This window comes from Bos javanicus, chromosome 4 (assembly GCF_032452875.1).
Source record: "Bos javanicus breed banteng chromosome 4, ARS-OSU_banteng_1.0, whole genome shotgun sequence".
Taxonomy (NCBI): Eukaryota; Metazoa; Chordata; class Mammalia; order Artiodactyla; family Bovidae; genus Bos; species Bos javanicus.
Window position 1 is genome coordinate 15,341,940 of NC_083871.1, and position 72,089 is coordinate 15,414,028.

Below are 72,089 nucleotides of genomic sequence, written 5' to 3' on the forward strand. Positions count from 1 at the left end.
TGCCTTCCTCATCATGTTCAGGTGTTTGTTCTGGGAAAACGCTGGGTCACTGGCAGAACCAGAACTGTAGCTCATGGTAAAGCAAGTGACTGCCACATTTTGTTGAGGCTTAGCCAGGTGGTCAAAGTTGTTCTTTCCCATGAACTTCTCCTCATTAATTTCTAAGAAAGTCAGTCTTCTACATTGACATTCTGGATTCCTGATCATTAAGGAAGTTGCCCAGAGCTACTCAGCTAGGAAATGGAAAAACTGAACTTGAACCTAGATTTTGTCTCCACATACAGCACTCTTTCACACTCTAGGTGTGACTGCTGCTGCTAAGTCACTTCAGTCATGTCTGATTCTGTGCAACCCGAGACGGCAGCCCACCAGGCTCCAATGTCCCTGGGATTCTCCAGGCAAGAACACTGGAGTGGGTTTCCATTTCCTTCTCCAATGCATGAGAGAGAAAAGTGAAAGTGAAGTTGCTCAGTCATGTCCAACTCTTCACGACCCCATGGACTGCAGCCCACCAGGCTCCTCCGTCCATGGGATTTTCCAGGTAAGAGTACTGGAGTGGGGTGCCATCAAGCCTTACACAACCCCAATCCCAGCTACATTAATACTCCTTTCTCATCTCTGTGCTCCCAGTCCTGCTGGCCCTCCCCTCCCCACTCTAAGCCACAGAGGTATCCACAGAACCAGGCTTTCTCTGTTCATTATAAACTCATGCTCAGCAAGTCCTCTGTTGCTTTATTATGAAGCAGTCCTGGCCTTCTCCTTAAAATGTCCATTCAGAACATCAGCCACTTCCCTCCAGGCCCTATCTCACCCCAGCCCCATTTCTAAGCAGACAACCCCCACCACGATCTTCCCCAGACCCTCAGGCTGTCAAATTTTGTCCATAATAACTAACTTCCCATTTGCACTCTTGATAGGGCTACAAGTTTCCCAATTGTCTCTAGGAATTTAAGTTCCTTCGCCAAAAACTCTACCTTACATTACAGCCTTAAACTAGTTTGAAAACTTTTTAATTTTTTTAAACGTTTGCCTTTCCATTCAAAATATCTTTTTCTGTCCACTGGCCTGACCACTGTTCCCCAAACTAGTCATATCCCTCCTTATGTCCTTGCCTCTGCTTTGGGTTTTGCCAGACATGGAATGTCTCTGAGACTCTTTTTCCATGAGTAAAATGGGGATAAGGAAAGTTCCTATTGCATAGGAAACTGTGACTGAGTTAATGCTAATGAAGTACTAAAGACAGTATCAGGCAGTTGTCAGTGGGACCTGTGTTACTTGTTGACAAGCTAACTCAAGTGTCTCTTCTTTAATAAAGTCTCCACCTTTCTGAACTAAAAGAACACTTTGTCTACCATCTCATGGCAATAAACCCAAGGTGTGGGTTTGTTTCTGCTGATGGTATTGTATCTGACATTGTTGAGTTCTTATGCTTTTTAACTCTGTAACCTTTTAGCTTTTAAGTTTCCCAACTAAATGTGAAGTTCTCAAAGAGCAGAGGCCACATCTTTTCTTTTTTTAAAATGTACTCCACACTCATAACTCCTTATCTAGCTCAGGGACCTGTATATAGTAAGCACTTAATAAATGTATGGCTGCTTTTCACTGTACTTGTGCATGCTCAGTCACGTCCGATTCTTTGCAGCCTCACAGACTGTAGCTCACCAGGCTCCTCTATCCACGGAATTTCCCAGGCAAGAATATTGAAGTGGGTTGCCATTTCCTACTTCAGGGGATCTTCCCAACCCAGGGATTGAACTCGGATCTCCCACATTGGCAGGTGGATTTTTTACCACTGAGCCACCTGGGAAAGCTTTCCATTACAGGATCTTAATTCTGAATAAGGTTGGCGAAACAAGAAACAAAACACAAGGTATTTTTCTCAAGTGTACATTTACTAGGGGATATATGCATATGGTCATGCATATAGATGCATTTTCATATTTACAAAACTCCTATATAAATATCTATGTGTATCTTCCTTATATATAATTACATGCCTTTGTGTGTACATGTGTGTGTTGCTGCTGCTGCTGCTAAGTTGCTTCTGTCGTGTCCGACTCTGTGACCCCATAGACGGCAGCCCATGAGGCTCCCCCATCCCTGGGATTCTCCAGGCAAGAACACTGGAGTGGGCTGCCATTTCCTTCTCCAGTGCAGGAAAGTGAAAAGTGAAAGTGAAGTCGCTCAGTCATATCTGACTCCTAGTGACCCCATGGACTGCAGCCTACCAGGCTCCTCCAGCCATGGGATTAGATCCTATATTATTAACACCATATTGCAAAACTAAAGCATAGTAAAAATAAAATGACTTGCCTATGTTGCAGGGCTGGAATTTCTACCTTCAAAGCACCTCATTTAGCACTGCCTCTTGATACTTTAGGTATATTATTCTGCTCCCATTTAATTCAAACATTTCTAAGCCCTGCACTGTTCTGAGCAGTCAATAATTAAACTAATTAATCAGTTTGTTTTTTTTAAAAATTAAAAACACAAAAACCACTAGATCTGACACTAAACATAAAATCTCTAGAAAGCAAAGAAAATATTAGCAAAGTTAATAAATAACCCCTTATTACTACATAGCTAAGCTTCATTCACATGGTTGTTACCCGAATAAACATTCCATTCAAACTACAAAGTAAAATGTGAAGTTTCGTACCTTCAAAATTCAGACTCTGATCACCATAACCACTTTTCAAAGAATTTAATTCACTCTGAAGAAAGGCTATGTTTGTCTGTGCTTCTAAAAGATCTTTATTAACTTTATGACTTTCCATTGATAGGTGTGACACACCTTAGTTAATTAGCCTATTACACACAGATATACCTTAACCATTCATTAGCACGTGGCACGTCTTTCTTTCTCTTTACCTCAGTCTTGGGCCCCAGCTTGGATCACGAGGGAGGATACATAGGCTCTTAGGATGTACATTCGTTAGTTTTATTTGCTGATATTAATTTGGCGATGTTCCTGTTGTAGTGGAACATAATTTTTGATAGCAAAAATTACAGTGAATCCACTGCTATTTGGATGTGTGATTTCAAACACCTTTCCTGATAGTTTGAGACAACTTACCATGGCTAGGCTGTAGAGAAAGGGTTGGACAGCACCCAACAAAGTGCTAAATTACAACTAATTACACCCTAGGAATTAGCATCTTGTTCAAACAAGATGGTGGAGTAGAAGGACATGTGCTTATCTTCTCCTGCAAGAACACCAAAACTACAACTCGCTGATGAACAACCATGGATAGGAGAATGTTCAGTTCAGTTGCTCAGTCGTGTCTGACTCTTTGTGACCCCATGGACCACAGCATGCCAGGCCTCCCTATCCATCACCAACTCCTGGAGTTTCCCCAAACTCATGTCCATTGAGTCAGTGACGCCATCCAACCATCTCATCCTCTGTTGTCCCCTTCTCCTCCCACCCTCAATCTTTCCCAGCATCAGGGTCTTTTCCAATGAGTCAGCTCTTCACATCAGGTAGCCAAAGTATTGGAGTTTCAGCTTCAACATCAGTCCTTCCAATGAACACCCAAGACTGATCTCCTTTAGGATGGACTGGTTGGATCGCCTTGCAGTCCGAGGGACTCTGAAGAGTCTTCTCCAACACCACAGTTCAAAAGCATCAATTCTTCAGTGAATGGCTTTCTTTATAGTCCAACTCTCACATCCATACATGACCACTGGAAAAACCATAGCCTTGACTAGATGGACCTTTGTTGGCAAAGTAATGTGTCTGCTTTTTAATATGCTGTCTAGGTTGGTCATAACTTTCCTTCCAAGGAGTAAGTGTCTTTTAATTTCATGGATGCAGTCACCATCTGCAGTGATTTTGGAGCCCAGAAAAATAACTATGCCCAACCACTAATGCTGAAGACCCTGAAGTTGAGCGGTTCTATGAAGACCTATAAGACCTTCTAGAAATAAAACCCTAAAAAGATGTCCTTTTCATCATAGGGTACTGGAATGCAAAAGTAGGAAGTCAAGAGATACCTGGAGTAACAGGCAAATTTGGCCTTGGAGTACAAAATGAAGCAGGGCAAAGGCTAACAGAGCTTTACCAAGAGGATGCTCTGGTCATAGCAAACACCCTCTTCCAACAACACAAGAGAAGACTCTACACATGGATATCACCAGATGGCCAATACCAAAATCAGATTGATTATATTCTTTGCAGCCAAAGATGGAGAAGCTCTATACAGTCAGCAAAAACAAGACCAGGAGCTGACTGTGGCCCAGACTGTGAATTCTTTATTGCCAAATTCAGACTTAAACTGAAGAAAGAAGGGAAAACAACTAGACCATTCAGGTATGACCTAAATCAAATGCCTTATGATTATACAGTGGAAGTGACAAATAGATTCAAGGGATTAGATGTGACAGAGTTCCTGAAGAACTATGGACGGAGGTTTGCAACATTGTATGGGAGGTGGTGATCAAGACCATCCCCCCCAAAAAAAGAAATGCAAAAAGGCAAAATGGTTGTCTTAGGAGGCCTTACAAATAGCTAAGAACAGAAGAGAAGCAAAAGGCAAAGGAGAAAAGGAAAGACATACTCATCTGAACATAGAGTTCCAAAGAATAGCAAGCAGAGATAAGAAAGCCTTCCTCAGGGATCAATGCAAAGAAAAAGAGGAAAACAATATAATGAGAAAGACTAGAGATCTCTTTAAGAAAATTAAAGATACCAAGGGAACATTTCATGCAAAGACAGGCACAATAAAGGACAGAAATGGTATGGTCCTGACAGAAGCAGAAGATATTAAGAAGAGGCAAGAAAACACAGAAGAACTGTACAAAAAAGATCTTCATGACCCAGATAACCATGATGGTGTGATCACTCACCTAGAGCCAGACATCCTGGAATGCAAAGTCAAGTGGGCCTTAGGAAGCATCACTACAAACAAAGCTAGCAGAGGTGATGGAATTCCAGTTGCGCTATTTCCAGTCCTAAAAAATGATGCTGTGAAAGTGCAATATGCCAGCAAATTTGGAAAACTCAGCAGTGGCCACAGGACTGGAAAAGGTCAGTTTTCATTCCAACTCCAAAGAAAGGCAAGGCCAAAGAATGTTCAAACTACTGCACAATTGCACTCATTTCACATGCTAGCAAAGTAATGCTCAAAATTCTCCAAGCTAGGCTTCAACATTACATGAACTGAGAACTTCCATATATTTAAGCTGGATTTAGAAAAGGCAGAGGAACCAGAGATCAAATTGCCAACATCCATTAGCTCATAGATAAAGCTAGAGATTTCCAGAAAAACATCTACTTCTGCTTTATTGACTATGCCAAAGCCTTTGTGTGGATCACAACAAACTGTGGAAAATTCTTAAAGAGACGGGAATACCAGACCACCTGACCTACCTCCTGAGAAATCTGTATGCAGGTCAAGAAGCAACAGTTAAAACTGGACATGGCCTGGCTATTATAAACAGTGCTGCAATGAACATTGGGGTACTCGTGTCTCTTTCAATTCTGGTTTCCTCAGTGTGTATGCCCAGCAATGGGATTGCTGGGTCAGAGTGAAGTAAGCCAGAAAGAAAAACACCAATACAGTATGCTGCTGCTACTGCTGCTAAGTCGCTTCAGTCCTGTCCGACTCTGTGCGACCTCATAGATGGCTGCCCTCCAGGCTCCCTCATCCCTGGGATTCTCCAGGCAAGAATACTGGAGTGGGTTGCCTTTTCCTTCTCCAATGCATGAAAGTGAAAAGTGAAAGTGAAGTCGCTCAGTCGTGTCCGACTCTTCGAGACCCCAGGGACTGCAGCCTACCAGGTTCCTCTGTCCATGGGATCTTCCAGGCAAGAGTACTGGAGTGGGGTGCCATTGCCTTCTCCGCCAATACAGTATACTAACGCATATATATGGAATTTAGAAAGACGGTAACAATAATCCTGTATACGACACAGCAAAAGAGACACTGATGTATAGAACAGTCTTTTGGACTCTGTGGGAGAGGGAAAGGGTGGGATAATTTGGGAGAATGGCATTGAAACATGTATAATATCATATATGAAACGAGTCACCAGTCCAGGTTCGATGCATGATACTGGATGCTTGGGGCTGGTGCACTGGGACGACCCAGAGGGATGGTACGGGGAGGGAGGAGGGAGGAGGGTTCAGAATGGGGAACACGTGTATACCTGTGGTGGATTCATGTTGATATATGGCAAAACCAATACAATATTGTAAAGTTAAAAAAAAAAAAAAACTGGACATGGAACAACAGACTGATTCCAAATTGGGAAAGGAGTACGTATAGGCTGTATATTGTCACCCGGCTTATTTAACTTCTATGCAGAGTACATCATGTGAAATGCTGGGCTGAATGAAACACAAGCTGAAATCAAGATTGCTGGGAGAAATGTCAATAACCTCAGATATGCAGATGACACCACTCTTATGGCAGAAAGTGAAGAGGAACTGAAGAGCCTCTTGATGCAAGTGAAAGAGGAGAGTGAAAAAGCTGGCTTAAAACTCAACGTTCAAAACAGTAAGATCATGGCATCTAGTCCCATTACTTCATGGCAAATAGAGAAACAATAGAAACAATGAGAGACTTTATTTTCTTGGGCTCCAAAATCATTCCAGATGGTAATTGCAGCCATGAAATTAAAAGACACTTGCTCCTTGGAAGAAAAACTGTGATCAATCTGAACAGCATATTAAAAAGCAGAGACTGTACTTTGCCAACAAAGGTCTGTCTAGTCGAAGCTTTGGTTTTTTTCAGTAGTCATGAATGGATGTGAGAGTTGGACTATAAAGAAAGCTGAGCACCGAAGAATTGATGCTTTTGAACTGTGGTGTTGGAGGAGACCTCTGAAATCCCCTTGGACAGCAAGGAGATCTGACCAGTCAACCCTAAAGGAAATCAGTCCTGAATATTCATTGGAAGGACTGATGCTGAAGCTGAAACTCCAATACTTTGGCCATCTGATGCGAAGAACTGACTCATTAGAAAAGACCCTGATGCTGGGAAAGACTGAAGGCAGGAGGAGAAGCAGGTGACAGAGGATGAGATGGTTGCGTGGCATCACCAACTCAATGGAGATGAGTTTGAGCAAGCTCCAGGAGTTGGTGAAGGACAGGGAAGCCTGGTGTGCTGCATTCCATGGGGTTGTAGAGTCGGACACGACTGAGTGACTGAACTGAACTGAACACCCTGGGAAACAGCTTTACCTCCCAGGGGGAAAAGGGGGAATACTTATGTCATCGGGCTTCTCTGGCTCAGACAGTAAAGAATATGCTGGCAATGTGGGAGACCTGGGTTCAACTCCTGGGTCAGAAAGATTCCCTGGAGAAGGGAATGATTATCCACTCCAGTATTATTGCCTGGAGAATCCCAGGGACAGAGGAGCCTGGTGGGCTACAGTCCATGGGGTTGCAAAGAGTCAGACATGACTGAGCAACTAACACTTTCACTTTTTACTTTCTTTTCACTTATGTCATCATGATCTGTTATTTCTGTGGACTTCAAGCAAAAATTCAGAGATTTGTTTCAAAGTTTCAAGTGAAGATGCTTTAAGAATAGTCGAAGAATGACCTTAAATAACCAAACCGTAATCATTAAGCTCTCTAATACGGGAACTACTGCCTTAAAGATATACATTTGCCTATAACTTTTATATAAATATGGAATCAGGTAAATATGAGCAGCAAATTCCATCTTATTCTCCCCCCCTCACCCACTCTTTGCATTTGCTTGTCATAGAGCATGCAATTCAGTGGAGCACATTTATATCCAAATCTTGACTGGAGCTGGAAACCCTAGGGCACCATTTCTTTACAGAATGCCAGGTCTTCCCTTACATAGATTATGAAAGAGATTCTCAAATTTGAGTGTGTGCTGAAATCACCTATGTGCTGGTGTTAGTCGCTCAGTCGTGTGTGACTCTTTGCAACCCCAATGGACTGCAGCCTGACAGGCTCCTCTGTCCATGGAATTTTCCAGGCAAGAATACTGGAGTGGTTTGGCACTCCCTTCTCTCGGGGATCTTCCCAACCCAGGGGTCGAACCGGGGTCTCCTGCATTGCGGGCAGATTCTTTACCATCTGAGCCACCAGGAAAACACACTGCTGTGTACCCATCCCAAAGCCTGTGACTAAGCCAGTCATCAGTGGGGCCTCAGAGTCTGCATTTTTAACACATTTCCAGGTGATGCTGCTGTTGGCCTGAGGACCACACTTTGACAGACATGTGATTCTAGTATTGCTTAGGTAAGTGAATGTTATACAATTAAAATTCTGTCTCAGTATCCGTGGAGGATTCTGTGAGCCCTGAGGGTACCAAAGTCAGTGGATGCTCAAGTCCCCTGTGGTGCAGCACAAAGAATACAGTTGACCCTTGAACACAACAGATTTGAACTGTACTGGTCTACATATATGTAGATTTTTTTTTCAGTAAACATACAGACAGCCTCCTCTGGATTCTCACCTTGAGATTCAAATAACTGTAGGTCAAAATTTCTATATCTGGTTGGTTGAATTTGTGAAATGTTGTGAGAGGAAGAGCCAAACTGCATGTCACTTGAGTTTTCCTGGTAAGTGAGCATGTCGTCATATCAGAGCATTTAATAGCAGTAACAATTGATTGAATCTTATGCAGCACAGTTTGAGAATTAAGGATTGTTGATCTGTTTAGCCGCATTCAAACTCCTTAGTCTGTGCCTGAAAAGTGCAAAGTACATTTTCATTTACCAAAAGAAAGAACATAAGGTAGTTGAGGGAATTCTGGATGTGGCGTCAGAAAGTTTGTATATAAATTCCAGCTCCACTTCTTGTGAACATCAATGCTGAACAAGTGACCTCTGCCTTATCCTCCACACCTTGGTTTCTTGTCACCAAACTGGGGACGATGCCATCTCTCCTGAGGACCTCCCCTTCTTACAGGGATCAAGTTACATGTTTGCAAAAGTAACTTGCCAACTGGGAAATGATCAATGAGGCGAATTCTATTCTATTCAGCAAAAAGTAAGTTCAGCCTTGATTAGCATGTTTCCAAACAAGTGTGACAAAAAATATTGCAAAAGCATTAATTTGTCCCTACATTAAATAATTGTTGACTATATAGAAAACGTTTTAGAGGTAACAAGCATCTGTAATTTGTTAATTACATTACATACCTAATCTTAAAATTTTTAGTATCAATAATTTGATTTTTCTTAATCCATGTATTGCCAGTGAGTTTTCTACTGTTTTAATAAAGTTGTTTTACACAGTACTTTATAATTTCCCAATGCTTTCTCTCTTAAATCATTTAATCTCCAAAATCACCTAGTGAGGGAGGCAGTATTCTTCCCCTCCAGCCGGTCCTGCTTCTCGTAGTGCCCCTGGCTTCCCTGCTGCTCTAGGGGTAACAAATCCATTGTTGAGTCTCATGACTCATCTCGTGATGGCTATGGGCATCCAGCATTTGAGCATGCGACATGGCTCAAGCTCTGGGTGAATAAATTTCTAACATTTCTAAAGCCCAACACCTTTCCTTCTACTCAGTATCTTCTCTTGTTGTCGTAACAACTCACATTCCTAAACATTTGGGAAACTCTAGAGAGGTAAAAGGAGCTTTGGGGTTTTCTTTTCCATGGTCAATCTAGTGCACTCATCTTTCTCTGTGGTCTCTTAGAAGAGCTGCTCTGGACTCTCAGCATTCTAAATATCCCCAAATGGCTCTGAGTGTTTCTGGAGACTTGGTTCTGAGAATTTCCCCTCCTCCAATTCACAGATGTTTTCTGTTGCCTATTATCCTGACACCTAAATTTGAGGACCACCACAGAGGCACATGGCCCACACAAGGAACTGTGGCATCAGATCAGCTGGTATTCTTCACGAAGAATCTCAGCAGAAAAATAAGACCCAGGGAGTGAAGAATAAATCCAACTGGTCAGGCCCCTCAAAATCAGTCCTCAGACTATCTCATCTTAGTGACATGTCCTCCTTTTAGGGCCTAACATTGTCCCTACTCTGGAAACAAAGGAAATGATAAAGGTTCAAACAGTACTCTTGTACTGTTACAAGAGTACAGAGCTCGTAAGTGGCAGAGCTACAATATAGTGAAGACTCTAAACCCCATGTATTCCCACAATGCTACACTTCTGTATGGAGAGATGCTCTAATCTGTGATTACTGCTAAGGACCAGATTTTTTTTTTTTTTTACTTTACAATATTGTATTAGTTTTGCCATATATCAACATGAATCTGCCACGGGTGTACCCGAGTTCCCCATCCTGAACCCCCCTTCCACCATCCCTCTGGGTCATCCCTGTGCACCAGCCCCAAGCATCCTGTATCCTGCATCAAACTTGAACTGGTGATTAATTTCATATATAATATTATACATGTTTCAATGCCATTCTCCCAAATCATCCCACCCTCTCCCTTTCCCACAGAGTCCAAAAAGACTGTTGTATATATCTGTATCTCTTTTGCTGTAAAGACCAGATCTTAAGACATGAATGAGACAGAAGGGATCTGAGGCTCAAGAGGCTTTTTAGTTCCTCTTCACTTTCTGCCATAAGGGTGGTGTCATCTACGTATCTGAGGTTATTGCTATTTCTCCTGGCAATCTTGATTCCAGCTTGTGCTTCTTCCAGCCCAGCATTTCTCATGATGTACTCTGCATATAAGTTAAATAAGCAGGGTGACAATATACAGCCTTGACGTACTCCTTTTCCTATTTGGAACCAGTCTGTTGTTTCATGTCCAGTTCTAACTGTTGCTTCCTGACCTGCATATAGATTTCTCAAGAGTCAGGTCAGGTAGTCTGCTATTCCCATCTCTTGAAGGATTTTTCACAGTTTATTGTGATCCACACAGTCAAAGGCTTTGGCATAGTCAATAAAGCAGAAATAGATGCTTTTCTGGAACTCTCTTGCTTTTTCAATGATCCAGCGGATGTTGGCAATTTGATCTCCAGTTCCTTTGCCTTTTCTAAAACCAGCTTGAACATCTGGAAGTTCACAGTTCACGTATTGCTGAAGCCTGGCTTGGAGAATTTTGAGCATTACTTTATTAGTGTGTGAGATGTATTCTAATTAGGTTCCATCAAATTTCTAGCTCCTCCCTCTCTCTGGTTGGATTTCCAATCCTCAGTCTACTGGTTCTGGTTAAACTCAGCTGCTGTTCTGAAGAGTTAGGTTGGGAGAAGGGCGAGAAGTTTTGTTCTTGATCTCATCTCCTCTTTTCTTAAGCAGTCTTCTCAAAGGGATATTTTGGTACTATTGATGTCATTTGACTGAAGTCATTTAACCTCTCTAAAAATCCAATTTCCTTAGCTCTAAAATGAGTAGATTATTTCTAGGGACCTTTTAAAAACTCAAGCTCAAAGGATGTTGAGGAGACTACAACAATCTGCAGAGCATCTTATGTCACATAACTTAAATTTTGGGTTTTAAAAACCAAAACAATTTTATATGAGAATAATTTTTCTTTGTCTTTTCTGATTTTATGGATGACCACTACCCTTCATTTTTGACTGTCTTAATATTAATAAGAGCTAAATTTTGAGTATTTCCCATGTGCTGGTTACATACATTTGTACTATATGCAGTAATTTATGCAGTGCTCACTACAATTCTATGGTATTTCTACTTTTGCCTGTTTTATTGATGAGGAAGCAAGAGCAAAGAGATGTTAAGTAAGTTGACCCAAGGCCACAGAGGTAGTGAGCAGCAAAACCGGGATTAGAAACCAGGAAGTTTGGTTCCAGAGCCTGTGCTCTTAAATTGCTATCCTTTCCACTTTAAAAATGTGCATTCTGATGGTCAGATGCTTGTCTAGAGTTTCAAAGAAGAAATTATGGAGAAACTCTAATATTCTTGCCCAGGAAAACACAGTGAACGAGCCAACACTCATTTCTTATTTTACGATGTCCCTCACATACAGACACACATTCTCAGAGTGACATGCTCTCCAGTTTAGATCATGGACACTGGTGGAGAACTCATCCTTGTTAAGGGTTATGTAGGGGAGAATTCAGCTAGGCTTAGTGGCATCAGGCAGTCATCAACAGTCAAAATACCATTTCACATCTAGAACCTCTCTTTCTCCCAGAACACACGCACAGTATTACACGTACTGTCAATACCGGTGGCACTCTTTTCTGGAAGCAAGCAGATTGAGCTCAGGTCATCTCGTTAGTCCTCCCTTCCTAGGTGCAGTAGCATTCCTTCAGACAGAAGGATACCATCAGTTAGTGATTTTCCAGCTGCTTTGGGAATGAGGCAGCTTCAGGACTAAAAAAATGAAACCCCACTGACAACAGGCAATGAAATGTGGCTAGCCTGACTGTCAATGTTTTCTCTGTTTCTAGTAATAGAGTCCTGAGATGAGACCACCACTTCCTTTTTCTTTTTTTCCAGAGAGAAGTAAGGGATGCTGGGGTTAGTGCTTGAGAAGGTCTGAAAGGACTATTTGTGTCTTACATACACAATCTCTGCTGCACATGCTTCTGGAGAGGCCATGAAAAGTCTGGACGGAGTCACAGACGAGCTCAGATTTTCTCTCATCCTCCCCATGTAGCGGAGAAAAAGTTTTGGGATACAAGGTAGGGACAGAATAATGAACAGGAATAGCTAAGTATACTAAGGAATATTCTCTAATCCTGGAGAACCAGGACCCATGAGCAACCTCATCATATAATCTGTTATGGGGTCACCAATGATTTTGTGATGTGTCAAAGGTTAGCTGTCTCAGTGAGCAGGACATTATGCAGGCAGTTTCATCATCCTTCTACTTCCACTCACAGTATTAAGCCTGGTTAAAAATAACACAAGGTATTGCTACCTGTGATAGAGCAACAGTTCCAGGGCAGGCAAAAAAGGATTCACGGAGCTCTCTGTGAACTGAAACAGTAGAGGGGCCCGTTCCCCACTTTGCATTCTGTTTTAAATCATATAGGCAGTCAGTCATGTTTTCTATTGCATGTTCTGCTCAGATTGGAAAGCACAGGAGACAAATATGACAACAACAATTCAGTGGGATCAGTATCAAATTGATCCTGCCAATGAATTTCCTCCCAGCCCCCCACAATTCTGGTTTCCTTTGGCTTCCTATTAGTTGTATAATAATAAAAATCAAAAAGCATATATTTCATTCTTTTCTTGCTGAGACCAGATGTTCCACAAACTGAAACAAAAAAACTCTTACAAACAGGTGAGAGGGATAATGAATGAAAATATTTCCAATAAGGACGTGGAAGCTATTCTAATTAACATCAAACAGTACTCAATAACTGTAACCAGGCAGCAATAAACAAAAGCACAGCAGGTCAGATGAAAAAAAAAAAGAATAGTGGCGAGCAAGTACACAAGAAATAATTACCACGTCACCTATGAAGAAAAGTTATGACCAATCTAGACAACATATTAAAAAGCAGAGACATTACTTTGCCAACAAAGGTCCATCTAGTCATGTATGGATGTGAGAGTTGGACTATAAAGAAAGCTGAGCACTGAAGAATGATGCTTTTGAACAGTGGTGTTGGAGAAGACTCTTGAGAGTCCCTTGGACTGCAAGGAGATCCAACCAGTCCATCCTAAAGGAGATCAGTCCTGAGTGTTCATTGGAAGGACTGATGCTGAAGCTGAAGCTCCAATACTTTAGCCACCTGATGCGAAGAGTTGACTCATGGGAAAAGACCCTGATGCTGGGAATGTTTGAAGGCAGGAGGAGAAGGGGGTGACAGAGGATGAGATGATTAGATGGCATCACCGACTCAATGGATATGAATTTGAGTAAACTCCAGGAGTTGGTGATGGACAGGGAAGCCTAGCGTACTACAGTCCATGGGGTCGCAAAGAGTCGGACACGACTCAGCAACTGAACAGACTGAACTGAACTGGATGCTCTTGCATGATGTAAGAGTCTAGGCCCTTCCTGGAGACGCCTAATCTAAGGGTCCAGGCATCTGATATTAAAAAATTTCCAAGGAGCTTGCTTTACTCTTTTGTTGGACAGCCAGTGCTCTAAGTTTCCCAAGTATGATACTTAGTTTGAAGGGAAACAGTGATAACCACTAGTTTAGCCTCTTATACCATCCAAGAAGTATCCATCAGACTAGAGCCGGCTGTTGGAACCTGGACTGAGTTTGAAAGTATATCAAGTCGTTAAACAGGCTTTTCCCTCAGCTTTGAGGCACACACTGGCTAGGTTTTGAAGTGTTTCAAAAGGTAGAATGGGTTATTGTCTCCAAATGGTTTTCCTTTGTATCATCCAGAATATGAATGACCCTACCTTACCCACTGTCACTCAAATCTTCTTGGACTCAACTCTGAATCCTCTATTTAGTCCCTTGGTCCTGCTGCTTCTACCTCTCAAAAGGCTCTCAATTATCTCTCCTCTTTTGTCCCAAGAGTTGCCTTAGTTCAGGTTCTCCTGACTTCCTGTCTGTGTTCCTATAGCAGCCTCCTGATTTGGTGTTTCTGAATCCTGTTTTATTTCCCTCTAGTCCATGCTCCATATATTGGATCATTCCACTTTCCCCAATTAAAATTCTTTCATAACTTTCCCCTGCCCCCAGAGCCAAATCCAAGTTTAGCACACAAAGTCTTAATTGGTCCCAAGTGTTTAAATCCCACATAATATAATAAGAAATATAGCTGTATGGGAGAAGATTCTGGCACATGGGAGCGCCCCCAGCTCCCATTGCTCATTACCCTATCAGTGCTAATGTGTAGTTTCTAAATATTATGTTAAATATGAACACATGCTTCTTCATCCTCAAGTCTGTGGATTAGACTCAGTCCAAAGTTAGTCATTTTGTACTCTGCTTTAGACCTTGACTCTATCTGAATATTACAGATGTCCAGGAATTTAACTGCCTTTTAAACCACTTATAAATACACATTATTTAGAGTCAACTCTATACTTGCTGGTTAGAGCAGAGCAGAAACCCCTGCTATCCTGCCTTTTTGTTCAAAAGCCATTTTTAGTTCATCACATGATAAAGTCCAGCTTGAACACAGTATCATTACCTTTGTGATGTTTTATTTCACAAACGTTCTTTTCATCTCTCTCTCTCGTTTAATACTTCCCTATAGTAGGAAGACAATGAGTGGTCTCTTCCAAGAGGAATGTAGACTCCTTCACATAAAAACAGATGGACCAAAAGTGTCCATGAAGGGCTCAAGACAGTAAGGTCAGAGGACCACTTGGGAAGGAAAGTGGAAGAAAGAATTTAGGGGTGGTGCTCATGTAGGGGAGCATGAATTCAGCTAACTGATACCCATCAGTGATGCCTTACAGGACAATTCAAAGCTGACTTCCACATGTAAAGCTTCCCAAGCAAGCTCTAATCCTAATGTCCTCAGAGACTTTGATTTGAGCTGAAGGTAGATACACTGGTTCTCTTCACATTTTTCCAGGATCACCCTTTACCCTCCAAATGTCATTTAGCATATTGTTTACCTAAGAACATCTGAAATTTCTATATTCTTCATCTGTTTTTGCTTGTGGTCCTGAAGAAGCTATGCTTTTCCTAGAAAAAATACATGCAAACAAAGTTTTGTACAACTTACTTATCAGTTTGTTTTTCCATGGCATCAACCCCCTAAGCTATACTATGTAAGGACACTTAACTATAGAATACTCTGATTTATCCCCCCAAACAGTGGTTCCCTGTGAAAAACAAAATCTTAGTGAACAAAAATGTAAGCATTTCTTACTTCACCTCTCTTACTTAGACCAGCACCTAAGTAGGTCAAACACCGCTAAGTTTCATAGTATATCCTATTTTTACATTGTTTCCAGAAATAAAGATCTTGTTTGTAGATTCTTGTCCAAAGTTTCCGGTTTAGGAACACCTGAAATGATAGTTTAGATGGCTCTAGCACATGTTTCCTGGAGAAGGCAATGGCACCCCACTCCAATACTCTTGCCTGGAAAATCCCATGGACGGAGGAGCCTGGTAGGCTGCAGACCATGGGGTCACGAAGAGTCAGACACTACTGAGCAACTTCCCTTTCACTTTTCCCTTTCATGCATTGGAGAAGGACATGGCAACCCACTCCAGTGTTCTTGCCTGGAGAATCCCAGGGATAGGGGAGCCTGGTGGACCGCCGTCTATGGGGTCACACAGAGTCGGACATGACTGAAATGACTTAGCAGCAGCAGCACGTTTCCAGAGAAGTAACATGGTGTCTCTCATCAGGTGTTTCCTGAATTGACCCCGTCATGCTTCACTCTCGACCTTTCAGCTCTTTACTGCCGAACCCTCAGCTCAGAGTCTAAAGCCCAGTGGTGATGACTCGGAAAATCACTTTTATCAGTTCACCCAATGGTGTCAGACCCTAGGAAATTAGTTATACGTCCCACAAAGACAGATCAACACATCACAGAATGCTAGATGTATCTATCAGTCAAGTGGATTCGAATGCTGTGTCTTCTTCCCACCAGATAGCCAACTTGAGAAACCAAACAAAGACCAGAAAGCTGCATGGGAAACTCAGGGAAGGTGTAAGGGCTGGATTGCCTGATGGGCAGCCAGGATGCCTCGCCTACTTGTTCAGTTCCATTCAGTTGCTCAGTCATGGACTGCAGCAGGCCACGCCTCCCTGTCCATCATCAACTCCTGGAACCCACTCAAACTCATGTCCATTGCGTCGGTGATGCCATCCAACCATCTCATCCCCTGTCATCCCCTTCTCCTCCTGCTTTCAATCTTTCCCAGCATCGAGGTCTTTTCCAATGAGTTGGTTCTTCGCATTAGGTAGCCAAAGTATTGGAGTTTCAGCTTCAGCATCAGTCCTTCCAAGGAATATTCAGGACTGATTTCCTTTAGGATTGAATGGTTTCCCCCAACCCCCATCCCATCGTGGGAAGGTAGCTTCCAGGGAGACGCCAGCCAGAGAAATGTCTTTATTAAAGCATGAAATCTGTGTCAGTTTCTAATGTTTCCAACATAACTATATAAGAACATTATTGATGACATACCCATAATAGTAATTAACTTTTTGATGTTATCTTCAACTTTTTTTCCTTCTTATATTCATTTGAATTCCAGATACCAGCTCTATTTGCATTCTCCCCTCTGAGCTCCCGTAAAGAATGATGTAAAAATGACAGTCTTTAGAGATGGAGTGGGATTGCTTTTCAAAACTCTTTATATCCTTGCTAAAAAGGAATACCTGATTCTGATTGTGTCTCTGATTCTAAATCAGTATATGTGAAATATAGATATAGGGAAACATATTTAATACCAAGGAAGGAATCAAATTCCAGCATGTAAAAAATTCTCCGAGACAGTTGTCTCAGTTTCAACAAACAAATGGAAATTTAGAGAGAAAATAGGGGAAACGGAAAGGCAGTTTAAGAGGTATATTGTAAGGGTTCAGGCTGAACCTCCTCAAGGTTGTGTCACATTCTCATGAAGGTTATTTTGAGCTAAAGCCAATCAAGACCCTCTGGCTTCTAGAGAAGCTACTGCCCTCCCTCAGTTGCTTGAAAGAATTTAAGTTGGGGATTTTTCCCAGGAAAGAGTTACTGCCAAAGGAATTTTATTTAAGTGGTTTTTTTTTTTTTTTTTGTATGGCAGGGTCAACATCTAATTACCAAACATCTTCTCTTATCATCCTTTGAATGACTCTCATGTTGTTGGAAGCCCCAGGCCCCTACCCCATTCCTTAGCTCAGGGTGGTATACATACCTCATTTGCCTTCCTGTCTTTGAAACTTTAATGTGTATTGGGGTCTCTGATCCTCTCAGTGAGGTTCCTGTATACATGAAATTTTTCAAACTTTTGGACAAAAATTTTCCTTCTGTTACTCTGTCTCATGTCAATTTAATTCTTGGATCAGCCAGAAGAACCTAGAGGGTGGAAGAATCTTTTCTTCCTCCCTGACAGTATCAGCCAGGCACAATGCATAGATTTTGTTTCAAACATGCTTCAAAATGTATTATGTAAGCCTCATGGTAACTACGAAGCAAAATCTAGAATAGAAACACAAAAGGTAAAGAGAAAATAGAGCATCAGTTTAGTTCAGTCGCTCAGTCGTGTTTGACTCTTTGCAATCCCATTAATCGCAGCACGCCAGGCCTCCCTGTCCATCACCAACTCCCGGACTTCACTCAGACTCACGTCCATCGAGTCAGTGATACCATCCAGCCATCTCATCCTCTGTTGTCCCCTTCTCCTCCCGCCCCCAATCCCTCTCAGCATCAGGGCCTTTTCCAATGATTCAACTCTTTGCATGAGGTGGCCAAAGTACTGGACTTTCAGCTTCAGCATCAGTCCTTCCAAAGAAATCCCAGGGCTGATCTCCTTCAGAATGGACTGGTTGGATCTCCTTGCAGTCCAAGGGACTCTCAAGAGTCTTCTCCAACACCACACTTCAAAAGCATCAATTCTTCGGTGTTCAGCCTCCTTCACAGTCCAACTCTCACATCCATACATGAACACAGGAAAAACCATAGCCTTGACTAGATGAAACTTTGTTGGCCAAGTAATGTCTCTGCTTTTGAATATGCTATCTAGGTTGGTCATAACTTTCCTTCCAAGGAGTAAGCGTCTTTTAATTTCATGGCTGCAGTCACCATCTGCACTGATTTTGGAGCCTGGAAAAATAAAGTCTGACACTGTTCCCACTGTTTCCCCATCTATTTCCCATGAAGTGATGGGACCAGATGCCATGATCTTCATTTTCTGAATGTTGAGCTTTAAGCCAACTTTTTCACTCTCCACTTTCACTTTCATCAAGAGGCTTTTGAGTTCCTCTTCACTTTCTGCCATAAGGGTGGTGTCATCTGCATATCTGAGGTTATTGATATTTCTCCTGGCAATCTTGATTCCAGCTTGTGCTTCTTCCAGTCCAGCGTTTCTCATTATGTACTCTGCATATAAGTTAAATAAACAGGGTGACAATATACAGCCTTGACGAACTCCTTCTCCTATTTGGAACCAGTGTGTTGTTCCATGTCCAGTTCTAACTGTTGCTTCCTGACCTGCATACAAATTTCTCAAGAGGTAGATCAGGTGGTCTGGTATTCCCATCTCTTTCAGAATTTTCCACAGTTTATTGTGATCCACACAGTCAAAGGCTTTGGCATAGTCAATAAAGCAGAAATAGATGTTTTTCTGGAACTCTCTTGCTTTTTCCATGATCCAGCAGATGTTGGCAATTTGATCTCTGGTTCCTCTGCCTTTTCTAAAACCAGCTTGAACATCAGGAAGTTCACGGTTCACATATTGCTGAAGCCTGGCTTGGAGAATTTTGAGCATTACTTTACTAGCGTGTGAGATGAGTACAACTGTGAGGTAGTTTGAGCATTCTTTGGCATTGCCTTACTTTGGGATTGGAATGAAAACTGACTTTTCCAGTCCTGTGGCCACTGCTGAGTTTTCCAAATTTGCTGGCATATTGAGTGAAGCACTTTCACAGCATCATCTTTCAGGATTTGAAATAGCTCAACTGGAATTCCATCACCTCCACTAGCTTTGTTCATAGCGATGCTTTCTAAGGCCCAATTGACTTCACATTCCGGGATGTCTGGCTCTAGGTCAGTGATCACACCATTGTGATTATCTGGGTCGTGAAGATCTTTTTGTACAGTTCTTCTGTGTATTCTTGCCACCTATTCTTAATATCTTCTGCTTCTGTTAGGTCCATACATACCATTTCTGTCCTTTATCGAGCCCATCTTTGCATGAAATGATCCCTTGATATCTCTAATTTTCTCGAAGAGATCTCTAGTCTTTCCCATTCTGTTGTTTTCCTCTATTTCTTTGCATTGATTGCTAAATAAAGCTTTCTTATCTCTTCTTGCTATTCTTTGGAACTCTGCATTCAGATGCTTATATCTTTCCTTTTCTCCTTTGCTTTTCGCTTCTCTTCTTTTCACAGCTATTTGTAAGGCCTCTCCAGACAGCCATTTTGCTTTTTTGCATTTCTTTTCCATGGGGATGGTCTTGATCCCTGTCTCTTGTACACTATCATGAACCTCATTCCATAGTTCATCAGGTACTCTATCTATCAGATCCAGTCCCTTAAATATATTTCTCACTTCCACTGTATAATCATAAGGGATTTGATTTAGGTCATACCTGAATGCTCTAGTGGTTTTCCATACTTTCTTCAATTTAACTCTGAATTTGGTAATAAGGAGTTCATGATCTGAGCCACAGTCAGCTCCTGGTCTTGTTTTTGCTGACTGTATAGAGTTTCTCCATCTTTGGCTGCAAAGAACATAATCAATCTGATTTTGGTGTTGACCATCTGGTGATGTCGATGTATAGAGTCTTCTCTTGTGTTGTTGGAAGAGGGTGTTTGCTATGACCAGTGCATTTTCTTGGCAAAACTCTATTAGTCTTTGCCCCGCTTCCTTCCGTATTCCAAGGCCAAATTTGCCTGTTACTCCAGGTGTTTCTTGACTTCCTACTTTTGCATTCCAGTCCCCTATAATGAAAAGGACATCTTTTTTGGGTGTTAGTTCTAAAAGGTCTTGTAGGTCTTCATAGAACCGTTCAACTTCAGCTTCTTCAGCGTTACTGGTTGGGGCATAGACTTGGATTACTGTGATATTGAATGGTTTGCCTTGGAAACGAACAGAGATCATTCTGTCGTTTTTGAGATTTCATCCAAGTACTACATTTCGGATCTTTTGTTGACCATGATGGCTACTCCATTTCTTCTGAGGGATTCCTGCCCACAGTAGTAGATATAATGGTCATCTGAGTTAAATTCACCCATTCCAGTCCATTTCAGTTCACTGATTCCTAGAATGTCAACATTCACTCTTGCCATGTCTTGTTTGACCACTTCCAATTTGCCTTGATTCATGGACCTGACATTCCAGGTTCCTATGCAATATTGCTCTTTACAACATCGGACCTTGCTTCTATCACCAGTCACATCCACAGCTGGGTATTGTTTTTGCTTTGGCTCCATCCCTTCATTCTTTCTGGAGTATTTATCCACTGATCTCCAGTAGCATATTGGTCGCAAGCGGCTGCGACTGGTGCACTAAGTGCGGCCAAGAGGAGCTACCCCACATCTGAGGTCAGGGGCGGTGATGAGAGGAGTTACCCAGTGTCCGAGGTCAGGGGCGGTGGCCGGGAGGAGCTACCCCACGTCCAAGGAGCCGTGACTGCACGGGCACAGGAGGGCCTAGAGGAGCTATCCCACATTGAAGGTCAAGAAGGGCAGCGGTGAGGAGATACCCCTCATCCAAGGTAAGGAGCAGAGGCTGCGCTTTACTGGAGCAGCCATGAAGAGATACCCCATGCCCAAGGTAAGAGAAACCTAAGTAAGACGATAGGTGTTGCAAGAGGGCATCAGAGGGCAGACACACTGAAACCATACTCACAGAAAACTAGTCAATCTAATCACACTAGGACCACAGCCTTGTCTAACTCAATGAAACTAAGCCATGCCCGTGGGGCAACCCAAGATGGGCGGGTCATGGTGGAGAGATCTGACAGAATGTGGTCCACTGGAGAAGGGAATGGCAAACCACTTCAGTATTCTTGCCTTGAGAACCCCATGAACAGTATGAAATAGAGCATACCACCATAAAAATCACCAGTGTACACAGGTGGGCAGAGATGGAGTGGGGGTGGGGGACGATGGAAACACAAAACCACCAGAAAACAATAAGATAGCACTAATAAGTTTTTGTATATCAATAATAACTAAATGTAAGTCAGGTTAGATTCACCAATTAAAACGCAGAGTGGCTAGATGGCTTAAAAAAAACAAAAACAAAAGCCAAGACCCAACTGTATGCTGCCTACAAGAGACTCACTTTAAGGACACACATAGGCTCAAAATAAAGGGGTAGAAAGAGATATTCCATGCAGTTGGAAACTAAAAGAAGGCAGGGGCATCTATACTTATATCACACAAAATAGAATAAGCCAAAAATGGAAAGAAGAGACAAAATGGTCACTATATATAGGTAAAGGGGTAAATTCATCAAGACAACTTTCTGTAAATGTATATCTCCCATTATAAGAGCATCTAAACATATTAAGCAAATACTAACAAATCAAGAGACAATGGACAACAGCACAATAATAGCAGGGGATTTCAATACCCCATTTTGAGCAATGGATAGACCATCCAGACAGAAATCAATAAGGAAATAGGTTGGAACCACATATTAGACCAAATGGCTCTAACAGAAATGTATAGAACATCCCGGCCCATCCCTCAGAAGCTGGGTGCATGTTCTAAAGTACATGTGAACACTCTTAAATACACTTTAATAAATTTAATCTTATAAATAATGTTGAGCAACGCAGAATAAATATCATACCATTCCACTTAAACAAAATTAAAATCAGGGTAGGGTTACCTTTGGTGGGAAGATCACTGGAGGAGGTGGTCCTTCTCGGGTGCTGGTGCCATTCTGCTTAAGAGCATCCTAGTTACATAGATAAATTTGTTTGTGAGAATTCAATCTGTAAACTTATGATTTATATGCTTTATGTTATGCAATAAAATAGTTGCATTTGGAATAACCTGCCCATTTTTATTTGATCATACTAAGGAACTGCCAAAGGTTTCTTTCTTTTTTTTTTTTTTAATTTTATTTTATTTTTAAACTTTACATAATTGTATTAGTTTTGCCAAATATCAAAATGAATCCATCACAGGTATACATGTGCTCCCCATCCTGAACCCTCCTCCCTCCTCCCTCCCCATACCATCCCTCTGGGTCGTCCCAGTGCACTAGCCCCAAGCATCCAGTATCGTGCATCGAACTTGGACTGGCATCTCGTTTCATACATGGTATTTTACATGTTTCAATGCCATTTTGTTGATAATACTGGAGTTTTATTTTTAAAAGTCTTGCATTTTAGAGATACATATCAAAATATGTGTGGATGAAATATGATGTTCAGATAAGCTTCAATAGTGAGGAAGGGGACCTCCCTGGTAGTCCAGTGTATAGGGCTCCACAATCCCAATACAGGGGACCCCGGGTCAATCCCTGGTCAGGAAACTAGGGTCCCACATAACATAACTAAGCCTGTTAACAATTATGAAGACCCAGCACAGCCATGATAAATAATATAAAAATCTTTAAAAAGACACTTAAAGAGTGAAGGCATGAAGCAGAGAAGTTGGAGTTTAGATTGGTCATGTGTTGATAATTAAAGGCAGGTGATGCTTACATGTAGTACATTAAGCTATCCCTCATGTATTTTTGAAAGTTTCCACACAGAAAGGAACTGTAAAGATGCCTTTAGACACCTTTTTGTGTTAGTCGCTCAGTCGTGTCCAACATTTTGTGATCCCATGGTCTGTATCCCGCCAGGCTCCTCTGTCCCTGGGATTCTCCAGGCAAGAATACTGGAGTGGTTTGCCATTCTCTTCTCCAGAGGATCTTCCCAACCCATGGATCAAACCCAGGTCTCCCACATTACAGGCAGATTCTTTACTGTCTGAGCCACTGGAGACTTCTTGAGACACCTCCTCTTGCCTGTTCCTTCTCTCTGTACTGTCTGGGACTTCACCTCTCTCCCTTCTCTCATACTGCCCCACCTTGCAGACTGGACGTCTTATCCTATTTCCTTTCTGATGCAATGCAGCTCACCTGGGCTCTCTCCATCTGAGCACAAGCTCATCCAGAAGCCCACTGAGAGCTCAGTTTCCAACAGAAGTTTTAAAAATTATTGAAGATGAGTCTTTTCTAGGAATGAGAATCCTACTCTAACTGCTGAGAAAAACAATTTCTCATATTAGTTTTTTTCATTCTTTGTTCATTCTCAATCCTCTCTCCCTTCCTCTGCAAATAATGCACATGTAGGTAGGATTTAAGACATTCTGGCATCTTGAAATATTTGAGAAGTATTGTTAATAGCATCATGAACATAGTTGGTAACATTTTCCCAGGTGAGCTACTTCTGATCGCTAGTCTAAACCATTTTGTGAAGATCCTCACAAGCGTTCATGTCAGAGATCATCTCTGAAATTGTTTCCAGTTCTTACAGTACATCTTTTGGAGCCTTCAATTCCCTCCACACTGGCTATAACTGTTGAATTTCCCTTGGAGAAATTTTAGATGTGTGGGAAGGACAGAGGGAGAGAAAGCACTTAAAAATAATCCATGGACTGACTGGGAATTTCTATGAATAAACACCACATAGGAAGACACAGAAATAACAAGAAGCAGGTTTAAGACCAAATGAAGTGAAGTGAAGTGAAGTGAAGTCGTTCAGTTGTGTCCGACTCTTTGTGACCCCGTGGACTGTAGCCCACCAGGCTCCTCCATCCATGGGATTCTCCAGGCAAGAATACTGGAGTGGGTTGCCATTTCCTTCTCCAGGGGATCTTCCCAACCCAGGGATTGAACCCAGGTCTCCTGCATTGCAGGCAGACGCTTTACCAGGGAAGCCTTAAGACCAAATGGGAAGGAGGCAAAACATCCAAATGAGCTTGAATTTGTCTTCCAGGAATGGTAAAGGATAGATTACTTGAATTGGTCTCAAAGCATACCTTTCTGGCCTAGAAACAGAGCACACAAACTGGAGTTTGATTTAGGAATTAATAAAAAGATGCGATTTGGGGGAAATTAAACCATTTTATCAACCTCTGTGCAAGTCAGGACTACAGTGCATTCCATCACCCTCCTGGCTTATAGGCTTCTGATCCAGTATCACAGTGACAGCCACTCACTCAGCTGGGAGCCTTCAGTGCCACTGGACTCCCTGCCCAGCCCCAGTCCATGTCAGCTCTGCAGCCCGCCTCTGCCATGGGTACCTCTGCTGTTTTCCCCACCTTCTAGATTACCCTCACTTATAGGGACTCTTGACTTTTCTGAGCAAACATCTGCACAGGCCATCTGCATCCACCACCAAGACTATAACACAAGTTTTTTTTTTTTTTTTAAAGAAACCTTCCTAATGTCCAAGGCACCAGTTTAGGTGACTGTAGGATTCCTTGGAAAAACCATTTTGCCTCTAGAAAATCTGGACAGAAATCATTGTGATACAGGTAGACTCAAGAGTTGGGGACAGGTATGAGACCAAAAGGATCATCTTCAGATTCTAGAATCTTCTTACACCTCTGTACTGCTTACAATTAAGCATCCACACAAAGGCATTAATATCTGAGAATAACCCGACTGTTTTAGACAAAGTTATAGCAGCCTGGGGACTTGGAAGACATCTGACCCCACATTCATGTCACTTTGAATCAACAGGCAAAAAGACTCCCCCTGAAGATGAAGGAAAACTAATCTGGTGGTCACTAGCAACTGTGCTTTGGGACAACCTGCGTATTCACGTGGAAGCCAAGAGATGAGAGGCTCAGCTCAACAGTCTTAATGGCCCTTGAAAAAGAGTAAGGGCTTAGCACATGGTGAGAAGGATTAGCCCACACAATCCTGTGTTGCCCTCGATGAGGTAGGTATACATGCAATATGGGTATTATGTTCAGAGCATGGGTTCTGGTCAGATTGCCAGAGTCTGCTTAACTTTCTTTGTAAGATAGATCAAATGGTGCTTGTGCCATTGGCTACTGTGATGATTAAATGAGTTAGTACGTGTAAGTTCTCAGAACAGGGCTTCACAGTCAGCACTCAATGTCAGTTATTTCAGATTGAGGGTGTAAATACACAAGAACACGGATAATCCTGGTGTGCTGTTCAAAAGACATTCAAAGTTTTAAGGAAGTGTGGTAGAGACTGCCTTTGACCTGCAGATCAGAACTCATGTTGGAGCATAGTGATAAGGCCTCACGTGGCAGAGGAAGAGTTGTGTGGCACGATATTCATAGCACTAGACTTGAGGGAAAGAGACCTAGGTTTAAGTCCTGGGTCATTGCCAGCTCTGTAACCTGGAATCAGCTATTTTTATCCTTTTGGACTTGTGAGGATTATAGTTGCTTCTAGCTGAGAACTATGGTTTGATGCCAAGAAGTACTTTCATCACTGTTTCTTTGATTAGGTGCATATTAGGGCTTTAAAGAAGTGTCATTTTGGGCCCCCTACCTACATTCTCCACTTTTTAAATCACCTGGACTTCTTTAGCCATGTTTATGCTAGATTCAAGTCAGAAGTTCAAGAACTCCCCAAAAAGAAACTGACACTAACAGAATTTGACCTGTATCTCTTAAGATGCCCAGATCTCTGCCTTTTATCTCCCTTAACAATGTTTACAATAATGAATATATCCTGAGTAGGTTTTTGTCCTCTCTCAGAAAGATTTTGTAGATACCCAGTCACACTACTCACTGGTTCCCTTACTCCAGCCTCCCACACTTCCAGACAGGCTGCAGGCAGTGGCCATGGAACAGAAGCGCGCTGACCTCTGTGAGGACTAGGGACATGACTCTGGCTGCCTAAGCACCCCATTGCCACCTGCTAGGCAAAAGCACAACTGTGAAAAGGAATTAAATTAACCCAACATTAGGGCTGGCAGATCTAAGAAAAAATTTAAGCTGATGAGCTAAATTTTGTATAAAACATGACTTCAAGAATAAACTCTACAGGGCTTTTATAACTACCTTTCTGAAATCATTAAAAAAAGAAAACCCAACCCTGACATACATCGGTATTTTCTCCAACTAATTCCCTTGAAGAGGCAGTTCTCATTATCAATTCAAAACTTAAACTGACACATTTACCAGAAAGGAAAAATGAAACTCCATAGACATTATCATGCAAATTAAGTCTTAGAGCTCTGCAGTTGTAAAAAAAAAAAAAAATGTTCACTTGTGTATTACCATCTTAGCATTTTCATGTAAGTCACAGATTAATAAAATAGGACTGACTTATAGAAAAATAAAATCAGGCAGGGCTATCATTTTTTTCCAGTAACATAAGTGGATACTGAAAATTTTAAGAGCTGACATACTATTTAAAGTCAAAACCTGAGGTATGCATAGCATCTGTTCTTCAGGTTTTAATACATATTATTTCAGGGAAAATGCCCTAAGAAGCCCCAAATCCTTTATTCATGAAGATTCTACATACTTGGTAAGAGAAATTCAAACTAATTCAACAGATCTAGGTAGAATCTAAATAGTACTAGGTATTGTAAAGACATCAAAGATAAATAAGGTGAAGATTCTGCCATCGAGGAGAGGGAGAAGATAGACAAATAACTGAAATATGTTACTGAGTCCAAGGTCATGTTACTTGCTGCACCACAGGACAATAAGTTGAGAGAGGAGTTGTTGGGACAACAAATAGCAACGTTATTCAGAAAGCCAGCAGACCAAGAAGATTGGTGGACTAGTGTCCCAAAGAACCATTTAGTCTGAATTAGAATTCAGACAGCTTTTATACTAAAGAATGAAGTCGCTCAGTTGTGTCTGACTCTCTGTGATCCCATGGACTAGAGCCTTCCAGGGTCCTTCATCCATGGGATTTTCCAGGCAAAAGTACTGGAATGGGTTGCCATTTCCTTCTCAGGGGATCTTCCTGACTCAGGGATTGAACCCAGATCTCCCACATTGCAGGCAGACTCTTTACCATCTGAGCCACCAAGGAAGCCCTAAATAGTAGGGCTAATAGTAGGCTTAAGGGTATTAGTATAATACCCTTTTTTATACGAAAAGGGGAATGAATAAAGTCAAGCTTTTCCTGGTTCAAGACAGCCTCCAGAGGGAATGTGTTAGTTTCTCCCTTCCTGCAGTTATTCCCAGATGGCCTGGTCAAAATGTTTCCTGTGAGCTGAACAAAAGTATTTTAACTTAATGCTCATTTTCTGGGGACAGGGTTCCCAGAGATGGGCCACTATGTGTAATTCAACCTTACAGGCAACATCTCTTTCGTGATTAACTTGTAATAGAGTAGAATACAAGGGTTCTCCCCTCTTACAAAGTAAAGTGATAAATATCATAAGAGGTACCAACAAAATGCTTGTAGGTGGTTGTGTTAGAGAGACTAGATCAGGGATATAAAGGGTTGTGTTGGGGGGGAAAAAAAGATGTTATTTCAGCTCAGTTTGGAAAAAAATGGGTTAGGGCAGCAAACAAGTGCATGGGAAGAGGCTTTTTCAGGTCACTGGCGTAAGCAAAAGCCTAGAGGTGTCAGATGGAGTAGCAGCCCACTTGGCTTAAGGGTGGGACCATCCTGGGCACCTCTGCTCAAGGGCTGAATATCTCCTGGATTAGGGGTGCTCTGCAGAGTGCTGGCTGCTAGAGATAGCCTGAAGTTATTCTTTATTCTAGACACACTGTTCCTCCTGGAATTCTATGTCACTGTTGAGAAGTTAACCATCTTTAATTAAAATAACCCAAGTTGAACACTGGATGAAAAATGACTAGAAAATAAGATACTGAAGGTGTGAGGAAAGAGAGAACGGGTGGAGATAGGTAACAGTAGTAGGGACCTAAGTCCACAGACTGGGCAGGGGGTTCCTTTAAAGAAGACCCTCACTCCCTCCTCAGGGAATGGGTGGCAACTTCCCATCAAGGAATAGATGATAATCATTTCAGGTTTTCCAGGCCGCCTGTCCTCTGTTCCATCTACTCAGCTCTGTTATTGGATTACAGGAACGTAGACAAGGCATAAATGAACAAACACAAACAGGTTCCAAGAAAATTTTACTTATAAAATGGGTGGCAGGCCGGATTTGGCTCCTGGGCCATCATTTGCTGACTTTTTCAGGTGATTAGCAAGGAGGAATAGGCATACTATGATACTGGGTAGAGATAAGGAAACTAAAGCCTTCTTTAATCATATCGGTGTCATCCACACACATCCAAATACTGTAATCATGAGACAAGCAGTCAAGCATGGGCTGGGACCCGAAAAGGGAGTGATGAGGCAATGAATAAACTAATGAGTATCTCAGCCATCAAGCTACCAGCAGTGAGAGCCAAGACTGACATTAAGACACTCAATTTTTTTTTTTTTTCCTGCAATCTCAAATGTAGAGATATCCAAGGCACAGGAAACATAGGATGCCATTTCCCTAACAGTTAACTCAAAGTTGCATTCCAGGAATATAAGGAAATTGAGAAGAGCCAGCAGCAGGCTCTCTCATTTGGGAAAATGGCTTCTTTTTTAAAATGACTTGATGACTTGAGCCCCTCTCACTTCCTGTAAAGGCCAGGAGCTAGTTCTGGGCTTCACACATACTGTGAAGAAGAGTGTCATCTGCCAGTCAAACCCCACCTCTGAAGGGGCAGATTGGCAGGCTCAGTGGATACACGTCCTTCTCCTTTTAACGATACTCTGGAGGGATGGACACAGCCTTCAGGCATTTCCATCAGGCAAGTAGTTAAAAGGATCACGCAGAGCATGAGAATCACCACAGCTGGCAAGACAGGAATAGTTGCCACCTATTTGAACTTGCTAATTTGCCTACAACTGACAGAAGAATACTTGTCAAGGAGACTTATTTGGCACCGTCAATCTCTAAGAGGATTTCTGTCATTTGGCCTTTTGCCCTGTTGATTAAGAGCAGTGTGGAGCACAGCTCTCACACATTTGTCATCTCAAACCATTTCTTGTTTCACTGAGTAATAATAATCATTCACATCTCAGCTGCTCTGTGCTCAGTGGGATTCCAGCCCACTCTGCTAACAGCGGTGGGAGGCACTGTTAAGTTTTCAGAGTTGCCCTTCCAAAGAGGCTGAAAATCCCAGCTCAGGATCCCAGGACCAGTCATCGTCACCAAGTCCTGCATCTTTCCCCTTGTCATCAAGGAGGAAACTCAAGTTTAAGGCCTGGGAATGCTCATCTTAATGGGGAACAGGGAATCTTCATAAACAGTCAGCCCAGGAGAGAAAGAGATCCAAAGCTTAAACACTGAAGCTTGAGATACAGTTTCTGATTCAACAAGGACCTTGTTCGAGGACCTTCTGGGCCTTATTCCAGGCCTAACTTCTCACTATTGACTGCTTGCTGTTTTCATGTATAAAACATGGAAACATGGTTATGATCTGTTCAATGTTAGCTATGGAACACTGATTCGAAGTCAGACATAGTGTCTCTTAAGACCCTTGAACAATTGCCCTAGTTTTACAGATAAGGGGGTTCAACCCTGGAGAAGCTGGGGCACTTGCCCAAGACCACACACCACCAGAGGCTTGGATTTAGGCCCGGGCGTGTCTGGCCTCAAAGGCCGGGCTCTGATCTAGGCATGGGCTACTGGGCCCTGAGGAGTCTACTCAGTGACCTCAGCTTTCCTCCTGGGAAGGGAGAAGCCACAGGGTGAGTGCACCCACAGAGAGGCAGACAGGGGGCCTGGCATCTGAGTGGAGGAAGCAGGCACCATAAAAGTATGTTAACAACACTTATAACACAATGAAGTGTGTGCTAGCAAGCTCTTTTTAAAAGAGAATAAAACTTGCATCTATACAGTTTACACTCACGGGAACGTCTGCGGTTTGCAAATTGCTTTCATTCACAACATCTCCTTTCATGTGCATGGCAACCCTGAAAGGGCAGCAAGACAACTACTATTTCCATTTGGAAAAAAGTTTCTAAAAGGTTAGGACACTAATGTCACATGCCTAATACACGGAAGAAGAACCCAATAGAAGCCTCTTTCTGGTTCCGAGTACAAATTTGTCCTCTAACATCAGGATGCTTCAGTTCTGTTAGTCAATCATAGATCTGCAGAGAAATTTCTGCAGATTTCAGGTTTTCACCTCTGGTTCCTGAGAGATGGCATCTGCTTGTACCATAGTCCTACACCAAGGAAGCTAGCAAAACTCAAACACTGGAGCACTGGAGTATAAATGTGCTGTTTACTAGTAAGCAGAAGCTGGCTTTAATTGGTAAAAAGTAGGAAATCTGACTATACTATACCTTCTAAAGGGGGTAACTTTAATGCTGAAACAAAAAAATAGAAATAGCAGTACAAGAAGCTTTTTTTTTTTTTTTTTTTTTAAAGTTGGTGGAGGAGGTGAGCAAAGGGCTTAGCCAGAGGCTCTGGACAGGAATATAGTGATTTACCTTTACAGTGCCTCATGTCACAGAGAAAAGCAGGGGGAGCCAGAAAGTACAAATGAGGAGGGTGGGCACGCACAGATGTATACTACATTAAAAAGGACCAAAGAAAATTGAAGGAACCAAAACCAGACAAAAGAAGAACTGAACCTGTATCACTAACTGTAGCAACCATGTGTGAGGGAAGAAAATAAGTTGCTAAATGCTTGACATCATATAATCCTGTTATTCTCCTGGCCTAAAGATATAGCATATTAAAAAACAGCATAAAGACAGCATATTAAAAAGCAGAGCTATCACTTTGCCAACAAAATTCCGTCTAGTCAAAGCTATGGTTTTTCCAGTAGTCATGTATAGATGTGAGAGTTGGCCCATAAAGAAAGCTGAGTGCCGAAGAATTGATGCTTTTGAACTGTGGTGTTGGAGAAGATTCTTGAGAGTCCCTTGGACTGCAAGGAGATCCAACCAGTCCATCCTAAAGGAAAGCAGCCCTGAATATTCATTGGAAGGACTGATGCTGAAGCTGAAACTCCATTGCTTTGGCCACCTGATGGGAAGAGTTGACTCATTGGAAAAGACTCTGATGCTGGGAAAGATTGAAGGCAGGAGGAGAAGGGGACGACAGAGGATGAGATGGCTGGATGGCATCACTGACTCAATGGACATGAGTTTGAGCAAGCTCAGGGAGTTGGTGATGGACAAGGAGTCCTGGTGTGCTGCAGTCTGTGGGGTCACAAAGAGTCGGATGTGACTGAGCGACTGAGCTGAAAGATACAGCACCAAAAGAGAAGAACCCACATAGAGCAGAGAGGGCCAAGAGGAGTATGAAAAAGGAGAGTCGAATCCTGGAAACTCAGGGAAAAGACAAGGAATGCTATTCAGTTTGAAGGATCAACTCTCCTAAAAGATGAGGCATTATTTCTCCATTGCTTTCTGTATTATTTTTATTCGGTAAGCTTGGTATGAAGGGCTGGGGGAGGACTTTTGACAGCCCTAGCTGTCAGTCCCTCTGTTGACAGCTGCTATTTTTTCCTCCTGCTATTTCACTCCTTCCCAGTGGCTCCCTCCACTGCAGGTGAATGAGCTGAGTGGTTCCACCCCCGCAGCGCGGCTGCTCCCTCCTCACACCTGAGCTACTGCTCTTGGGAGCATTTGCTGCAGTTCTGGTGGAGCAAACACAAGTCCTGCTGGAAGAGAAGCCTGGGTCAGAGTTTTCACATGGCCTGAGCAGGGATGGCAGGCTGCCATCTGAAGTGAGCAGTTTGAATTCAGTAACTATTGTAGAAATTGGCAGCAAACTGTGAGATCAAACACAGGGTGGGCGCTCTTTACCGTCTTGCATGTTGAGAGCAAAGACTAGCACCTGCCTTGTGAGCTTCAACTTTTTGCACAAAGGATCCAGATCAGTGTAATAATAAACAGTGACATACTAGGTTCTCCCCTGTAATTACTAAAGTCACTAAATTTCAAAACATTTTAGGTTTCAAAATGCACAAGAACTCACACACCTGTCAAAGGTTTTCAATGATCTATCCTTACTAAATCCAGTTTGTTTTGAAATGTCATAAGCCCAGGGTTTTTTGTTTTGTTTTTATTTAACCTGAAATTTCTTTTTTAGACTCTCTCCACAATTGTGCAATCCACTTAAAGAAATGACATGGATATTGTCATTCCTTCCTAAATCTTAGAGTAAATAGTTCTGGAAGATGCTTCAAAGCAGGGCATCGATAGCTTCATGCTAGCTCTCTCAAGTAAGTACTCATCCTGACCACTTCCGCCCTCCTACCCCCCCCACCCCTGCCCCTGCCACACACACAAGCAAAATCATGAACAAGACAAATCCAGCTCTTTGCTGTGAATCCTCCAATATTTGCCAAACTGATAAGCTCTCCTACACTCCTCTTTCTGAATTCATCCTGACAAAAACCGCAAGCAAAAACATCCAAACATAGAACACTCCCTGGCTTTTTTTTGTTTTTCTTAGCTCAAGAACATGTACTTTTCAGGCAACAAATTCCAAGTACCCCTTATGATTTTTTCATTGCATTTTTGAAGACTTGCAGATACAGCTGCACTTCATTTGCAACTTTCCACTTCCTTGTTGTAAATAACTTTCAAAAACTAAACTAAGAACAGCATTTACTGATTCCCAAAAATGTATACAGGATAATAACACAATATCAACTGGAATTACGCTAAAATTATTATACATCAGTCATTATAGCATAAACACTTTGAGTACTAGAGGAGGAAATACATTAAAATAAAGCCACCTTATCTTGCTCGCTGACAAAGAGCCACGAACGAAAACTCGCTTTGAATTCTGGGACTGATTTTGTATAGCAGTGGTTTTGGTCTGCGGACTAGCGCTACAAACATCACCTGGGAACTTGTTAGAGATGACAATCCTCCAGCCTTACCCCAGTCTTACCTAGGTAAGGAGGGGCTTTCAATCTCTTTAATAAGCTGCCCAGGTGGTTATGATACACACTCAAGTTTGAAACCACTGGTGTTACAGCCCTAGAGCGAAACTGAAGTTAAGTAGAAACACCTGTCACTTAAACACTCTCCCATCCCATGACTTTCATTTTTTCAATGAAGTTTTTAGTTTCAGAACAGTTTGATATCCACAAAATGTTGCAAAGATGGTACAGAGAGCTTCTACACACCCCATCACCAGTTTCCCCTATTGCTATATGTTGCATTAGTGCCATACAATTGTCACAATTAATGAACCCATATTGACACATTATCAAGGAGCTAAAGTCTGTATTTTATCTGTGTTTCCTTAAATTTTGCCTGATGTCTTTTTTCTGATCTACAGTCCCATCCTGGATATGGTGCATTTAATGATCACACCACCTTAGGCTCCTCTTGGCTGTGATAGTTCCTCAAACATTTTTTGGTTTTGGTGACCTTGACTGTTTTTGAGTACTGGCTAATTATATGAAGAATGTTCCTCAAATGGGATTTGTCTAATGTTTTCCTCATGATTAGATTGGAATTATGGATTTGGGGAATGAAGACCACAGTGACAATCTCATCATATCTTGTCAAAGATACAAATTACCAGCAACAAATCGCCTTATGATGGATAATGTTAATTTTGATCACCTGGCTGAGATAGCATTGGTCAGGTTTCTCCGGCATAAAGATATTCATTTTTCCTCCTTTCCTTGCTATATTCTTTGGAAGTCAGTCTCGATGGACAGCCCGCATTTAAGAGTAGGCAATTATGCTCCACCTCCATGAGAGTGGAGTATCTACATAAACCAGCATCAGAATTTTGCACCTGAAAAAATAAATAAGACCAGTTTTGATAACTGTGTCATGTGTTGACTGTTGAGATCCTAACACCCAGCAGTAGATACACATTCTCTTCCATTCTTCCTGTCCTATTTGTCAGCTGTGGTGCCTGGAGAGGCCCATCCAAACCCACGTGGAAACATGTCTAGTGACTGTGTGTTTCTGTATTGCTGACAACTATCCCATCCACTGGTCTTCCATATTTCCAGAATGACAGAGCATAACTAGGTAGCCCTAAAATTGTCTCCCCATGCAATCTTCCTCACTCCAGCTCTGACTCCTGCTTACCTGTAAATAAATAGGAACAATAATAAACCAACTACTGTAAGTTGGCAATATTCTGCTCCATAGGCCTAAGTTCACTTTCTCTCTTCTTAATGGTGTAATGCTCTACCTTTGTCTTCTCTATCATTCATCAATTTCCTTCTGGTCCTATACGTTTTTTGTGAATCTTTTTCCCCAATCCTAGACATGTTTAGCTCATATGACTAATAATACCATACTTTTACAAAGAATCAGATTAAAATAATTTTAAAAATCTCTAACGTTTCTTTTCATTATAGGGGACTGGAATGCAAAAGTAGGAAGTCAAGAAACACCTGGAGTAACAGGAAAATTTGGCCTTGGAATACAGAATGAAGCAGGGCAAAGACTGATAGAGTTTTGCCAAGAAAATGCACTGGTCATAGCAAACATCCTCTTCCAACAACACAAGAGAAGACTCTACACATGGACATCACCAGATGGTCAACACCGAAATCAGATTGATTATATTCTTTGCAGCCAAGATGGAGAAGCTCTATACAACAAAAACAAGACCAGGAGCTGACTGTGACTCAGATCATGAACTCCTTATTGCCAAATTCAGACTTAAATTGAAGAAAGTAGGGAAAACCATTAGACCATTCAGGTGTGACCTAAATCAAATCCCTTATGATTACATAGTGGAAGTGAGAAATAGATTTAAGGGCCTAGATCTGATAGATAGAGTGCCTGATGAACTGTGGACTGAGGTTTGTGACATTGTACAGGAGACAGGGATCAAGACCATTCCCATGGAAAAGAAATGCAAAAAAGCAAAATGGCTGTCTGGGGAGGCCTTACAAATAGCTGTGAAAGAAGAGAAGCAAAAAGCAAAGGAGAAAAGGAAAGATATAAGCATCTGAATGCAGAGTTCCAAAGAATAGCAAGAAGAGATAAGAAAGACTTCCTCAGCAATCAATGCAAAGAAATAGAGGAAAACAACAGAATGGGAAAGACTAGAGATCTCTTCAAGAAAATTAGAGATACCAAGGGAACATTTCATGCAAAGATGGGCTCGATAAAGGACAGAAATGGCATGGAGCTAACAGAAGCAGAAGATATTAAGCACGATACTGGATGCTTGGGGCTAGTGCACTGGGACGACCCAGAGGGATGGTATGGGGAGGGAGGAGGGAGGAGGGTTCAGGATGGGGAACACATGTATACCTGTGATGGATTCATTTTGATATTTGGCAAAACTAATACAATTATGTAAAGTTTAAAAATAAAATAAAATTAAAAAAAAAAAGAAGAGGTGGCAAGAATACACAGAAGAACTGTACAAAAAAGATCTTCATGACACAGATAATCACGATGGTGTGATCACTCACATAGAGCCAGACATCCTGGAATGTGAAGTCAAGTGAGCCTTAGGAAGCATCACTACGAACAAAGCTAGTGGAGGTGATGGGATTCCAGTTGAGCTATTCCAAATCCTGAAAGATGATGCTGTGAAAGTGCTACACTCAATATGCCAGCAAATTTGGAAAACTCAGCAGTGGCCACAGGACTGGAAAAGGTCAGTTTTCATTCCAATCCCGAAGAAAGGCAATGCTAAAGAATGCTCAAACTACCGCACAATTGCACTCATCTCACATGGTAGTAAATTAATGCTCAAAATTCTCCAAGCCAGGCTTCAGCAATACGTGAAGCGTGAACTTCCTGATATTCAAGCTGGTTTTAGAAAAGGCAGAGGAACCAGAGATCAAATTGCCAACATCCGCTGGATCATGGAAAAAGCAAGAGAGTTCCAGAAAAACATCTATTTCTGCTTTATTGACTATGCCAAAGCCTTTGACTGTGTGGATCACAATAAACTGTGGAAAATTCTGAAAGAGATGGGAATACCAGACCACCTGATCTGCCTCTTGAGAAATCTGTATGCAGGTCAGGAAGCAACAGTTAGAACTGGACATGGGACAACAGACTGTTTCCACATCGGAAAAGGAGTACGTCAAGGCTGTATATGGTCACCCTGCTTATTTAACTTCTATGCAGAGTATATCATGAGAAATGCTGTACTGGAAGAAACACAAGCTGGAATCAAGATTGCCAGGAGAAATATCAATAACCTCAGATATGCAGATGACACCACCCTTATGGCAGAAAGTGAAGAGGAACTAAAAAGCCTCTTGATGAAAGTGAAAGAGGAGAGTGAAAAAGTTGGCTTAAAGCTCAACATTCAGAAAATGAAGATCATGGCATCTGGTCCCATCACTTCATGGGTCCCATGGCATCTGGTCCCATCACTTCATAGACGGGGAGACAGTGGAAACTGTGTCAGACTTTATTTTTTGGGGCTCCAAAATCACTGCAGATGGTGACTGCAGCCATGAAATTAAAAGACGCTTACTCCTTGGAAGGAAAGTTATGACCAACCTAGATAGCACATTGAAAAGCAGAGACATCACTTTACCAACAAAGGTCCATCTAGTCAAGGCTATGGTTTTTCCTGTGTTCATGTCTGGATGTGAGAGTTGGACTGTGAAGAAGGCTGTGCGCTGAAGAATTGATGCTTTTGAACTGTGGTGTTGGAGAAGACTCTTGAGAATCCCTTGGACTGCAAGGAGACCCAACCAGTCCATTCTGAAGGAGATCAGCCCTGGGATTTCTTTGGAAGGAATGATGCTAAAGCTGAAACTCCAGTACTTTGGCCACCTCGTGTGAAGAGTTGACTCATTGGAAAAGACTCTGATGCTGGAAGGGATTGGGGGCAGGAGGAGAAGGGGACGACAGAGGATGAAATGGCTGGATGGTATCACTGACTCGATGGACATAAGTCTGAGTGAAGTCCGGGATTTGGTGATGGACAGGGAGGCCTGGCGTGCTGCGATTCATGGGGTCACAAAGAGACATGACTGAGCAGCTGAACTGAACTGAAGTGAACGTTCATTGAAAGTACTGGGCATCAAGATTTCATGACTAATTTTATCCTTATAGGAGACTCTGATGTAGGTAATATCATTATCCCCATTTATAGATGGAAGAAATGATGCTAAATGATAATACTGATACACTATGGCTCAGAAAAGAAGCAGTGGTGCAGGTGTAAGCTGGGCTCTAGGTGGGAAGATTATATGTATGTCTGTCTACATATCAGTCTCTTCCTTGCTCTTGTTTCTTTTCTTCTCTCTTCAGATTTCTTCTTTTTCTTCCTCTTCTCCTATCTACCTTCTCTCTCTCCTAATTAATAACTGCAAAGATATTTCTCAACACTTCCTATGTCTATGCCATGTACTGTCAGCTGGGGGTAGAGAAATTTCACAGATATGACTCTTAACTTCAATGGGCTTATATTCTAGTTGGACTCTAGGTCACTGGTGCTTTTTTGTTTTCATTTTTACTTTTTATTACTTCTAGTTCTGTTTCTAAAAAGAAGGCATAGGCAGCACATTATTCCATGTATCCATAAAAGAGGTATACACAGTGAATGATCCAGGAGTTCAGAAGACAGGTCCTTGTTGCAGTAGTGAGAAAATGTTTCTTATAGAAAGTAGAATTTGAGACAGCTAAAGAAAGGAAATGTGATGATGTCCTTCACAGTTACCTGTGTATCTAATAGGATCTGCATGTTTGGAGTAAAGTTTCTTGGGAAACTTTTGTAAAATATACCAGACTTCCTCCTTTTCCTCATATCCTCTCCATAGGGTAAAGCGATGGTAGGTTTTGCTTATGGTTGGAGGTTGGGTATTTGTGGCCAGAAAAGAATTTGGCTTTAAATCATTAGAATTCTTAGAATAAGAATAAACTCATAGTGAAAATAAAGATTTCACCCACTACCAAAGTTTTTTTTTTTTTTTAATATGAAAAGTCCTAATACTTTAGTGTAGGCTCTAACACAAATACTCTTCTCCTTACATGCATAGGTTTGACACTGTCCAAGTAACAACTCCTTTGCCTTTTCCTTTTGTGACCTACAGCGAGAAAGAGAAGCCCCAGTGAAAATGCTTTACCATATGTCCTGGAGCCAACCAGATGGATTCAGATAAAAGCTTGTTTGGTAACAGATATAAAAACTTTGCATACAGTGAGCTGGTGGGTAGGAAAATGAGACATGTCTATAATTGCTCTTGTATGTGTAAGAAAATGGCAGCATTTAACCTTTCCTATCCTATCATACCTGATTAGAACTTTCAGTTTCAGGATGTTTAAAATGTGCCACATATCAGTGCATAACAGATCTGAAATCTTGGGCAAATGTCACTTACTAATCATTATTTTCCTGCGCTGCTTCTAAAGCTATTGAATTTTCCCTGTTGTACCAAATTCCCTTTGCAATTAAATAATTTAGAGAAAGAACGCTCAGCGAAGTCACATGGATACTCAAATCCACATAAGACTTGATGTTTATAAAAGCATTCTATTACTGATATGAATTCATACATTCTAAAAATTTTGTTTCTTTAATCATTGCCTTGGTTTAACACATTGTTCTTAGCATGGTATTGTAATTTTAAAATGTGACTGTGTAATCCCAGGATTAATATCTCTGTCTCTCCCGCTAAAATGTAAGAACTGTGAGAACGGGGTTCTATTCAGTTTGCCTGCCATTGTATCCTAGAACTTAGCATAGTACCTGACATGAAGTGAGTATTCAATAACTGTCGGACACGACTGAGCAACTGAACTGAACTGAACTATCCGCTGAGTGAATAATGAGAACCAGCTAGAAAGATCACATGCAATGAATATTAAAGATATTTAAATATTGTTGTTGTTCAGTCACTAAGTTGTGTCCCACTCTTTGCGACCCCAAGGACTGCAGCATGCCAGACTCTGTCCTTTACTATCTCCTGGAGTATGCTCAAATTCGTGTCCATTAAGTCAGTGATGCTATCTAACCATCTCATCCTCTGCCACTCCCTTCTCCTTTTGCTTTCAATATTCATTGACATATCACAGAAATATAAACTAAATAACCTATAAGGAGACATTGCTGTGAGGGAACAAGACAGTTGGTACTGGGCCTTGATGGAGAGAAAGAATTGTCACAGTTGGGTTGTTTAAAGTGTGAATTCTAAGTGAACACAGGAACTCTCTTAGAAAGAGGTTAATGGCGAAGATCTTGGTCACCATTTCCAACATGTGGAGCTTTCCCCCCACACATCCAAGTAATTTTCCAACCCCAACTGGGGGTCTAAAATTCAAATCAATTCTGGCACTATCTACCCAGAGATAGTGTCAGATTCCACAGGTTAAGAGCTCAGTCCCACCAGCTCTCTTCACTTCAGGGGCCAATGGCAAGTCCAGATTGTTACCTGTACTTCTGACCGACTGGAGGAGGTTCTCAGGACCCACTCCTTGGGTTTGATTAATTTGCTCACAGAATTCAGGAAAACAGTTTAGTCACTAGATCATTACCTTACTGGATTATTACAAAGGATGTTAAAGGACACAAATCAACACTCAGATGAAGAGATACAGAGGGTGAAGTTCCAAGCAAAGGAGTGTCTATCCTGGTGGTGTTTGGGACTTGGCACAGTGGCATATGGAAAGCATTCTGGTTCATTGACCTGGAAGCTCTCTCAAACATATTCTTTTGGGGTTTTATGAAAGTTTCATTACATAGGCATCACTGATTAAATCATTGGCCATTGCCAATTGATTCAACCTCCAGTCCTTCCCCTACTTCTGGAGATGAGGAGAGTGGAATTGAAAGTTCCAACCCACTAAGCACATGGTTGGTTATCCTGGCAATCAGCTCCCATCTTTAGCTGGGTTGGATCTTCCCTTGTAGCTCAGTCGGTAAAGAATCTGCCTGTAATGCAGGAGGGAGAAGGAAATGGCAACCCATTCCAGTGTTCTTGCCTGGAGAATCCCATGGACAGAGAGGCCTGGTAGGCTGCAGTCCATGGGGTTGCACAGAGTCAGACACGACTGAAGCGACTTAGCAGCAGCAGCAGCAGCAGCAGGAGACCCAGGTTTAATTCTTTGGTCGGGAAGATCCCCTGGAGAAGGAAATGGCAACGACTCCAGTATTCTTGCCCGAAGAGTCCCATGAACAGAGGAGCCTGGCAGGCTATAGGCCACGGGGTCGCAAGAGTCAGACACAACTCAGTGACTAAACCACCACCAAGAATCAGCTCATTAACAGAAGACACTTTTGTGGTGGTATCCCAGGAAAATACAAAGGGTTTAGGAGCTCTGTGCCAAGAAAAGTGAACAAAGACCAAACATACGTATCTTAATATAAATCATATTACAACAGCCCATAGCTGCCAATAGGTAGTAACACAAGTGAGAAGAAGAAGGTGCTACAGAGGACCGGTATCTTCACAGGGGCCAGCGCTCAGGCCAGTTTACACGCATCCTATTATTAGGTCAAGTTAGACGTGTTCCAAATAAAGTTGAGAATAATGCACAAAGGGCAACAGCAAAAGACGAATCTAGCCATTGATGAATTCTGACGTCTACTTACTAGTTTTAGACTAACAGCTTGAGATTTTAAGTAGCAAGTGCCCACAATGGTATTTTTATCCACTCAAGCCCTTAGCTCAATAAAAAAATAAACAAAAACTCCTACATTTAAAAAGTTTGCCTCCTTTAGTATTTCATTTAAATGATTTCCAGGAAGTGTGAAATTCTGAACATTCACTTGAAACTTAGTATTTCCAGTGAAATATGACATTATGGGAAACAGGAAAGCAATTAAACATTTTGGATGATGACTCATACCCTTAGGATTTATGCAAATATATCATCTCTTATTACCTACCATAAGTGATATGTATATCATATTTGCTATGAAACCAGTCCAAGAGAGCTATTATTTATCACGCTAGTTATAAAGTTTGCACCTTTTATTTATGAGTAGATATGGGTAAAATTGAATTATGCATTGTTTTTCTAGTCCCCGATGATAAACTCTGTTAGCCTGCTTTAGGCACATAGAACAGAGCAAAATCCAAATCAAAAACAAAGTCTGGCTTTTGCAGCTCTAGGGAGAAATCAGAACTTCTGCTGGTTTTAAAAATGTAATTCTGAATGTAAATTAGAATATCAGGAAACAGTATAGATAAGATTCTAGCTGAATGGGACCTCAGAAATGGACCAATTCAATTCCCTTATCTTACACTGGAGGAGACTGAGGCTCTGAGAAATCTGACCTTTTTAATTTCATACAATTTAGTTAATGTAAAAATGAAGGGAAAATTGAGAGAGTAGCATTGACATATGTATATTACCATGTGTAAAATAGATAGCTGGTAGGAAATAGCAGTGTAGTGCAGGGAGCTTAGCTTGGTGCTCCATGATGACCTAGAGGTGCAGGATGCAGGGGTGGGTAAATAAGTAAGTAAGTGTCAGTTGCTTTAGTCATGCCCGACTCTGCAACCCCATGGACTGCAGCCCACCAGGCTCCTCTGTCCATGAGATTTTCCAGGCAAGGATACTAGAGTGGGTTGCCATTTCCTTCTCCAGGGGATATTCCCAACCCAGTGATCAAACCTGGGTCTCCTGCATTGCAGGTGGATTCTTTACTGACTGAGCTACAAGGGAGGGAGGCTCAAAAGAGAGGGAATGTATGTATGCTGCCACTGCTGCTAAGTCGCTTCAGTCGTGTCCGACTCTGTGGACCCCATAGACGGCAGCCCACCAGGCTCCCCCGTCCCTGGGATTCTCCAGGCAAGAACACTGGAGTGGGTTGCCATTTCCTTCTCCAACACATGAAAGTGAAAAGTGAAAGTGAAGTCGCTCAGTTGTGTCCGACTCTTCGAGACCCCATGGACTGCAGCCCACCAGGCTCCTCCGCCCAAGGGATTTTCCAGGCAAGAGTACTGGAGTGGGGTGCCATTGCCTTCTCCAGAGTATATGTATACACACAGCTGATTCACTTTGTTGTGTAGCAGAAAGTAACACAACATTGTAAAGCAATTATATTCCAATTAAAAATAAATAATACATTAAAAAAAAACAAAGGGAAAAGAGTCAACCATTATAAGTCAAATGCTAACATTATAAATGTTGATGAAACTAAAGCTTTAGCTCTTAAACAATATTTAAGTCCTAGAAAAAGGCTTACCTACTTATAAATTACCTACTTAAAATTTAAGTCCTAGAAAAAGGTTTACCTACTTATAAATTACCTACTTAAAATTTAAGTCCTAGAAAAAGGTTTACCTACTTAAAATGTATCAAGAATACTGATATAACTTAATTTTAATGCAATGAAAAATTTACATGTTTTCTCATCAATCATTAAAATAAGATTTTATCCATGTAGGTTGGTGTAATAGACAGAATAATAGCTTCCTAAAGATATTTGCACCCTGAAACCAGAATCTGTAATGATATTACCTTACATGGTAAAAGGGACTTTGCAAATATCAAGGATCTTAAGATGGAGAGGTTATCTGGGCTCACTAATATCTGCTTGGGCCCAGTGTAATCACAAGAATCCTTAAGAGAGGGAGGCAAAAGGGTGAAGGTCAGAGGAGAAGATATGACAACAGTAGTGGAGAGAAGAGGGGAAGGAAGAAGAAGAGAGAGGGAAAAGGAGCGAAAGAGGCAGAGGGGAGGGGTGAAGGGGGGAGGCGGATGAAGTCAAAGAATGAAGGTGGACTCTAGAGGCTTGGAAAAGGCAAGGAAACAGATTCTCCCTAGCACTGCCAGAAAAAAAAAAATGCAGCCCTGCCAACTCATTTTGGAGCTCTACGCCAAATTCCAGAGTGGGCTGCCATTCTCTCCTCCATGGGATCTTGCCAATGAGGGATTGAACCAGTATCTCTTATGGTTCTTTACCACTAGCGCCACCTGGTAAGTTAGAACTTGGAAGCAGAGGTCTTTATGGAAGCTGAATGCATGGGGCCTGACGTTCACCTTCTTGGACTCACTTATCATCTCCTCCCACGAGGCCCTGCTGCTCTCCAGAGCACTCTGAAAGAGCAGGATCTGAGGGCTCTCCCTGCAGGACTTGTACAAACCTATCCCAGTTCCCTTCACTGTCTCAGAGAAGCTTTAAACTGCTCTCTTCTTTCAATGGGCACCCTTTTTCCCTCTCCCAAATTTTGGAGACCAAGTATGCAAATTCTTTAGTTAGAGAAAGGCTTAACCTTTTCCTCTCTTTTTCCTATATATTTTGAAGAGAAGAAAATGTGTTATTAACCAGCCTGGAAGAGATTTAATTTTTAGCATTTGTTTCTTATCCGTATCCAATCAATCCCTTCAGTGCTAATTTCTTATATTGGCTGCACTGGTCAGTGAGCCCAGGAACTGAGGGCGCAAGTCTACCTGGCCTACCTGGTGAGGTACCCCATCCTTTACTTCTCAGCTGCCACTACCCTTTTTTCAGTCTTCAACAGTACAGTCTCCTGGACTTTCAAAATAACTTGCTTTAGGGCTTTCTTATTATAGCTCATATCTGCAACCTAACCTTAAATAGGGGTGAGGTGTAGCTTTCAAAATTTGCAGTAATACTGTAGCCCCTAGCCATACACAGTTGTCAACATACACCTAATCCAATTAAAAAGTTCATTTTTTTCAGTCTCACTAATCATATTTCAAGAACTCAGTAGCTACTGAGTGGCAAATGACCACCATGATGAATAGTGCAAATACAGAACAATCTCCATTATCACAGAAAGTTTTACTGGGCAGTCCTGTTCTTAAACAGAAATCTGTGTATGTCTATGCTTCTCAGTTTAATATTTCTATTTGCCTAAAAGGAAACCTACGCAGTTTGTAGGTAGTACAAATCCTCTGTGCTTGCCCTTACCTCTTTATTTAGTGTCATCGTCCCTTAAATAATTTGTTCCCTTTCTGCTGGAAACCACCTTCTTTCTCTGCTCCTGTCCTGCCACTTAGCATTCAAGTCTCAGCTCACCTTTCATTCCCCACGAAGCCTTGGCTGAGTCTGACTTTTATGTCTGCTTGTCTCTCACTAGAAATTATGCTAATTGACCTTAAATAACATTTCTACTCTGAACATTTATCTCTCAGTAACTTGTAAGCTTCTTGATGACAGGAATATGTCTTATTTATGTACATACAATTACATAGTCAAATATTACTCTAAATCTCCTTATTTAGAATTCTTTTAAAATGGATTTGCTCTATCTATGGAATTGGAAGGGAGCAACCCTGAATATTCATTGGAAGGACTGGTGCTGAAGCTGAAGTTCCAATACTTTGACCTCCTGAGCGAAGAGCTGACTCATTGGAAAAGATCCTGATGCTGGGAAAGATTGAGGACAAAAGGAGCAGGGGGTGACAGAGGATGAGATGGTTGGATGGCATCACTGACTCAATGGACACAAGTTTGAGCAGGCTCTGGGAGATAGTCAAGGACCCGGAAGCCTGGCGTGCTGCAGTTGATGGGGTTGCAAAGAGTTAGACACAACTTTGAGACTGAACAACAACAACAACCTTTCCAAAAGGCTGCCCAGTCACTTATAAAATATAAACTTGCATTCTGAAGAAAGGGTAGACATATATATATATATATATATGTATGATAAATCATAATTCTTTTCAAAAAGGTTATGTTGACATAGAGTCACTGGCTGGATCACTAGGTTTCCAACTATTTATGATTATTATTGAGAGACAGGCTCTGTACCACAGATATAACTTTATGTACCAGTTATGCTAAAGAATCTGTCAGGAAATTTTTCCACATAGAACAATTAAGAGTTCAATGCGCCAATCTACTTTATTCAACCAAATTGCTTCCCTATTTATAGAGAAACACTGAGTTTAACTTATCAGTGCAAATATCAGTTTTGCTCACCAAGAAATTTTGATAAAATCCCTGGCCTCCAAGGAATGATATTTTCTTTTTGTTGTTGTTGTTCTCATGTTCATAATGGCAGGATTTGATTGATTGATCAATTTTGATTGTAATATAGTTGATTTACAATGTTGTGCCAATCTTTGCTGTACAACAAAGTGACTCAATTATATGCATATATAATATATTCTGTTTTAATATTCTTTTCCATATGATTTATCACAGGATATTGAATATAGCTCCCTGTGCTTCCCTGGTGGCTCAGTGGTAATCTGTCTACCAATGTAGGAGATGCAGGTTAGAAAGATCCCCTGGAGAAAGAAATGGCAACCCACTCCAGCATCCTTGCCTAGGAAATCCCATGAACAGAAAGAGCCTGGTGGGCTACAGTCCATGGGGTCACAAAAGAGTCAGACACAACTTATCAACTAAACAACAAGCTGTACATTACAGTCTTCTTGTTTATCCATTTTAATTGTTATAGTTTGCATTTACCAATCTCCAACTACCAGACCATCCCTCTCCCCTCCCACCACCCTTGGCAACCACAAGTCTGCTCTCTATGTCTATGAGTCTGTTTCTGTTTTATAAATAGATTCATATGTATCATATTTTAGATTCCATATATAAGTAATATCATAAGGTATTTGCCTTTCTCTAGTCTCTAGTTGCATCCATGTTGCTGTAAATGGCATTATTTTCTTCTATTCTATGCCCGTGTAGTATTTCATTTGGAGAAGGCAATGGCACCCCACTCCAGTACTCCTGCCTGGAAAATCCCATGGACGGAGGAGCCTGGAAGGCTGCAGTCCATGGGGTCGCTAAGGGTCGGACACGACTGAGCGACTTCCCTTTCACTTTTCACTTTCGTGCATTGGAGAAGGAAATGGCAACCCACTCCAGTGTTCTTGCCTGGAGAATCCCAGGGACGGGGGAGCCTGGTGGGCTGCCGTCTATGGGGTCGCACAGAGTCGGACACGACTGAAGTGACTTAGCAGCAGCAGCAGCAGTATTTCATTGTATATATGTACCACATCTTCTTTATCCATTCATCTGTCAAAGGATATTTAGGTTGTGTCCATGTCTGGTCTACTGTGAATAGTGCTGCTATGAGCATAGCGGTGCATGTATCTTTTTTTTTTTTTTCATGTATCTTTTTGAATTACAGTTTTGTCCAGGTTTATTTCTAGGGGTGGGATTGCTGGATTATGTGGTAATTCTATTTTTAGTTTTCTGAGGAACCTCCATACTGTTCTCCACAGTGGCTGTACCAACTTACCAAGACCGTAGGAGGGTTCCCTTGTCTCCACACCCTCTCCAGCATTTGTTATTTGTAGACATTTTCATGAAGACCATTGTGACTGGTATGAGGTGGTACCTCGTTGTTTTGATTTGCATTTCTCTAATAAGGAGCGATATTGAGCATCTTTTCATGTGCCTACTAGCCTTCTATTTGGAGAAATGTCTATTAAGGTCTTCTGTTCAGGCTAATTTTTCTATGAAAACAGTGCATTATACACTGGGGAAAGTGGAGAAGTTGGTGCTGATTTTCTTTATATCTAAGGGATTTAACTTGAACATATCTGGAATTTAGAATTAAGTATTCAATGGTCGAACCATGCTGAATACCCATAAAAGGATAAATCTAAGTTTCACTGTTTCTCAAGTGACAGGTCCTGTTATAAATTCCCTTTGCAAAATAATGACTCTGGAGCCTTTGGGACCTGCTGTAAAGGTTCCACCTCTCTCAGGGGGCCGTTTCTTGCCTCCCCTTTCTCCAAACCACTGATATTACTGTTAGAAAAAAATAAAAAATTGATTTTATATTTAAACTTTGCCAACAAAACTGACTGGGATAAAAAAAAAAAAGTATTCTCAATCAACATAAACTCCTCCACATTTGTTAAGTACTTGCGTACAAACCATTTTCTGTGTGTTCCTTCAACAAATCTTGTTGTGCCTCGAGGCATTATTTAGGGGCTCTGGGAGGAGGGCTACTGAGTAACACTTGACTGGACTGCTGTTCTCTCAGGCGCTGTTTCCTACTTGGGGAGTGGATAATGGATTAAATAGACAAGACAGATTTAGATTCTGATAAATAGCATGAGGCAAAGGTAGTGAGTGAAATCACTATGGTCTGCTTTAGACTGTGTGGTCGGGGAAGGCTTCTGGTAACAGACTGTGCTGAGCGGAGAGCTGAATCACGCAGTGTCACATCAGGTCTGAGGGCCGCTCTATCTGTTCCATGTGATAGTATTTGAAGGTGGGGCCATTGGGAGGGACGTCATAAATGATTAGCTCCTCCATGGAAGGGATTAATGAATGCCCTATAAAAGAGAGCCCATGAAGAGCCTCCATCATGTGAGGATACATAGAGGAGACGGAACTTATGAACATGGATGTGAGGTTTCATCAAACTCTCTGAATTTCATCAAAAGCTGAAATCTGTGAGAAATCTGTGAGAAATCTCTCCCAAACTGTGAGAAATGAACGTCTGTTGTTATTAGCCATCCAGTCTGTGGTATTTTTGTTATAGCAGCCTGAATGGGCTAAGACAGGGACCAAAGCTCAAGGCAGAGGAGAACACTGGTGTGAAGGCATTAAGAAAGGAATGTGCTCCAGGAAGGAAGGAAAGCGGATGTAAGTGAGGAAAGGCAAGAGGAAAGGCAAGAGTGATGATGAAGAGCCTGGCATGGATTTCCAGTGTAGTAGGAGAAACTGGCAGCCTCTAAGCAAGGCTACAACAGAATTTCCTTTTCCAGATTATCACTTAATAGTCTACTTAATAGTACTACTTAATAGTACTTAAGGTCTGCTGATGCTAAGTTGCTTCAGTCGTGTCCGACTCTGTGCAACCCCATAGACAGAAGCCCACCGGGCTCCTCCGTCCCTGGGATTCTCCAGGCAAGAACATTGGAGTGGGTTGCCATTTCCTTCTCCAGCTTAAGGTCTACTTAATAGTAACTAAGCCCCGTAAAGAGTAGAAGCAGGGAGACATGTGAAGGTGTCTGGCCTGTGTCACCCAGGCCAGAGGAATACCCTGGGCAGTCAGCGGTAGAGAAGCTGGGGAAGAGCTAGAGCGAGAAAATGAGAGCACCACTGGCCCAGATGCCAGAGCTGTGGGGAGACGCTGGGTCTGCCATGGAGGTGGAATTGACAGACACAATCTCAAACTGGCTAGGGAGTGTGAATGACAGAATGATTTAGGGGGACCTTCTAACTTCTAGCTTGAACAGTTTCATGGATGGAAGGACATTTGCTAAGATGGAATAAAGTGTGTGAGTTGGGGATCTTGGGAGGAAAAAATTAACTGTACAACAGCCCAGTGAGATGGGTGCTATTATTTCCTCCACATTATAGATGAAAGAGTAGAGCCTTAAAGAGCTTGTTCAGAGTCGCATAGGTAGCAGCACAGTGAGAGTAATCCCTGAGAGGCGGGCTCCTGAGCCTGCCCTGCCAGCCAGCACTGCCTTGGCTCACCACTGTTGCTTGCATTCCAGCAGTGAAAATTCTTGGGAAATTCTTGATGCTCGTAAGGTTTGTAGAAAAGGAAAGGTAAACTGGGAGTTCTAACAAAGTGGATATGAATCCTTTTCTTGTGAATAATTTTCCAGCAGTTTTGGGCACTAGTGATGTTGGGGCTTCCTTGGTAACTCAGTCAGTAAAGAATCTGCCTGCAATGCAGGAGACCCGAGTTTGATCCCTGGGTCAGGAAGATCCACTCCAGGATTCTTGCCTGGAGAGTCCCATGGACAGAGGAGCCTGGCAGGCTACAGTCCATGGGGTCACAAAGAGTCAGACACGACTGAATGACTAACACACACACATATGTGCATGCGTGCACACACACACACACACACACACACACACAAACACAGTGGTGATATTAATGCCAGCTGTGCTAAGATAACATTGGCCAAGTGTGCCTAGATTCCTGATTCTTGAACAAAGAATTCCAGGAAAATACAACCAAAGGGGAATGAAAAATAAGAAACGTCTGCTTTGTTATTAAGTTCAAGTGCTGGCTTTCCTTTAGGACTGTCTAATTTCCATGAGGGTTAATATTATACCTTTTTCCACTGTGACTCTTGCCCTAGGCCTTTCCTCTTACAGGATATTAAACATGACAACCACACCTGTCCTTCTGTGATAACATGAGCAAGTGAGAGGCTCAATCAAGCACGTTTTCCCAGCACTATGCTCCAGGAAATTTCTGTGCTCAGAATAACTTGAAGATTGCTCTGAAGATGGCTTATCTTGCTCACTGGGATCCAATGCCTCTGCTTGCAGCTCAAAAGGGATTCTGTGTGATCTCATGAGCTGCCACTAGCAGTTTCCTTCGCTCGGGTGTGGGGGTGGCATTTGACATAAGAACACTGCAGAACAAGAGAGTTAACAGTGCAATTAACAAACCGGATTACCTTTTAAAAATAGGGTCTACTTTTATATTTATTCCTGAGTTGCAAAGAGTTTCACATTTGAGATGTTGCTCTTTTTACTGATGAAAGCCTAAAAATAAATTGCCTGCTTCTCCTGGGGATACATTCCTTGTATTCTCCTTGGTGATTTAACCTGCCTTTCAAAGCTAAGTCTATGAAGCAGGGCCATGCTAAAGAGTGATGCTTACATGTTCTTGGTGTGAAGTAAACCCTGGGGATTAGATGAAGTTAGCTGTATATTGTCACCATGTTTATTTAACTTATATGCAGAGTACATCATATGAAATGCAGGGCTGGATGAAACACAAGCTGGAATCAAGATTGCTGGGAGAAATATCAATAACCTCAGATATGCAGATGACACCACATTATGGCAGAAAGTGAAGAGGAATTAAAGAGCCTCTTAATGAAAGTGAAAGACAAGAGTGAAAAAGCTGGCTTAAAACTCAACATTCCAAAAACAAAGATCATGGCTTCTGGTCCCATCACTTCATGGCAAATAGAGGGTGAAACAATGGAAACAGTAAGAGACTTTATTTTCTTGAGCTCCAAAATCACTGTGGACAGTGACTGCAGCCATGAAATTAAAACACACTTGCTCCTTGGAAGAAAAGTTGTGACAAGCCTATACTGTATATTGAAAAGCAGAGCCATTACTTTACCTACAAATGTCCAAATAGTCAAAGCTATGGTTTTCCCAGCAGTCATGTATGGATGTGAGAGGTGGACAATAAAAAAGGCTGAGCACCGAAGAATTGATGCCTTTGAACTATGGTGCTGAAGAAGACTCTTGAGAGTCCCGTGGACTGCAAAGAGATCAAACCAGCCAATCCTAAAGGAAATCAACCCTGAATACTCATCGGAAGGACTGATGCTGAATTCCAATAGTTTGGATACCTGATGTGAAGGGACAACTAATTGGAAAAGACTCTGATACTGGGAAAGATTGAAGGCAGGAGGAAAAGGGGATGACAAAGGATGAAGTGGTTGAATGGCAACACTGACTCAATGGATATGAGTTGAGTAAACTCTGGGAGATGGTGAAGGACAGGGAAGCCTGGTGTGCTGTAGTCCATGGGATCACAAAGAGACAGACATTAGTAAGCAACTGAATAGCAAAGTGGTATTTAGCTCATTCAAATACTTACTTTTAGCAAATCCTGAGAATGCTGAACTTCAGCTCTTAATCTAGTTTGTAAAGGTTTGCATTCAAAGTAGGGAGTTTGGAAGAGATCATCTGTAAATGAGCTCTGTACCTGGTTTGTACCCTAAGAATTCCAGGTTTTCTTTCTGTGCTATTCAGGGTGGTGAATTCCAGTCTTTTGTAAAGAAATTAAAGCCAAATCTCTGAGCAAGTTTTCTGGCTTTGGAGAGACTGCTTTGCTATCCTGGCCTGGAGTTATTTGAGGGGCAAAAAGGCTGAAATAGGACTCATTTGTTTGTTATAGATTTGGTCAGTTTTTGCTAAAATAATTTTTTTCATTTTCTTGCTTTATTTTTTTCTGTAGTTTTTAGAGAGCCTCTGGTGAAAGATAGTTACATCTCTTAATTCCTTTCATTTTAAATTCATATTGAAGGCTTCATAGAGATGAATGTCCCTAAAATGGGTTTTTCCACAGAGTAGTCTGTGGGGCTCAGGTGCTGTCAGCCTGCTCTGTGTATACGAGGCGGAGCAGAGGGGGAAATCAATGTGGAACCAACGTTATGGTGGCTGGAGGCAATCAGGCAAGCAGCAAACCCAAAGGCCTGTGATGCTGTGGCTTGTCTCAAGAGGAAACAAGTGGATGCTAACAGCTTGGTGTTAGCATCAGAAACACAAGTGACTTGGATGAGACATGCAGGCAGGGCAATGAAGAGAAAGACATGCACGGAAGACATGACACAGACTGTGTGATGGCGGCAGGAATGGGGCCATGAGAGCAGAGCAGAAAGAGGACTAGCTCACGAATGGACCATTTGTCCTGGAAATCCTTCCAACATGGTTGAGATGGTTAGACTTTGAACACAAGATATTTTATCTTGGTTCTCAGATACAGTGATGGAAATGTCATCAAAGAGGCTGAGCCACAGTTGTTTCCAGCAAGACTGGCTTCTGGCTAAAAGCAAGAGCAACTTGGGTCCTGTCTGCAACGTGGATGAGCTCGTCCTGCACAGGGTCAGTGGGGAAGATGATACTTGTGGTTGTGTTCAAACGTGGTGTATGCATAGGATTTCCAATGTTAGAAAGTAAAAGATGAAATCTATCATTTGAAAAAAGGTTAGTTTGGATAATGACTTTAAGAAGTCCACAGTCTGGAAGGTGACACATGGCCCTGGTCCCTAAGCTGGGGGTAGACAAAATCTCCATGAGAAATGGTAGTGGTGCCTATGTGAAATTCATCAAGGTCATCTTTCCTGAGTCAGTTGCATCGATTGACTTTCCATCTAGAAAAGTCAGCTGGCACGTAGGCTTAGGCTGACTAAGACCTGACCAAATTTCTGGTCCAGTGTTTTTCTGACACAAGTTGTCACGTCTCTCCTGATCACTTCATTGACAGCAATTTGTAGACATAAAAATAGATATCTGAGATGACCCTCCAGTGAAAATCATGCTCAACACAAGACACCCATTAGCATGACACACCTTGGAACAATGAGGTCTCAGTCGAAAACAGGTGGCACATACCGACAGGACTCATGTAAATGAGACCATAATGAAGGGATTTCTTATAGATGGCTGGGAAGATTCAAATGAACCAAAAAAGAACGCTGAGCAGCCTAGGGTGGAGTACAAGTGGGCAGGCCGAAGGAGACAAGAGGAGAGAGTGCTATTACTGGAGTCCAGTCTGAGCTGGAACTGTGGAAGAGGGATGTTCCAGCCACAGCAATAGGACAGTTCTCAACTACGGGCAGTTTCTCCCATGGATGTTGGCAACGTCGGGAAACATTATTGGTTCAGACTGAGACATCGGGGAGATGGAATTGCTACTGGCATCTAGAAAGAACAGATCAGGGATGCTGCCAAACATCCTATGATGCACAGGACAGACCTCACAACAAAGAAATATTTATCCCCAAATGTCAACAGTGCCAAGGTTAAGAAACCCTGTGATGGAGGAACACAGGCACTGAAAGAACAATGGCTGGGCAGAGAGTAAATGCGGATGGATGACCAATCTCCTTCTCCCTCTCCTTTCTTACCACTTGCCATTGCCTCCATTGGTTGAACCTGATAGGAAGCTAATAGGGAGCTGGGGATCCCAGATGATGTGATCTATAGCAGTCAGCCTCCAGGGCCTTGAAATAATGGAGAGTATTTCTGGAGAGACACATGGAGAATAACTGCACAGCCTTCAATTAACTTCTAAGTGTTAATACTTGAAAATGAGTACAGTCAAGGCCATAAAAATAAACAGAAAACACTATTACTGATAATCTCTGAGTGATAAGAGTATGTTTTATAACAAGAATGTAATTAAAAATACCAAACAAGGAAAAGTCAGAGAGCAAAAAAGGAGCTTGGAAATTAAAAAATGGAATAGCAAAAATGAAAACTTTTATACTAGTGGTACTCTTTTTGGCCTGGAGACCAGTGAAAATGCTTATTTTCTTGTCTAGGTTGATGCTGAGCAAAACATACAGCATATAGAACACAGCAAGCTCAAAGGCTGCAAGGCAGAGAGGCTGTGAGAACACAATCCACATTAACAAAGTATTGGGCAAGATCATTGGACTAATTCAAGTCATACAAGGACTGATTTTATCTTGTTCTTCAAATCCAGGGTGACCTCACTTCATCATTGGATAAAGTATATTCTTGTACAGTTTCTTTATTTAACCTCTAAAGTCATATAAAAGTATATAGGGAGGCTCTTAGAGCAGAAGGCTAAACTACCAATTCCTCTCAGTTCCCATATCTTTGAGAAGGTTCTGAGAGCTGGTATAAAAGTAAGGAAAGGATTTTGTTTGCCTGAGGACCTCATACACTTTCTGGGAGAGACAATGACTAGACAAGTTGAGATTCCTGACCTCTTGGACCAATATTCTCAATGACTCTGGGGTAAGGTATGCGGTAGATAAGCCATTAGCTTCCCAAGTAGACTATGGAAGGGAATAAAGTTGAGTTAAACAGCTGCATTCACTCAGATTTTCTCTTTATTTGGTCCTAAGGAATATGTGTCATTTTCTTCAGGAGATGGAGCTATAACAAATGCACTGATCAAGAGAATGAGATGATAAGTCATAGACTGGATAAAAATATTTGCAAAAGACATACTGTTAAAGGATTGCTATCCAAAATAAATAAAGAACTCCTGAAACTCAACAATAAGAAAACAAACAACCCAATTAAAAAATGAGTCTAAGGCTTTAACAGACATCTCATTAATGAGATACACAGATGGCAAAAAAGCATAAGAAAAGATGGACACAACATATGGCATATGGTGCAGAGTGCATGCACTCACATCTGACTCTTTATGACCCCATGGGTGTAGCCCGTCAGGCTCCTCTGTCCAGGGAATTCTCCAGGCAAGAATACTGGAGTGAGTTGCCCCTTTCTATGCTAGGAGATCTTTTCGACCCAGGGATTGAACCTGTGTCTCTGGAGTCTCCGGCATTGGCAAGTGGATTTTTTATTTATTTATTTTTTACACCACTATGGTGCCTGGGAAGCCCAACATATGTCATAAGGGGACTGCAAATTAAAATAACAGTGAGATGCCACTACACACCTATTAGAAAGGCCAAAATGCAGAACACTGACAACACCAAATGCTGGTGAGGATGTGGAGCAACAGGAACTTTCATTCATTGTTGGTGGGAATGAAAACTAATATAGACACTTAGGAAGAAAGTTTGGTGACTTCTTGCAAAACAAATACCTGATCTCCTCCAAAAAGCTATATTCCTTAAATGTAGCAAGCAGATTTGCTCTGCTGTGGTTCCTGAAAAAAGATGCAGCATGAGTTGTGGGGGACTCATTCTTCCATAGTTTTAGCATGGAAATTATTGACTTTGAATAAGAACAGCTGCGACCACCATGGTAGAAAACAGCAGAAACAGGTTTCACAGATACTGTCACCACCAAAGGTCACACAGCATTAAGGGTCATGTAGGCTGAAGAGAGACAGTGAACTAATGCTGCAGGTCAGAAGAAGAGGTGAGTTGGCAGGGCTGCCACACACATGTTGGTTGTCCATGCTCAAGGACATGCAGCCAAGGGAATTAGAACATGCTTGAAATCCAGTTTCTCTCTTCATCTGCTTGGAGAAAGAGCAACTTTTACTAATTTGCACAAAGATCATATCCCACAAAATGGGACAGAGACACTGGCAATGTTGTGATCTTTCGTTAGCAGCTTTCAATCAGAGTGCAGGATCTAGGGGCTGGTGTTCTGGCAGTTTTGCTCATGGAGAGAGAGCAAACCCTAAACCAGAGATTTGGGGTTTAATACGTGTTACTGTTAATCCCTGATAGCTCATCGGGTAAATAATCTGCCTGCAATGCAGGAGACTCAGAGACACAGGCTCGATCCCTGGGTCAGGAAGAACCCCTGGAGAAGGAAATGGCAACCCACTCCAGTATTCTTGCCTGGAAATCCCCATGGATAGAGGAGCCTGGTAGGCTACAGTCCAAAGAGTTGCAAAGAGTCAGACACAACTGAGCGACTAAGCGTACACACTGTTACTCTAGGATAATCCCTGTGAGGATGCTTGGGGAAATGTAGGTCACATATATTAGATATTAATTTAGGTTGAAATGTTCATTTATACTTTTGCAAAAGAACTTTAATATGTACAGAACTTAGTTTTTAAAAAGTGTAATCTAAGGTGACTTTCCAGATAAGAATGTGTATTTTTATTTCCCATCGTTCATTCCTTCCCCTTTTTTATTTAAGAGTACCATGACATTAACTGTATGTGGGAAGTTATTTAATCCACTTTCAAAGAGCTTTTATTACACGATTTTGAAGTGCAGAATAGTACCCTTTATTTAAAACATTCAGGACATTATGTAGGTCTAGAAGAGAAAAAAAAATAGGTTTTTTTTAAAGCAAAGGTACTAAATATATCAATTTACTTTCAATAATGTTACATGCTACCTATTCAGTTTGTTTTGTGAAACACACACACACCTTAAATGTTATGTGTTAATCAGACCCCTGTTCAATATGAAAATGATTTGGGCATAAACATTTCATAATAGGAAGTTATGATTGAATGATATCTCCTGACTTGCTCTGTAGAACAGATAATCAAGTTGTCTTTCAAAGATTAAACCTGCAGTGAATGTTTTACTAGGGAAATAAGTGAAATTGATTATATATTCTAGGTAAAAAAAGGAAAGACACTATAATTACTTTCAATCTCTTCGTAAAATGTTTTTCCATTAGCAGAGATTTTCAAAACTGTTAGAAAATGCAGAAAATCAGAGCAAGAGCACATTAATCATAGGAATTCGAAGTGGAAGAGCCCTGTTCAGTTGGTCCACCCCCATCTTGCCAAGATGGTGCCTCACCCACACTATTCAGTCCAACTTAAAGGGACCAGAGTGATAAGCCTCTAGCCCCACTTCTCTGAAGGAAATCCTGAACTACTTTGCTGGGTTTTGGAAGATAATGGGGGTTTTAAGCAAGACTTGAAAATAATCATGTTCTAAAATGGCTAGTCTTCAAATCATCTTTGATCCAAAAATCATTCAGATGCAATTCTTTATACAGTGCTTCTTTTACTGCCCTCTCTGTCACCAGACCAAAGTACAAGTACCTGCTTATGTCAAGCACTGCCCACACTTGGAGATACGGCCTTTAAAGGGGTGTTAAGTTAAAATTGAGCCATTAGAGCATTCTAATGAACCCCACTAGAGTTCTAATCCAATCTGACTGGTGTCCTTCATAGAAGAGGAAATCTGGACACACAAAGACCTACCAGGCATGCACACACACACGGAAGAAAGGCCATGCGAAGACACAAGGAAAATATGACCATTTTTAAGTCAAGAAGAGAGGCCTCAGAAGAAACTAAACCTGACAACACCTTGACTTGGACTTCTGCCCTCCTGAGCAGTGAGAAGACAAATGTCTATGGTCTGTGTTATGACATACCTAGCAAACTAATATAGTCATCATGTGGATCCCCACGCATATGTAATCAGAAGAGAGTCATAGAAACCAGTTAACGGAAAGAAGCCTGAGATTTAGATTGTCCCCTTAGCTCTTGTAAGAGAAATAAAATCAGGCTGCCTAAGGATGCCACTCAACACTGTGTGCAGATCTTTCCTGATATGTAGGCTGTGCCTCCAAAGCTTGCTTCGTGTGTGTATAGAAACAATGCCCAGACTCAGTAAGTCAACAGCGACTAATCACTATGACAAATTCATGTGGAATAAATCGACAAAGTCAGAAGATCTTTAAATATACCTCTAGCATCTTTGGCTTTGTCTGTAAAAAGTTGAAAGACAAGGTAGCATGGGCAATGTTTTCTTTAAAGATTCCAACTGAGTATAATTATCCTGCATCACATTCTCTACATTCTCAGTCTTCGACTCCTCCTTGAAAGAAATAGAAGAATTAGAAATAAATACCTGTGGTGGATTCATTTTGATATTTGGCAAAACTAATATAATTATGTAAAGTTTAAAAATAAAATAAAATTAAAAAAAAAAGAAATAAATAATTATCTACTTTGTTAATACTGAAGAGGCAGATGTGATGTCCTAGACTTTGGTCATATAAAAATAAGAGAGTTCCAGTGAAGGACAGAGGGAATTGAATGGGGGAAAAGTATGCTTGGCTATGAACTCTCAAACCTAATAGAGCAATGACAGTAGTTGAGATAGAACACAGCCTAGAGTGCTGACTTGATGAAGATACTATTCCAAGTCCTTTTCATATATAAGTTCATCCGATTCCAACAACTACTTTATGATGTAGGCACTATTGTTATTTTCATTTCTGAATGGCGAAGTTGAAGTGCAGAGGGATGAAAATTTTAGCCAATGTCACACAGCTGAATGAGGTAGATGAAACTGGAGCCTATTATACAGAGTGAAGTAAGCCAGAAAGAAAAACACCAATACAGTATACTAACACATATATATGGAATTTAGAAAGATGGTAACGTTAACCCTGTATGCGAGACAGCAAAACAGACACAGATGTATAGAACAGTCTTTTGGACTCTGTGGGAGAGGGAAAGGGTAGGATGATTTGGGAGAATGCCACTGAAACATGTAAATTATCACATGTGAAACAAATCGCCAGTCCAGGTTTGATGCATGATACAGGATGCTCAGGGCTGGTGTGCTGGGATGACCCAGAGGGATGCGATGCGAGGGAAGTGGGAGGGGGGTTCAGGATGGGGAACACATGTACACCCATGGCAGATTCATGTTGATGTATGGCAAAACCAATACAATATTGTAAAGTAAATAAATAAAATAAAAAAAAAAAAAAAAAAGAAAGAACCAGGACTTGGTTTATGACTGGTTCCTGAGTCCTTGCTTCTAATCACTGGCCATGCTGCCTCTCTAGAACACTAGTTTGTGTACAAAGCTATGTGTATCAGAGTGTTTTACAACAGTGTTTAGAATGAGAAAAATTGGAAGCAAACTAGACATTAATCAATATGGTATTGCTGCTGCTGCTGCTAAGTCGCTTCAGTCATGTCCGACTCTGTGAACCCCAGAGATGACATTGTCTGGGCTCGCCCTTCTCTGGGATTCTCCAGGAAAGAACACTGGAGTGGATTGCCATTTCCTTCTCCAAAGCAAAAAGTGAAAAGTGAAAGTGAAGTCGCTCAGTCGTGTCCGACTCTTATCGACCCCATGGACTGCAGCCTACCAGGCTCCTCCGACCATGGGATCTTCTAGGCAAGAGTACTGGATTAGGGTGCCATTGCCTTCTCCGAATACGGTATTCAGTTCAGTTCAGTCGCTCAGTCGTGTGCGACTTTTGCGACCCCATGAATCGCAGCACGCCAGGCCTCCCTGTCCATCACCAACTCCCGGAGTTCACTCAGACTCACGTCCATCGAGTCAGTGATGCCATCCAGCCATCTCATCCTATGTTGTCCCCTTCTCCTCCTGCCCCCAATGCCTCCCAGCATCGGAGTCTTTTCCAATGAGTCAACACTTCGCATGAGGTGGCCAAAGTACTGGAGTTTCAGCTTTAGCATCATTCCTTCCAAAGAAATCCCAGGGCTGATCTCCTTCAGAATGGACTGGTTGGATCTCCTTGCAGTCCAAGGGACTCTCAAGAGTCTTCTCCAACACCACAGTTCAAAAGCATCAATTCTTCGGCGCTCAGCCTCCTTCACAGTCCAACTCTCACATCCATACATGACCACAGGAAAAACCATAGCCTTGACTAGACGGACCTTTGTTGGCAAAGTAACATCTCTGTTTTTGAATATGCTATCTAGGTTGGACATAACTTTCCTTCCAAGGAGTAAATGTCTTTTAATTTCATGGCTGCTGTCACCATCTGCAGTGACTTTGGAGCCCCAAAAAATAAAGTCTGACACTGTTTCCCCATCTCTTTCCCATGAAGTGATGGGACTGGATGCCATGATCTTTGTTTTCTGAATGTTGAACTTTAAGCCAACTTTTTAACTATCCACTTTCACTTTCATCAAGAGGCTTTTTATTTCATCTTAACTTTCTGCCATAAGGGTGGTGTCATCTGCATATCTGAGGTTATTGATATTTCTCCCGTCAATCTTGATTCCAGTTTGTGCTTCTTCCAGCCCAGATTTATCATGATGTACTCTGCATATAAGTTAAATAAGCAGGGTGACAATATACAGCCTTGACGAACTCCTTCTCCTATTTGGAACCAGTATGTTGTTCCATGTCCAGTTCTAACTGTTGCTTCCTCACCTGCATACAGGTTTCTCAAGAGGCAGGTCAGGTGGTCTGGTATTCCCATCTCTTTCAGAATTTTCCACAGTTTATTGTGATCCACACAGTCAAAGGCTTTGGCATAGTCAATAAAGCAGAAATAGATGTTTTTCTGGAACTCTCTTGCTTTTTCCATGATCCAGCAGATGTTGGCAATTTGATCTCTGGTTCCTCTGCCTTTTCTAAAACCAGCTTGAACATCAGGAAGTTCATGGTTCACATATTGCTGAAGCCTGGCTTGGAGAATTTTGAGCATTACTTTACTAGCGTGTGAAATGAGTGCAATTGTGCGGTAGTTTGAGCATTCTTTGGCATTGCCTTTCTTTGGGATTGGAATGAAAACTGACCTTTTCCAGTCCTGTGGCCACTGCTGAGTTTTCCAAATTTGCTGGCATATTGAGTGTAGCACTTTCACAGCATCATTTTTCAGGATTTGAAATAGCTCAATTGGAATTCTGTCACCTCCACTAGCTTTCTTCATAGTGATGCTTTCTAAGGCCCACTTGATTTCACATTCCAGGATGTCTGGCTCTAGGTCAGTGATCACACCATCGTGATTATCTGGAACGTGAAGATCTTTTTTGTACAGTTCTTCTGTGTATTCTTGCCACCTCTTCTTGATATCTTCTGCTTCTGTTAGGTCCATACCATTTCTTCAAATTTGGCCTTGGAATACAGAATGAAGCAGGGCAAAGAGTAATAGAGTTTTGCCAAGAAAATGCACTGGTCATAGCAAACACCCTCTTCCAACAACACAAGAGAAGACTCTACACATGGACATCACCAGATGGTCAACACCAAAATCAGATTGATGATATTCTTTGCAGCCAAAGATGGAGAAGCTCTATACAGTCAACAAAAACAAGACCAGGAGCTGACTGTGGCTCAGATCATGAACTCCTATTACCAGATTCAAACTTAAATTGAAGAAAGTAGGGAAAACCACTAGACCATTCAGGTATGACCTAAATCAAATCCCTTATGATTATACAGTGGAAGTGAGAAATAGTTTTAAGGGCCTAGATCTGATAGATAGAGTGCCTGATGAACGATGGAATGAGGTTTGTGACATTGTACAGGAGACAGGCATCAAGACCATCCCCATGGAAAAGAAATGCAAAAAAGCAAAATGGCTGTCTGGGGAGGCCTTACAAATAGCTGTGAAAAGAAGAGAAGACAAAAGCAAAGGAGAAAAGGAAAGATATAAGCATCTGAATGCAGAGTTCCAAAGAAATGCAAGAAGAGATAAGAAAGCCTTCCTCAGTGATCAATGCAAAGAAATAGAGGAATATGGTATTAGGTAAATGAAATTGGTCAGAATAATGTTTTGGATTTGTAATGAATATGTATTCTATGTGGCAATAATTGGAGACCCTGTGAATGTCCTTTTTCCCAATAACCTTTGACTCCATTGTTTTGGAAGTCATTAATAATTCTTGCTTATCATGCATGCTTGCTAAGTCATGTCAGTCGTATCCAACTCTTTGCAAACCAATGGAATGTAGCCCCCCGGGTTCCTTTGATCATGGGATTCTCCAGGCAAGAATATTGGAGTGGGTTGCCATGCTCTCCTCCAAGGGATCTTCCTGGCCCATGGATCGAACCCACATCTCTGAAGTCTCTTGCATTAGCAGGTATATGGCCACGTGGGTTCCAAGCACTGACAAGGAGAAGGCAGTGAGGTAAGGGAGAAAGAACACAGGATTCTGAAATAGAGGAGGCCTGGATTTCAATCTCATCTCTGTCACTGACTAGTTGGGTTATTTTGAAGATTTTATTTCACTTTGAACTTCACCTAAAAATAGGAAAAATAAGATTTGTCCCATAAGGTATGTAAAATGGAATGAGAAATTATGTAAAAGGTTAAAAAACTACAACTATATCTGCATCTATAGCAAGCCATCCACCCATTCACCTAGCCTGCCTGAATTACCTCATTTCTATCCATTTCTAATAGGATAGATGCCGGGAGCCAGTGTGAGGAACTCCGCCCGTGGCAAAGGTCATGAGGAAGGAGGCTTGGTGTACGCAAAGGCGGGATCGAGCCTCAGGAGTCCCCCTGGAAATTCTCAAGCATCTACCCCCAAAACCAGAGTCTGCCTACTTTACTGCATTGTGCTCTCACCTACACCTCTGACTTTATGGGGGGTTGTCCTGGGCATGGCAAGAGTGTTTTAGTTCACAACCGTGAAAGGCATGAGATGTTCTAAACTGTCTAAATACAGATTCCTTTGATCAGTTAAAAGATTGATTAGAAATTGTATTGGTGAAGGGTTTTTCACTTGTTGGGCCAATGTTTGCTGCTAAGTTTCCATATCCCTTACCTGCTGTGTCCCTGGCAGTGTATTGATTAATATAATTGGTGTAAGTAGTAGCTTTAATGTTTGTAACCTGGGACCCTTGAGTTAATTCTTTTTCTTGTTATAGCCCACCACACCTTTGCCCTATAGGAATGCAACTTTAATGCTTTTGGAGGGTGGCGCCTGACTAGTCACCTTTAGAGAAAAATAAGTTTTCTGAAGAAAGGGTCTTAAAATGTTAACAGGCCTCCGGGCCAGAAGATGATGCAAATCACCTAAACTTTTGCATATGATAATTTGCAGGAAGAAAGCCTGGCTTACTGCATGACTCTACCCCTTCCCCCATTATCCTCTATGCATAACTTAAGGTACAAAAACTACTTTGGAAAATAAAGTGCGGGCCTTGTTCACCGAAACTTGGTCTCCCCATGTCGTTCTTTCTCTCACCTTCTGGCTGAATTATTCGGCCTCTTTTCTCCACTGAATTTCCTCACTGAGCTGTCCTTATTTAACCTCTCTTTATATCTTTAATTAACATTTAAATAAGCTGTTGTTTCCTGATCGCCGAAGCCGTCTCCCCTTTTAATTCCCTGGATCCACCGGGGCTGGACCCCAGCAGTATAGGATGAATTTTTAGGTTTTTTACATACTGAGTACATATAGTATAGATATATAGGCACCTGATCCCATTACTTTATGGCAAATAGATGGGGGGAAAGTGGAAACAGTGACAGACTTTATTTTCTTGGGCTCCAAAATCCCTGTGGTTGGTGACTGTAGCCATGAAATTAAAAGATGTTTGCTCCTTGGGAGAAAAGCTATAACAAACCTAGATGCAAAACCAGGGATATCACTTTGCCAACAAAGGTCCATGTGGTCAAAATTATGTACAGATGTGAGAAGTGGATCATAAAGAAGGCTAAGTGCCAAAGAATTGATGCTTTTAAACTGGTGCTGGAGAAGACTCTTTAGAGTCACTTGGACAGCAAGGAGAAAAAACCAGTCAATCCTAAAGGAAATCAACCCTGAATATTCATTGGAAGGGCTTATGCTGAAGCTCTAATACTTTGGTCATGTGCTGTGAAGAATGAACTCATTGGAAAAGACCCTGATGCTGGGAAAGACTGAGGGCAAGAGAAGTGAGTGGCAGAGGTTAGATAGTATCACCGACTCAATGGGCCTGAGTAGTAATGGTTAGATAGCAACACGGTTAGATAGCATATCGTTAGATAGCATCACTGACTCAATGGGCCTGCATAGTAATAGATATTAAGTAGTAATAGACACTTAAGTAGTAATAGACACTCTAATCATTTAGAATATTTCCATATATATTTTATTATTGCACTTTCTAAACAATCCTCTAGGGTCACAGAGGAATACGGAATAAAGCAGGGCAAAGACTAATACAGTTTTGCCAAGAAAATGCACTGGTCATAGCAAACACCCTCTTCCAACAACACAAGAGAAGACTTTACACATGGACATCACCAGATGGTCAATACCGAAATCAGATTGATGATATTCTTTGCAGCCAAAGATGGAGAAGCTCTATAGAGTCAACAAGAACAAGACCAGGAGCTGACTGTGGCTCAGATCATGAACTCCTTATTGCCAAATTCAGACTGAAATTGAAGAAAGTAGGGAAAACCACTAGACCATTCAGGTATGACCTAAATTAAATCCCTTATGATTATACAGTGGAAGTGAGAAATAGATTTAAGGGCCTAGATCTGATAGATAGAGTGCTTGATGAACTATGGATGGAGGTTCGTGATATTGTACAGGAGACAGGGATCAAGACCATCCCCATGGAAAAGAAATGCAGAAAAGCAAAATGGCTGTCTGGGGAGGCCTTACAAATAGCTGTGAAAAGAAGAAAAGTGAAAAGCAAAGGATGCCGGGGTCCAGCCCCGGTGGATCCAGGGAATTCGAAGCGGGGACGTTGTCGGCGAGGATCAGGAAACAACTGCTTAATTAAATGTTAATTAAGGATATAAAGAGTAATAGAATAAGGACAGCTCAGTGAGGAAATTCAGTGGAGCAAAGAGGCCGAATAATTCAGCCAGAAGGTGAGAGAAAGAACGACATGGGGAGACCAAGTTTCGGTGAACAAGGCCCGCACTTTATTTTCCAAAGTAGTTTTTGTACCTTAAGTTATGCATAGAGGATAATGGGGGAAGGGGTAGAGTCATGCAGTAAGCCAGGCTTTCTTCCTGCAAACTTATCATATGCAAAAGTTTAGGTGATTTGCATCATCTTCTGGCCCGGAGGCCTGTTAACATTTTAAGACCCTTTCTTCAGAAAACTTATTTTTCTCTAAAGGTGACTAGTCAGTCGCCACCCTCCAAAAGCATTAAAGTTGCATTCCTATAGGGCAAAGGTGTGGTGGGCTATAACAAGAAAAAGAATTAACTCAAGGGTCTCAGGTTACAAACATTAAAGCTACTACTTACACCAATTATATTAATCAATACACTGCCAGGGACACAGCAGGTAAGGGATATGGAAACTTAGCAGCAAACATTGGCCCAACAAGTGAAAAACCCTTCACCAATACAATTTCTAATCAATCTTTTAACTGATCAAAGGAATCTGTATTTAGACAGTTTAGAACATCTCATGCCTCTCACAGTTGGGAGGCTCTGAGCAATCACATGTGGCTGGAAAAACCTATCCAGGCAGGCTAGAGGACTTCCAAAGGGGTTTGTAGGTTGAAACACTGTCACACCCAGGAATTATTAACTGGAGCTGTAAGCTAACTCTTTTTTCAGAGACAGGTAGTGGGGGACAGCTCCCCGTAAAGTCAGAGGTGTAGGTGAAAGCACAAAGCAGAAAGTAGGCAGACTCTGGTTTGGGGGGTAGATGCTCGAGAATTTCCAGGGGGACTCCTGAGGCTCGATCCCACCTTTGCGTATGCCAAGCCTCCTTCCTCATGACGTTTGTCATGGGTGGAGCTCCTCACACTGGCTCCCGGCAGTGATAGAATTCTAGTTGAGCTATTCCATATCCTGAAAGATGATGCTGTGGAAAGTGCTGCACTCAATATGCAATATGAACTCGATATGCAATATGAAGGCTCCTGGCAAAAGGAGAAAAGGAAATATATAAGCATCTGAATGCAGAGTTCCAAAGAAAAGCAAGAAGAGATAAGAAAGGCTTCCTAAGTAAACAATGCAAAGAAATAGAGGAAAACAACAGAATGGGAAAGACTAGAGATCTCTTCAAGAAAATTAGAGATACCAAGGGAACATTTCATGCAAAGATGGGCTTGATAAAGGACAGAAATGGTATGGACCTAACAGAAACAGTAGTATTAAGAAGAGGTGGCAGGAATACACAGAGAACTGTACAAAAAAGATCTTCACGACCCAGATAATCACGATGGTGTGATCACTGACCTAGAGCCAGACATCCTGGAATGTGAAGTCAAGTGGGCCTTAGAAAGCATCACTATGAAGAAAGCTAGTGGAGGTGATGGAATCCCAGTTGAGCTATTTCAAATCCTGAAAGATGATGCTGTGAAAGTGCTACACTCAATATGCCAGCAAATTTGGAAGACTCAGCAGTGGCCACAGGACTGGAAAAGGTCAGTTTTCATTCCAATCCCAAAGAAAGGCAATGCCAAAGAATGCTCAAACTACCGCACAATTGCACTCATCTCACACGCTAGTAAAGTAATGCTCAAAATTCTCCAAGCCAGGCTTCAGCAATACGTGAACCGTGAACTTCCTGATGTTCAAGCTGACTTTAGAAAAGGCAGAGGAACCAGAGACCAAATTGCCAACATCCGTTGGATCACTGAAAAAGCAAGAGAGTTCCAGAAAAACATCTATTTCTGCTTTATTGACTATGCCAAAGCCTTTGACTGTGTGGATCACAATAAACTGTGGAAAATTCTGAAAGAGATGGCAATACCAGACCACCTGACCTGCCTCTTGAGAAACCTGTATGCAGGTGAGGAAGCAACAGTTAGAACTGGACCTGGAACAACACACTGATTCCAAATAGGAAAAGGAGTACGTCAAGGCTGTTTATTGTCACTCTGCTTATTTAACTTATATGCAGAGTACATCATGATAAATACTAGGCTGGAAGAAGCACAAGCTGGAATCAAGATTGCTGGGAGAAATATCAATAACCTCAGATATGCAGATGACACCACCCTTATGGCAGAAAGTGAAGAGCAACTAAAAAGCCTCTTGATGAAAGTGAAAGTGGAGAGTGAAAAAGTTGGCTTAAAACTCAACATTCAGAAAACGAAGATCATAGCATCTGGTCCCATCACTTCATGGCAGATAGATGGGGAAACAGTGGAAACTGTGTCAGACTTTATTTTTTTGGGCTCCAAAGTCACTGTAGATGGTGACTGCAGCCATGAAATTAAAAGACGCTTACTCCTTGGAAGGAAAGTTATGACCAACCTAGATAGCATATTCAAAAGCAGAGACATTACTTTGCCAACAAAGGTCCGTCTAGTCAAGGCTATGGATGTGAGAATTGGACTGTAAAGAAGGCTGAGCGCCGAAGAATTGATGCTTTTGAACTGTGGTGTTGGAGAAGACTCTTGAGAGTCCCTTGGACTGCAAGGAGATCCAACCAGTCCATTCTGAAGATCAGCCCTGGGATTTCTTTGGAAGGAATGATGCTAAAGCTGAAACTCCAGTACTTTGGCCACCTCATGTGAAGAGTTGACTCACTGGAAAAGACTCTGATGCTGGGAGGGATTGGGGGCAGGAGAAGAAGGGGACGACAGAGGATGAAATGGCTGGATGGCATCACTGACTTGATGGATGTGGGTCTGGGTGAACTCCGGGAGTTGGTGATGGACAGGGAGGCCTGGCGTGCTGCAATTCGTGGGGTTGCAAAGAGTCGGACATGACTGAGTGACTGAACTGAACTGAACTGAGGGTCACAGATGGGGAAGTTGAGGCTCAGAGGAATCAACTAAGTGATTAATGTCTACATCTCGTGGCAGAGCCAGGAATTGGGAAGAAGGTCCTCTTTTAGTGCTTTGTTATTATATTTTTGCTGAATTACATGGATTTCACCTAAGGTTTAGCTTTTCTTCTTACTCTACCTTCAGAAAGACCTTGTTAAACATTTAGCACAAAATAAGACTTTCAGGCACAGAATGCTGGCACTGAGGAATGATAACATGATTCTCATCAATTTAATCATAAAAAATATAAAACAGACTCATATTGAAAGTGTAAAAGAAATAATCATTTTGCCAACACATTTAATTTATGTGGAAAATATGTGCTTTGCTAATTGGCTGATTAATCACATCAAATGATTATAAGATTAAAATAATAATTTGTAAAAAAGAGTGGCAGCTCTCAAACAGAAATAAATTAAATTGCTTCTCATTAAATTATAATATGTATTACTTTTGCTTCTTAGTAAACTACATATTAACACAACTCATTTTATTGAAAGAATGGGCTGAAATTTGCTATTTCTGTTAATATGTTTATCTCAGCTTATGACTACAAGGTGATTAGTTTAACATGCATTTTAAATCTCCATTTTTTAATATTTCCAAAAAAATCATATATTTTACTGGCATCCTAGCCTATGAGCTCCAAGTGAGGTTTAGACTTCCTTTTTATATGCAAAGTGTTTTGGTATGAACCCTCATTGTCTTCCTGGCATAAAGTAGTCTCTTTAGGTGTTCATCTCAACCACTAATTTCCAGAAGTTTCCCAGAGCAGTGCCCTAACAGTCCTTCATTTTTCGTGTTCTTTGGTCTGTCCTCTTGCTGCCAAGCCACCTCCTCTGGGGCAGATGACCCCCATGTTATGAACTCACTCCGAGGCCCATCTGTCTACTCCTGATCACCAGTGCTAATTTCAGTTCCCTTGCATCCCACTGAGACTAAATCATACTGTTACTAAGAGTTTACTGAAAACTTAGGAACCAGAGAAACACAGCTTAGACTGCTGCTAGAAGTCCAGTACTCTTGCCTGGAAAATGCCATGGACAGAGGAGCCTGGTAGGCTACAGTCCACGGGGTCTTGAAGAGTCGGGCATGACTGAGCGACTTTACTTTCACTTTTCACTCTCATGCATTCGAGAAGGAAATGGCAACCCACTCCAGTACTCTTGCCTAGAGAATCCCAGGGACAGAGGGGCCTGGTGGGCTGCTGTCTATGGGGTCGCACAGGGTCAGACATGACTGAAGCGACTTAGCAGCATAGCAGCAGCAGAAGTCTTATGCTAAGAGCCCGTAAGCCTCCCTTTGGGTTTCCTAGCAGGTCTTTATGTGGTAGGGCTGTCAGCTCTATTCTCATCAACAGGAGGCTTCAGGCATTTCTACACCTACAAATGGCAGAGTAGACCCAACAGCCTCTGATGCAGAGAAAAGCAGGCAGTCTTTTGTACCTAAGGCTCAGCTTCCTTCCTGTTATAGGGTGATAGACACTGGGACTATCCATTGCCTTCAAAGGAAAAAGTTCCAAACCCATGGATAAGGAACAAAGCGTCATGGCCCATAGCATATTTCCCTGGTTGTGACTCATTCAACCTCGAATTAGAAGGGACACCAACAATCCAGGATTGGTGGTGCTTTATCAACTCAGTCCCATTCCTTTTCCCAGTGCTTTCTGCAACATAAAGCAAAGAGGAGAATTGTCTATCTCTTTTGTTAGAGTCTCAGTTCCTGGGAGAAAACATGTACACAGAAATAATTTATATCTTCCAATGACACAATGCATTTCAGACTTGGGGAAATTTCTGATTCTAAGAGGCCTAATTTTTACTATTAACTTCATTTCTAAACAGAATTCTGAATGCCAGTATCTCCTTTTAGGTCAATTCCCAAAAACACTGTAATAGGTACTTCTTCATGGAATGAATTCCAGTATCTACTCCAGAATATTAAAATAACCTATATTCTCTTGAATAGCTTTCCATCTTCAAATCTCTTCAGATATACTTTTTATTTAGGTGGATAGGTCATTTCAGTCATTGTTTCAATGCTGCTACTTTAAAAGTTTGCAAAATTTATTCAATAACTATTTCAAATGAGGTAGAAATCCTTTTGTGCTATCAAGAAAATAATTAAGGCCACATGGGTCAGCTTTTTTTTTTAAATTGAAGTATAGTTAATTTACAATGTTGTGTGAGTTTCAGCAAAGTGTACAGCAAAGTGATTTAGTTATAGTGTATATATATTCTTTTTTTATATTATTTTCCACTATAGTTTATTACAAGATACTGAATGTACAACAGGACCTTGGTGCTATACAATAGGACCTTGTTGTGTAGGGTCAGTTTTTAAATACAAAGAAATATCAACTATTCTTTTGATAGGTTAAAGTAGGAATGGAGAACACACAACTTTATCAGATATAAATAGAACAGACTCCAGGTCTATAATGTGCGGGAAGAAGAGAAGAGAAATCAATGAGAAATAACGTGAAAGTAAAGAGGAAGAAAAAAGCAAAAGGTAGTGATATTATTAAATGGAGATTAAAGCATAAAGTGGGAGAAAATACACACACACACACCCTATACATTAAAACATGTCACATAACCAAGACTGCCGCAGTTGTAAGAGGAGATGGGAAGGAGGACACATTGAGATAAAGAAATAGAAACAGGAGCTCATGGATGATGGGGATCTTATTTCCTAGTATGTGTCCTCTAAAGACTTAGAGGTCCTTCAAAAACAAAACAAAAAAGCAAACCATATGTACAAATAAGAACAATAGCTAAAATAATTTAAATCACAATTGATTATGATCCCAGATCCTCAAACCAGTACTCATTCTATTTACAAAAAAATTCTTTAAATCTAAAATTGTATTTCTAAACCTATATTTTAGGCCTATTTCTCCTCAGTAAAAATTGATAAGATTTTGCAATATCCTTCAAGGGAAATTACTCTTTTCTCCAGAGAGCTAATAGGCTTATTTTGGGAAACCAAATTAGGTATTCTACAGCCACTTTAATATTTTTAGCACAGAGGCCTGTAGCTGAACATTTTCTAAACTTTAACTTTCTCTCTCTAAGTAGTTCTGCACTTAAACCATTAAAACAAAATAGACTTCAGAATCTGACAAAGCCAGACTGAAATCTGACTTTCATTTATTAGGAATAAGAATTTACCCATTTTTAACCTAAGATTTTTGTTTGTTTGGTTGGTTTGGTTTGTTTTTGCTCTTGTTTTGTAAATGGGAATGATGTAAAGATTGAATGAGATAATGTATATAAACTGCCCAGCCCAGCACAGGATGTGTCTTTATTAAGATCCTTTGTTCTTTGCCACCCACATGAGATGTTATTTAAATCATGGGGCCCTTTAAGAAGCAAATTATCATTCAGTGTTAAGGACGCCACATCCTTTTACAGTAACAGTAACTCACACTTGTACTGCTCTCCTGTGTGTGAAAACCTGTTCTAAGTGCTCATTTAATTCTCACAGCATACTATGAGGCAGACATTATTATGATCCCTGTTTTATAGATGATGAAACCCAGCGAGAAAGGTTAAACAACTTGCCAAGACCCTGTAAGTTAGCAAGAATGGGGAGCTAGAATTCCAACTCAACTGCCTAGATTCAGAATCTGTGTTCTCATTTTACAAGCAAAATGCACAAGACCTAGTCCAAAGAGCTTACCATCTGCTGCTGATCTTAATGCATTCTTGAAAAATAAAGCTAGAAAGTTTATAGAATTCATTTTCCAAAAACTTGCCTTAATTCAATACAAAGGACATTATTTGATCTCCATCTGCATATGAGGACATGTCTTGAAAAAATAAAGTTTTAAATATAGGAAGCCTGATATTTTACAGGACTTACCTTTATCATTTCAAATCTTTGGAAAAGTATAGGAAGCTCTGTTGTGGGATAATATTATACAAACCAAAGAGTAGTTATAAGATTCTGTGCCCATGATTTTTAGCAAAAAATTATACATTGAAATAGCCTAGGAAGTTAAGCAAGGCTGCAGAAATGAGCACCAGAGAGAATTCTCCTCTTCATTCCTTCATCTGCTCAAATTTTTATATACCTCATTTATTCATCCAGTAAGTAGGTACTGGTTGCCTATGCTGATGCTATGAGCCTGGGAGAGATATACCTTCTGGTAGAACTTTCATTCTAATTAGAAAAGACAGACAGTAATCAAGGATATAGTGTTGGGTTACATGTTAAAGTTTCCATCTTTTTAAAATACCATGCATTTGCCCTCCTCTCCCATCTGTTCTCTTATGGTACCACAAATACTGATATTCCTCCACACAGCCATGACAAAGTAGAAACAAGATAGAAAGAAATCCCTGACCTACCAGCTAGATGAAGATTCTTAGATGTTCCTCCAAGAAACCAGATAATCTGAGCTTGGGGAATAGAGACTGAGAAAATTCAAGGGCTACTCAGATGAGAGAGAGTAGAGAGGACCTTGAATGGGAGCAGGAAAGAAAAGCTTTGGTCATGAGATCCATGTAGCATGGAAGAAAGATCATAGAGGATATGTAAGTCAGTGTAAAATTCTTAACAACATGTACACAGAGCCCTGTATGCCTGGGACATAGTAGGAAAGGCATACAGTAGGAATGCAATAATCATTAGCTACTCTAATTGCTGTCCTTTACATTATTTTTCTATTTGGTTATGACCAGTCCCTTTACTACCAGGAGTCCAGATTCTCCTCCATAGGTGATTCTAGACTGCAGCTACATGCCCCTAGGCCTCTCAACTGTCTCTTCCTGTCTTTGTCTTGCCCACTACACTCCTGGTACTCACTCTTTAAGCTTCTAGAATAACCAGCCAAGTGCTTGGATTTTTATCTCCTTTCATGGATACAGTAAGGCCCTCCGTAATCTCCTTAGTCCTGCTGTCACTAGAGCTCTGGATCTCTTCTCATCACATGAATGGTCTATGCTTGTGTCTACACAAAAGTAGGTAGTACATCTTCACTCGGCAATAAAAAGCCCTCATTTTAATACTTTGTCTTCACAAATTTAAATCTACTTGCATAAATGTAACTTATATATAGTAGGCACAAAACCCACCACAGTGATAAGGACTGCTCAGTTCATACTTCTGAGCTATATAAGTACAACCCTAAATAAGAACTGACACTATAGCCACTGCCTTTGTCCTTCATGACAGCATTTGGGGTCTTTTTTCTGGGTCTCTGGGGAAGACCTAGCAGAGCCCAAGATGAAATAGTCTAATGCCTTGATTATTATCTAAGTGGCTGTTATGGGCTGATCGCATCCCCTTCTCTCAATTCAGATATTGAAGCCCGAACTCTTAGCACCTCAGAATGTG